This window comes from Theropithecus gelada, chromosome 7b (assembly GCF_003255815.1).
Source record: "Theropithecus gelada isolate Dixy chromosome 7b, Tgel_1.0, whole genome shotgun sequence".
NCBI classification, from domain to species: domain Eukaryota; kingdom Metazoa; phylum Chordata; class Mammalia; order Primates; family Cercopithecidae; genus Theropithecus; species Theropithecus gelada.
This window is the reverse complement of record NC_037675.1, coordinates 97,345,853-97,417,941: the sequence shown is the minus strand read 5'-3', so window position 1 is coordinate 97,417,941 and position 72,089 is coordinate 97,345,853. Positions and strand designations below refer to the sequence as shown.

At 47.2% G+C, this 72,089-nt stretch overlaps 1 long non-coding RNA gene across 1 annotated transcript; it reads right to left on the bottom strand.

Annotated features, from left to right (window-relative positions):
* Positions 1 to 13,442: 13,442 nt before the first annotated feature.
* LOC112628925 lies at positions 13,443 to 62,554 on the bottom strand. Its single transcript, XR_003120504.1, has 2 exons — positions 62,135 to 62,554; positions 13,443 to 16,257 (listed from the first exon to the last, which is right to left on the bottom strand). It is a non-coding gene; the product is annotated as an uncharacterized LOC112628925 (long non-coding RNA).
* Positions 62,555 to 72,089: the final 9,535 nt, after the last annotated feature.

Here is a 72,089-nt window from a genome sequence, read left to right as displayed (position 1 = left end):
AGGGAGTGGATATACTTGGGGGGGTGGGGGCACAAAAGAATGGCTGACCCTTTTGGCTCCAAGAGAAATTCTAATGGACAACTGGGAAGACCCAGGGCAGAAGTCAGAGCTGGCTTTGAGGTCAGACAGCCTGGGTTTGAATCCTGGGTCTGCTGACTGCATGTCCCTGGAAAAGTCATTCTGCTGCTCGGGACCTCTGCATTTACCACCATAAAGTAGAAGAACAACTCGCTGGGTGTGAGGTGTGGTGAGGTTCAAATAAAGCGGTGGATGTATACACCTGCCCTTATGCCCTTATACAACAGGCCCAACCAAAGCTTGCCACTATTGCCTAGAGACAGATCTGTGTGGAAGGGAAGCAGGGAAAGAGGAGGGACAGGAAGTGACCTCAGGGCCCTGCCCACCAGCCCTTCATTCACTCAAACCAAATCACAGCTGGGGAAGGAAGCAGGCTCGGGTTGTCACCAGGAAGCTGGGAGGAGCAGCACTGAGGAATAGAAAGGTCCTGACCTCTGCTGAGAGAACCCAGCCATTAATTATGAGCCACACAACCTCAGCCAGTTCTCAACCTTGCCTTCTCATCTGAAAGTCGGGCTGATCATTCCTGCCCAGCTTTGCTGTTGTGAGGTTAATACTGTAGCACTAGGCACAGTGGCTGGGTACAGACTCAGTGCATGGACAACAGTTCTGTCTCCCCACCTTTACCTGGAGGGACAAGGCTGGACATCCACTCAAGCCAGAGAGCTGGAACAGGAGCAGGACAGAGTGAAAATATTCATTCATTCACTGATTCATTCATTCATTCATTCATTCATCCATCCATCCATTCAACTAATGGTTACTGCACACCTCTTATGTGCTGGACACTGTTTCTGGTGCTGGGCATATAGTGTGCACAAGTCTCACATAGTCCCAGCCCTCCCAGAGCTTCTATTTCTGGCATGAGAACTTCAAACACCAGAAGAGGTTAGAGGAGGCAGCTTGACAGCCCTTGGCACTTCAGACCCAAGATGTCATACATGCTGGGATCTTCCACTGACCCCCAGATCCACTCTCCACCCATCTCCTTCAATGATCTGCATGAACCATCAACAGGTGCCTTTGTCCTCTGGCTTCCAGCTGGTCCAGCCAGTGGAAAGTTTCAGCACGGGCCAGGGAGTGGGAGGGGAGTCAGGGTGTGGCGTCTGTGCCCCTTGTTCCCTCCCTGCCATGTTGCTGCAGGTTGGCTGAGTTTCCTGGTGCCTGTGGAGCACCCTCTCCTATAGCTGCTCTGTCTGGGTCTGGAGGGTGGATTCCCCCCTTCTCCTTTAGGCTGGGGGTAACAATTCTGCTCTGTTACTAGCCCTGAGATACTGCACTGTTCTCTTCTGTTTAATTGAACTGGCCTAGACTTTTGAAAGAGTTCCTTCTGTACCCAACCAGCACTCTGGTCAGCTGACTTTGTGCTCTCTGAGACTGGAAGATGTCTAAAGCTGATTCTTCCCCCAAGAGGGCACTTTTTATGGATTCTTGAGATCCATCCCACCCTAGTGGGGAGGGCTCCTTATCTCCAATTCTCTGGACCACAGCATTTGCCTTTTTTCCGGCTGTCCCCAGCCTCTGCTGCGGGCAGTCAACTCCACAAGTTTGCCTTTGTAGGACTTCCATTGCCTCTATAGGTGGTCTTCTTAGGTGGGATTGAACGTGGACGCACCCTGGCTCTCTCACTCTTGAGTCACTCATGCAGTCCATGGGAAACACGGTTTCTATGTCCTGACAATCTCAGGGCAGCTGGTACCAATGGAGCCACCTCTTTTGGCTTGTGGTCAGCTCTTTTGACTTGTTGGTCAGTTGAACTCTTGTCCTTGGGACACCAGTCCTCTGTGTTACCCACTTCCAACCTACAGAAACCCCCTACTATACTCTGAGTCATCTCCTTGAAGCCCATCTTTAGAAGTGAATGGGGAGACACTCCCTGCCCTCCAGGAGGGTGGGGCTTATCTCACATCCAGGTCTTTTCCAAAGAAACACTCGCTGCAAGCCCTCTCCCAAGCTTCATGTTGACCCTCACATACCCTCGGTGTAAGCAAGCAGTTGTCTAAAAATTCACTTTGCTATCCATTGTCTACTGTATCTTGGTACCTCACTCAAAGCTGTTAGACATCCCGTTGCAAAATTTCTGTGCAGTTATAGGAGAAGACTGGAGATGGGATCCTGTGGCTTAGAAAGAATCAGAGTGAGTGACAGAGGCTTGAGAGGTCTGCCCGTGGGATTGAAGGCAAGGGTACCTCTTCCCTGAGTCCCTGTTTTCTCATCAATAGGACTTCAAAAGCACTTCACAGGGAGTGATGAAGATCCCATGAGGCAGAGCATTGCACAGGGCCATAGTGGGTTTGTCATCAGAGTGAACCACTGTTCCTGGTCATCTGCATGTGTGAAAACTCATTTACTTCCCACAACGAGCCTATGTAGCAGGCTCTATTGTTAACACTCCTGTTTCACAAGGAAGATAATTAAATCATGAAGACGTTGAGTAACTGGTTAAGGTCTTCTTGTTAGTAAGCAGTAAAGACAGGATCTGATTTTCTGTTCTTGCGATAGTTTGCTGAGAATGATGGTTTCCAGCTGCATCCATGTCCCTACAAAGGACACAAACTTATCCTTTTTTATGGCTGCATAGTATTCCACGGTGTATATGTGCCACATTTTCTTAATCCGGTCTGTCACAACCTGCACGTTATCCACATGTACCCTAGAACTTAAAGTATTAAAAAAAAAAAAAAAAGACAGGATCTGAACCTAGAGAGTTGAACTCTGGGATGTTGCTCATCACTGTGCCTTATAATCGCCTGACAAGTAATGGCTCCTTCCCTCATCCCTTGAATTCAATTCAGCTGGCTTGATCCTAGTCCTCCCTGCCATGCATCCCACACCCAGCTCCATCTTCACTGTAGCTCAACAAGTTACACAATGGATTGTGCCAAAAATTTGGAGTTATAGCTTATGGATGAACATTTGGAGGAGTTCGCACAAATCTGGGTTTTGGAACAAAACTGGGTCTTTATATACTTTACAGCCTGCTTGCCAGACTTCTAAAGCCAATGTAATCTCTGCTTTTGGACAAGGATAAAATCTACTAGCCAGCTGTTAACAAAGAAAACATATATCTCATTACTTGCCAGACAAGAGTGCCACGCTTCCAGGCCACATCAGAAAAATAGGCTGTGTCTTCTTTCCACAAGCTTGCTATTACCTCCTTGACAGGGTAGCCAGCCTGCAGCCCGCACATCAGGAGCTACCCCCTGTGTCATCAGCCAGGCAGGCAGTTCTCACCTGGTTGTGCCTTTGGGCTAGTCACTTGCTTGGCCTGAGCCTGTTTCCGTGGACTAGAGGATGCAGAAGGTCCCCCTGGCTGTAACAATAGTTCATTGCAGGACAGCGAGGGGCTCAGATACTGACATAGGTCCACAGACAAGCAGACAAAATGGAAGTCAGCATTTTGTAATCAGATGTGTTAAATAAAGGGGAAGGGGGAAGGAAGTAGAGCTTGGGTTCTCAGGATCTCAGAACCCATTCATATCTCCCTTCCCCATCTGATTGCACACGGACCGTGAGTGTGAAAGGAGATTCTGTGTGGTTATCTCTTTTGATTGAAGGCTGAGCTCTTTTGATTGCAAGTGACATAATGCAAACCGTTCTTTAAGTTTCCAGGACCACAGCCCAAGAAGGAAAGGGCTGCATGTGGGGCTCAAGGACTCCTATGTATCTTTGTGTTTTATGTCCTTACTCTGTCCAACCATCTTTCCCCCACAGCCAGAAATCCAATAATGTGCTGTGGAGTAGTGGGTAAGCATAGGGGCCCTTATATAAATCTGCCTGGGTTACAACTGCAGCCGTTCTACTTAGGGGCTCTGTCCCATGAGCAGGTCTATTAACCTGTCTAAGCCTCAGTATTCTCATCTCTAAAATGTGGATAATATCATAAGCTATCTCATAAGGTGCTGCAAATACTATTGAGTATATGATAAATTCTAGCTATGGTGATGGTGATGATGATAATGATGATTATGCTGGCATCTCACAGCTTTGCCATTCAAGGGACTCTGATACTCTTCCTAACCTTTCGTTCTAATTGTCCCAGCCAAGATCAGGTGACTAACACTAGGCCATTCAACTCTGGCCACATGACAGGTTACTCTGATTGACTCATTCATGAGGCAGTTGAAAGTAAGCGGGGAATAGCAGAGAGGTGGGATTTGAAAGATGGTAGCTTCTGCTAGAATCACATCAAATTAGAGAAGACCACATGGAAGAAGGAAATCCTGTTTTTGCAAACAAAAGTGTGGGTGTCCACTAATAGGTACAGAAGTTGATTCTCCATGAGGACTAATAGGACCTCTCACTGAACAGGATTTCATAAAACACTGGGCAGGGCTCTGGCAATGTGCTCACAGGGTCATATGTTTTGCTAAAGTACAATATTTTAACCACTGCTGGTTAATGCTGCTATCTCTTTCCAATCTGGTTTCCTCTCTATTACATATTCCTTTGTATCTGATGACACTGAGGTATGTTTGAGCATTTCTGGTATCTGGCTGAATGAATTATCAAGTTAAGGACACATTTATTTTGAGTTTTATGAAATAAATTGATTTCATTCACAGTTACTTTCATATATATTCAGGCTATTGCTAGCAGGAAGAGCTTCCAGGAAAACTGCCACTCATTTAACTATTCAACTGGCATCATGGCCAAAAGTGAAAAGAGGCCAGAGGTGGATTCTTAATATGAACATTATCTGTGGTACCCAGCACCAGAAGTGTGTGGTTAATGGAGGAGAAAGAAGGCTTGAAATATATAAGAAAGAAGCTTGTCTGGAAAATTTCTGATTCTTTCAAGCTTCCGGAGTCTCATAGTTGGATGGTTTTAAACATGACAGTTGGGACTTTTCTTTAAAAAGATGAGGTATAATGAGAAGGTCTGCACCTTATACAACTGTTTAAGCCGTGTACTATGGAGTCTGAGAAGCTACAAGATGCAAAAACTTTATTCAAGATGTTGGTGTGTAGCTGCATTTTAAATTAGCACTTCCCTGATAGTTAATGATGTTATCAAAAGATTATTGGTGACTTCCTTTGTGAAATGTCTGTTCAAGTCTTTTGTTCATTTTAAAAATTGGAATGTCTTTATTTTTATTATTGAGTTGTATACAGGATCGTTATATATTCTGACTACAAGTCCTTTGTCAGATAATGACTATTCATTTTCTAATAGTATCTTTTGAGGAGTAGCACTTCCGAGTTTAGTAACGTCTAATGTATTAACTTATTGTTTTATAATGAGTGTTTTCTGTCTCCAATCTACCCAAGGTTGGGTAGATATTCCCTTGTGTTTGCTAATTCAAACTTAGAAGTGCCTGAAATGGAAGCTTCTCCCTGTCATGGTGTATCCACCTCTCTCTGCCTGTGTAAGTCAGCTAGTGCTCAAAACAACCAGAGAATCCCAGTGGTAGACAACATGTCTCATTCATATGTCTTTGGGTTGACGGGGGGTGGCTCAACATGTTTCATTCACGTCTTTGGGTTGACAAGGGTGGTTGTGTAGGTTTCTTAGAAAAACTAGGATCCTGGTTGTATTAGGGTTCTCTAGAGGAACAGAACTAATAGGATATATACACACACACACACTCTCTCTCTCATATATATATGTGTATTATATATTATATATAAGCTTAATATATATATGTATATATTTATTAAGGAGCATTGACGCACACGATCACAAGGTGAGGTCCCACAATAGGCTGTCTGTAAGCTGAGGAGCAAGGAAGCCCGTGCGAGTCCCAAAGCTGAAGAACTTGGAGTGGCAGGAAGCATCCAGCACAGGAGAAAGATGGAGGCCAGAAGACTAAACCAGTTTAGTCTTTCCACGTTCTTCTGCCTGCTTTTACTCTGGCCGCTCTGGCAGCTGATTAGATTGTGCCCATCCAGATTGAGGGTGGGTCTGCCTTTCCCAGTCCACTGACTCGAATGTTAATCTCCTTTGGCAACACCCTCACAGACACACCCAGGAAAAATACTTTGCAACCTTCAATCCAATCACGTTGACACTCAATATTAACCATCACACTAGTGTGTCATGTTCAGATTCAGGTTGCAGCAGCAGCAGACACCCAGAATTCATTCTCTCATGATGATGTCAGAAACTGAAAAGCGAAAAATCCAAATGCAAAAGCACATGCCAAGCTCCTGCTTGCATCATGTCCACTAACATTCCTTTAGCAAAGCAAGCTATACAGCCAAACCCAAAGTAGACAACTGGGAATTTAAACTTTGCCATGCTTAGGCCATGGGAGATGAGGAAAGGGAGAATATATAATACTACTATAAAGAGTTAGAACCAATCATTGGATCTACTACACTGTCCATGTTTTCTGCTCCTCTTCTGGTCACCTTACTCAAGCCTTTACGCTGTGCATAGTCCCTTAGAGTTTCCCATTCCCCTGTACATCACAGGAGCTCTCAAGATATTCACCCTTCTGACCTAGATTTTTACTGGAAACTCCTATTTATATCTCTTGGAAACTGGATTGGCTCAGCCCATCTTTTTAAGCCAAGCTATATATATCAAGGGTCCTTGGACTGTCAATGGAAAGGTCAACACTTGGGTCAAGCATCAATCCTTGGACCAAAATAGTGGCTGTACTTGAGCAAACAAGAGTCTGGTACTGTTTTCCTGCAGAGTACTTCCCAATGGCGAGACAGCTGCCACTAGAGAGAGGAAGTTGGGTGTGGATGGCATCACAAAGGGCACTACTACGTGAATCGTAAGAACTCCTACAGCAGTATTTGCCTCAAAGAGTCTTGTACCTGGCAGGATGCATGAGAGGTGGCCAGGGCTGGCAGAGGTTGGGAAAGTAGTAATGGAGAATATTGCAAAAGAAGGAGTTGTACTGGCCTCTTCTGGGAGGCCTGGGGATAGGATAATAGACAGGAACAAAGCAATATTTAAAATATCTACTCACCTGTATGGCATGGGCACCAGCTAATAAGAACAAGCTACTAACCAATCAGAACAGGTGTCGGCCATGACACCCAGCCCATCTGTACTGGTTCCTACCAGCTGAAGACCAGCTCTGGAAGGAGGAAAGGAAACAGAAGGGAGGATCTAAGATGAGACTCCCCAACCTTGTTGTACCTAACTTATTGGAGACATAGTTGAATAATATGGAGTATTTTTACTGCAAGAGGAACAATTAATCTAGTGTGTTTTTATCCATCTCTAGGGATTCTATTTGGATATCATCACATCCTCTAAGTATAAGTGCTCAGACAATTTATTTGTCTTAAATCCACACAGCTAGTAAGTGGTAGAACCACTCAACTCCATATGCTTTCCAGTGAGAGCTCACTTAGCAAGAGGGGTCTAGAGTGACATGCTGGTGGTTAGAGATGGTTACTCAGGTTAACCTTGAAGGAGCTGAATGGAGCCTGTTACTCCCATGTCTTTGGGAAATAATGATAATAACTTTCATTCAGCAAGCACCTCGCATGTGCCAAGCACCATGCTGGGTGCTGGGCATGCATGATTACAAATCCTTACAAAGCCCTTGCCAGGTAGCATCCCATTTTATAGATAATGAAGCTGAGGCCCAGAGAAATGATAAACTTCATAAATATAAAAGTCATCTAGTGGCACAGAGACCCCGAACACTATGGCGACTTCTTCCAGAATTCTTCTTCCAGTGATTGATTACATCCCTGTCTTCTTCTGCAAAAGTAAAGAGGCAGAGGAGGAGACGTGAGCACTGGCCTGGGAGTGCAGGAAGGATGTGGCTAACTTCTGACCATGACTGACGCATGGTGTCCTGTCCCATCCACTCCACAAAGATTGTTCTGAGGACCACCTGGAACAAAGGGGTTAAGGTATCTGTCTACACAGAGGGCTCTGAAATTGCAACACACATACCTTTGCCTTGTGAATAAATAAATCTCTGCTTGTTCTCTTTGAGGATAGAAGGCAGAGTTCAAATCTCAAATCACTGATGAAGAGATCATTGCGCTCATATTTGAATATGTAGCTACTTCCAAGTTCCTAATATTTAGTTTTCCAGTCACATAGAGCTCTGCTACCAACCCAGGTGAAACCACACTTAATTTTGACAATAAAAGGATTTTGAAACATTATTGCATCTGAATCTTGTATCTTTATCATTCTTCAGTGAAAATATTTAAATACACATATCTGTCTAAATATATCTAACTCTATACATTCTTTCATCTCTGCTATTTATTTACTTTTTATTTATCCAACTATCTATCATCTCTATATAATTTGTAGTATCTGTGATTAACTGCCAGCAGAAGCACACATTTCTCAGTTCCCCAAATGATATATAAAGATGTAATCCACACAACACTGAGAGACCAGAATTATTAAACTCAAAACAAGAAAATGAAGGCTCGGCAGCACTGCAGGTGTGATCCAAGAGCAACAGCCCACACGTGGCAGCACTGGGACTTGAACACAGATTTTCTGCTTCTGAATCCCAGTTCCATTTCTGGATAACTTCCTGGCCCTCAGAAAAAAAAGGGGGGTGGTCCTTGAGGAGTGAGGATTGGCTTTCTGCACACACGTATTGCTTTAGTATTCACAGGCAATGGAATGATCCACCAACTCTTCTGGAGGAAAATGGGATAGGTGAGAACTATTGGCAGCTTGGGTGGCCAAGCCAACGTCAAACCAGAACAGCCTCTTGAAGCTAAGTTCACACGACTCTTCAATACTGAGGCGGTCTCAGAACCTCAGAACCCAAAGTTCTGCAGTACAGTCTTTAGAACTAAAAACACTAAAGAGGGCTCTTTAGAAATGAAAACAAAGTTACCAAAGAAAGAACATGGCCTCAGCTGGGAGCGGTGGCTCACGCCTGGAATCCCAGCACTTTGGGAGTCTGAGGCGGGCAGATCACGAGGTCAGGAGTTTGAGACCAGCCTGGCCAACATAGTGAAACCCCGTCTCTACTAAAAATACAACAAATTAGCTGGGCGTGGTGGTGGGCACCTGTAATCCCAGCTATTCGGGAGGCCGAGTCAGGAGAATCACTTGAACCCGGGTGGCGGAGGTTGCAGTGAGCCGAGATCATGCCATTGCATTCTAGTCCGGAGGGCAGTGTGAGACTCCATCTCAAAAAATAAATAAATAAATAAATAAATAAGTAAATAAATAAAAAAAAAGGAGAACATGGCCAACCTTGGTCGGGCAGTGACTCCAGAGGCTGGGACGGCAGAGGCTTGGGTAGAGAGAAGGGGAGACAGTGATGGTAACCGTGGGCAGGACGCCACACTGTGGCGGCTGCCTGGCTTCTGTTGTGAGAATTATGAATCTCTTTGGAAACTGACTGAGGGGCTAGGCAAGCTAACCATGCATCCACTCCAATAGAAGCTACCACTGTTCATTCAGGCATGCGCAGGCTCCTGAGGAAGCGCCTGAAGTCAGCCTTCTCTGGCTGGAGGTCTCAGAGATGAAATGGCCTGTCTACATCTCGGCAGCTTTGATTTGTGGCTGGCTCACACGGATGGGTCAGTCAATCTGTGCCTTTGACCTTTTGTGCTAGAAACAAAGCCTTCCTGGTTAAGAGAAAGATGAGATAAGGGAGACATAAAGTGTAGGCTTTGGATCTTGCCAGAATTAAGGCTGACTCACCTCTCTGTGTTTGTTCTAACTTTGATTCCTTTAGTCCCAGTGAGACAGATACCAGTTAAAAGCGCTGTCGTCTTATTTCTGATTAACGACAACGCTTAGGGCTATTCAGCTATGACCCCCCTGCTTCCTGCTCTCGGCTGGAAGGTGGGATGTCTCCACTGCCCCAACAGGATGCTGAGTTGTGCTGTCCTCTTGGTAGTCAGGGGTGGATGACACTGTCGGATGGACCGGCTTTGAAGCTGAGCATCTGTCCATGTACCTGGCGGGTTGCTGTGTCAGGGAGGGAGGTGCGAGGACCTTTCGTTACTTTCCCATGGAGACATGCAACTATGACTCTTACCCCATTCTGGAAAAGTTTCCCCATTACTCCCTAACGGAAGTGGAGAAAGTAAACAAATACGGCTCTTAACGAAGAGTCTTTTAAGAGAAAATTTACAGCTATGTAATCTTGCTTCTCATGGCAACACAGAGCCCATCTTCTGGGAAGAGTATCCACAGTTTTATGTAACATGTTTATGAACAACAGAAAATATTGATAGTCTGTTCATCCCATCTGCTTCCCAGGACAGGGAGGAATCATTGCATAGTGATGCCAGAGGGTCTCCGGGTCCACAAGGGGATCTTTCTGGAGGTGTCCATTTATAGGGGTCCTGCCTTTAGGGAGGTGGAGGCCACAGAGTCTCATAGGTGAGCTCTTTTGGAAGAGGAATCAGGAATTTGGCCCCTGGAACTTTCTCCTCCTAATGTGTGGCATGCTATCCTAGCCAGTCTGGGCTCCTGAAATCGCGGGTAGGGAAGTGCCTAAATGGCCAGTGGGGTTGTCGGTGTGGAGAACAGTGTGACAGGGAAGGGGGTGGGTTTTCTCATGCTCTGCAGGCAGCTGGTGGGAAGGGGGCCCTGAGCTAAGCATGGGGGTGGCAACATGTAAAGGAGAGGAAAGTGAGCTGAGGCCCTGGTGTTTAGAGAAGGAGGAAAGGGAAAGAAAAAGAAGGAATAATAAAGAGGGACAGAGGGAGAAGCAGAGGCAGAGAGGGAGGGAGAGGGAGAGGAAGAAAGGGGGAGGAAGAGGGAGGGCAGAGAGGAAGGGGAGAAGAAGGAGATAGGGAGGGAGAGAGAGGGAGGGACAGAGAGAGGCAGAGAGAGGGAGGGAGAGGGAGAGGCAGAGCAAGTGGGAGAGGGAGGGAAGGAGAGACTGAGGGAGAGGGAGAGACAGAAAGGCAGAGGAAGAGGGAGAGGCAGAGAGCGAGGGAAGGAGAGGGAGAGGAAGAGAGAGAGGGAGGGAGAGAGAGACTGAGGGAGAGGGAGAGCAGAGAGACAGAGGGAGGGTGTGGGAGAGTTAGAGAGGGAGGGAGAGAGAGGGAGAGGCAAAGAGGGAGGGAGGGAGAGGGAGAGACAGAGAGGGAGGAAGGAAGGGGGAAAGGCAGAGAGGGATAGAGGGAGCAGGAGAGGGAGAGAGGGACGGAGGGAGAGGGAGAGAGGGATGGAGGGAGAGGGAGAGGGAGAGAGAGAGGGAGAGAGAAGAAGGGAAGGAGAGAGAGAGAGGAACAGAGGGAGAGGGAGAGAGGGAGGGAGACAGAGGAAGAGGAAGAGAGAGAGGGAGAGAGAGGGAGGGAGGGAGAGGGAGAGGGAAAGAGGAAAGGAGGGAGAGGGAGAGAGGGAAAGGGAAAGGAAGGGAGGGAGAGGGAGAAGGAGATAGGGAGGGAGGGAGAGGGACAGACAGACAGGGAGGGAGAAAGGGTTATGTCCTTGAAGCTTGCTGTAAAGGACACCACCTGAGACCACTCTAAGGGGATCATGGAGGAGATATGGGCAATGCTTGGGATGCTTTAAAGAGCAAGGCTGCATGGTTCGTAGCAAAACACGGACAATGATCTTGACGGTCAGCAGTAAGAGAAGAGGGGAATTTGTGATGGTATGTCTAAACCACAGAACACTGAACAAACACCACGAGGGCTTGCCCATATAGATCCATTGATATGGAAGCATATTCATAACTGCCAATGACAAAATTATTTGGGGGCAATGCTCATAGCATGAGGCCATTTTTTGTAAATTACAATATCCAATCTATTATTTATAGGTCAATGTCTGGACGGCCATTCAAGGATGTCATCCAGAACATCTTGTGATCCCAGTTACAGAAATGCAGAGAGCTCTCCACTGTAAGACTGCAGGGGCCATGGGACCAGTGGCCGAAGAGTGTGCCCTGCCTGAAGACAAAGAGATTTCAAAATTCAAGAAAAAATGGACTCACCAAACAGATATGCAAGCCACCTGTTCTATAAATTACACACTAAATATTAATAGTGATTGCTTCTGGGTGGTGAGATTTGCCAGTTACCTTAATTTTAAAAAGTGCTTTTATAGAGTTTTTAGAATTATAATAATTTTTTGACCATGACTATGTGTGTGTGATTTATGAAAAGACAAGAAGAGTAGGACTGAGTTGCCATGTGAACTTCCCTTTCTGTTGACAGCATAAGGCCCCTCTCTGGACCTCCCTGCAGGCAAGGGACCATGCAGACTGGAGAGAGTGAGGCCAGGAGAGGCCCCCAAAATGTATGTCCAACGGCTCCCTGACTACCTTCATGTAGCAGCAGGAGCTTAGCATGACCTGAGCACGAGCTATGGGCCAGGCCTGGTGCTGCTGGCAGCTTCAGCTGGTCAGGCTCCTTTAATCCTCACAAAGCAGCTCCAGGCAGGACCGTTGTTATCCCCTCTTACAGATGAGGAAAGCTGAAACAAGAGTTCCTGTGAGCTGCCCCCCATCACTTAGATTGAAAGACGAAGAGATGGGACTCAGGACCAGGTTTCTGGCCATAGGGTAAGTGTTCTGTGGCTCCAAACCACCAGGCTACACTGCCAGCAGCCCAGCTGGCCCTCCGCTGCTGGCACCCAGCCTTTCAAAGTTGCCTTCTCAGAGGAGAGGTGAAAGGCCAGTTGTATTGTGATCAATACAGGGCCAACTGTATTGTGATCAAGAAGTGCCAGAGCTGATGGGAATCTGTATATTGTGACTGGCTAGTCAGATGGTTCATCACACCACCTGGGCCAGGCAAGGTGCTGACGGTGGGTGGATGTGGGGCAAAGACCTGATTCTGCTGGTTTCTGGCTGTGCGATTTCAGAAAAGTCCATTGTCTTTTTTTCCTCGTCTTGCAAAGTGAGGATAAACACACACACAACTCATGGGATTGTTCTGTGTCCCACAGGATAAGTAGAAAGTGCTTGGTAGAGTATATGGCCCTGGCATTGTTTTGGGTATTGCTATTGCTGGCCAAGGCTGGGCTTGGGGCTCAACCTCAGATGTTGAGGATGGAGGGGCACTGCCTGCCTCTCCCTTCCATGTCCCTCCGCGATGGCTTCAGATCTGGGGGAAGCTATGAGTTTGCCCAGTGTGTGTTCATGGTCTCTACTAAATTAGAAAGGAAATAAGACAGGGCATGCTGGAGCTGTGGGAAAGAGTGTCACTGCTCTGTTCAACATTGAACAGGCAGCTTTATTTCCAGGCTGTGGATCAGGACAACCTGGAAGAACCATCCCGGGAGCAGAGGATTGGAAAGGCACTTTCCCCCTCAATACATGTCAAATTCGTATACTTGAAAAATCACTGAGACTTCTACAGTCCACACAAAACAGTCTCTGTTTAACAGCATCACGTTCAGTTTTTTTAAAAAAAATAAATAAATAAACACTATGTATAGGCAAAGGACTGACATTGAAATGCTTTATATCCCACAATGTTGAAAGAAAAGACATCGAGTATTTTTTTCCATTGCACCTTTATTGTTTATTCTGTTCAATGTTCAGAATTTTCATACAGTCTTTCTAGAATCACATAGAGCCTACTGAGTAGCTCCTTTCCCCTGACATTGCTTTATTTCTAACCAGCCTCCTCTCATCCCTTGTCTTTAGTGTATGATATTCTGCTAGTGTCCAAGGAGTTCCCAGGGTTGTTTTTACAGGGGAGGGAGAAGGGTGTACAGTAGTATTCCTGCGGCTTTCTCTCCTCTCCACCTCCTCTCTTGTTCAGCAGCCTCCAGACCCCCAAGGGCTAAGGAATCAGACACATTGGGTTTGGATCCTGACTCCACTAGGAGCAATGTGATCTCAGGGACATTTCTTGATCTCTCTGAACCATTTTTCCTTCTTCTACAATGTGGGGGAGGAAAACCTCTCTCTCTCACAGGGTTACTATGAGAATTAAATGACTCCAAGTATCCAAAGCTTCTGGCACAGTGCCTGGGCACACAGTATACCCTACATGCACCTTAGCTTCCTTCCTTCTGGCAGGGAAGAGAAGATATCTGATAAATCAATGCCAGAGCCAGCTGCTCAGGAGCATTTGCTTTATAAGAGCCTGTTCCCTTTAACAGAGCCCAAGAAATGACTCTCTAATGATGGAATTTCAGACACCACAGCATGGGTGAGGGAGAGATCTGGAGGCATAGACTATAGAAGCCTCAGAATCATTTGAATCCAGCCAGGCAGACTGCTGCTGCTTCTGCCTAGGGGCAAGGCTGGTGATACAGTTTGGCTGTCACACCACCCAAATCTCATCTTGAATCCCCACGTGTTGTGGGAGGGACCCAGTGGGAGGTAACCAAATCACGGGGGCAGGTTTCCCATGCTGTTTGCATGATAGTGAATAAGTCTCACGAGATCTGCTTTAAAAATGGGAGTCTCCTTGCACATGTTCACTTTTCTTGTCTGCCACCATGTGAGACGTGCCTTTCACCTTCCACCATGATTGTGAGGCCTCTTCAGCCACGTGGAACTGCAAGTCCAATCAACCTCTTTCTTTTGTAAATTGCCCAGTCTTGGGGATGTCTTTATCAGCAGTGTGAAAACAGATTAATACAGCTGGCAATGGCAGAAGGAATACTAACCCTCTCTTTTAGGCCATGTCACTGCAGCCAGGCAAGGGCCCATTTCAGGGAGCCAGGAGAAGGGAGCCAATTTGTTTCTATGCAACCATCCCTGCCAGAGAGGAAGTTGCTTCACGTGGGTGTAAACCAGGGGCTTTAAAAATGCAGCAGTCCTTTAGGGCAATCATTAAATCCCCTCCTTATGCCCCTGCAAAGTCACTTGTCACAGGGCTGTCCTCACAGCCTGAACCACCATGAGCTCTCATGGGGGAGTTCTTGTGTCATTTACACCCCACCCACTTTTGAAGAGGATCCCAGGTATCTTGCCAAGGAAGGAGTAATGCACCTAGTTCTGAGCTTTCCGCCTTGTTCTTCCCAACTGTCACGGTACATGACCACTAAAATAAAAATCTGATAAACGAATGGTCACAAGAATGAAACAATAATGCTGCCAATAAGAAGCTGAATATTCTGTTCAAAAGTTCATCTGCAAATACAGCCACGCTCTTCTTCCTCAACGGTAGTCCTTTTAATTTTAAGCTGATCTATCACTCAGCCCTTATTCATGCATAATTCTCAGTAAAGATAGGGTGCATCTAAGGTCTGCATGCCCACAATCGTTTGATATCTCCGAGAGAACAACAAAAAGCCACTCAATAGACAATCTTGAAACATGCACCAACCAAAACCATGGCTGGTAGTATGGGAAAATGTCCTTCAGACCAAAGAGGCAGAGAGACAGAGAAGGAGAGAGAGAGAGAGAGAGAACAAGAGCGCAAAAGTAAAAGATTCGAGACAAGATAAGAGGACTAGAATGGCTCCACAAGAGAACACCTGCAGTTGGGGGAGGAAGGGACAAAGCAGATAAAACCAAGGAAAGCTCTATGGATCTGGGAGTGCCTTTCCAAGTATTTGGTTCATGCTAAAAAATAGAGCACATTTATTAAAAATATATATTTATAAACCTTGATATGAACAGATACACACATCAAGCCAATGAAAAAAGAAAAATAAGTTATCTCCCCGGTATCAAATAGTTAGACACTTTTGATGAATGGGATGCCTGTCAAAGGGCTGCCCCTGTGGTTTTTCCACTAAATAGCTCGTCAAGTGAAGATGAAACACTTGTCCTGGGAGACACACATCTGAGCCGTGTCCGCCCTATTCATCTTTTCAAATATGTGATATCCGTCAGCGATCTGGAATAATGAATTTCTGCACCCATCCGCTCACCGATGGTGTCAGAGGCTGGTCGTCCAAGCATTCTTCCGGGCCCCCTGCCAAAGACGTTGAGTTCCTAGTGCTGTGAATGAGTTTTGTTGGAATCATTGTGCTTTAGTGTCTGCTCCCTGCAGCAGGATTGGTCTATTTGTGTGACCTTCTGTAAAGTCTGAAGGTGCATTTGATTGGGTGGTGTGGGTGGGTCAAGCCTGCTGGTTCTCGCAGGGTCTGGTCAGTGATACGCCGACACGCAGGACTTCCGTCTCTGGCCATCCCGAGGCCTCTGAGGACGCTCTGGGCCATTCACAGGGTGGTGTATATGTAGACAAATATGATCACAATCAGGTTCAGAATGGTCCCGATAATCCCCAGCATTGCCAAGACACTCTCCTCCTTACTTTCTTTTTCTTGACCTCCTCTGTCTTCATCATTTCCACTCGTGATTACCATCTTGGTTGCAAATGTCTTTATCTTCCTCGTCAGGCTAACCTGTAATTGGAAAGAGGCAGCACAAAAGATGATCACTTATAAGCACGCCCTCCATAGCCAGGCAGATCTGCAGTGGGTGGTGATCTGCTTGCAGGTCAGACCACGCTGGGGGGATGACAAATCACACAAGGATCCTATCTTGGGACACCTTGCTCTTGGCCATGGGAAAATGGCAGAACACGGCTAATCGGTTTAGATGAGCGTCCTGACACTGGTACAGAGAGAGGAGCCTAGGAGTCTACCTGGGCACCACCCACTTTGTTGAGCTGGTTTTCCCCCTTTCCCTTGAAGGAGAAACTGGGTCAGCTGCACTGCAGTGAAACTAAGGTCTGTGCCCTCCGTCCTGGTGGTGGGAATTTCACGCACTCTCACATATCAGGTTACACCCAAGAAACGTGCTGTCCTGAGTATCCACAAAGTGTGTAGGGGGCATCACAGTCCTACCATGCTAAAGCTCTGACTGCGGTATGGGTAGGGATGGTTGGAAGCCAGGGAAGGTGATTCATGGAGACCAGGCAGGATGGTAAGGGGTCTACACACAGTGTGGATGAATAGTACCATGAGAAATTATCATAATCTCTGGTAGAAATAGATAGTGCTACAATCATTCCAGAAGATTTCCTGGCATTAGCCAGAAAAGTGAAAAGACATATTCTACCACTGGACACCTGCTCTGCCAGGTGTGTACCCTAGAGAAGGCCTCGCTTCTGTGCACCTGGAGACATAGACAGGACTGCTCCCATGGGCTTCATCTGCCATAGCAGAGAACTGGAAGTTACCCAGATACGCACCAAGAGGAGAGCAGATGAACATGTGGTGGTGAATCTCTACAATGGAATATTATATGATGGTGAAATGAATGAATTACAGCTACATGCAATAGGAAGAACAAAGCCCAGACACTTAACGGAGGGAAAAAGCACATGGCAGAAAAATTTGTGCAGCACCACTTGATTCATAAAGGCTCAAAACAGGCAAAACCAAGTTATCTATTGTTTTAGAGATGAGCTCTTTGATTTTCATAAAAAGTAACGCAATGATTAGCATCAAAATGACTAGTGTAAAACTCAGGACAGTGGCTTTCTCCAGGCAAGAGCGGAGCAGGCTGCCACGAAGGAGGGGCACCAGTGGCCTTCAGATACTAGTCATCTGCCATCTGTTAAGCTTTAAACTGTTCCTTTAAACTGCTGGCATATCTTCCAGCTACTCTTTTTGTATGCATGATACATATTGCAATAATCAAAATAACTTTTTATTTTTGAAGACAAAAAACATGGCCATCCAGGAGGCAGACTGGGCAGCCAAAGCCTTCTTTTCCACCAATTGCTTGTCCAAACCATAAGTAAAATAGGACTAGTGTGTGTGGTGGTGGCGGCCCGTCCACTTGTGATGTGATGTGCACCAGGCCACCCCATAGCTACATTTCCTCCACTGGAGGGCTGCACCTTTAGAGCCAGAAGTCTTTTCATGCTTCAGGGTTTGATGATGGTTAAATTTATGTGTTGGCTTGACTGAGTCATGCATGCCCAGAGAGTTGGTCAGGCGTTATTCTGGGTGTGTGTGTGTCAGGATGAGATTAACATTTGAGTTGGGAGACTGAAGAAATCAGACTGTCCTCCTACATGTGGGTGGTGATGGACCAATCAGCTGTAGGCCCGAATGAAACAAAAAGGCTGACATTCCCCCAAATTCCTCCTGCCTGCCTGCCTTCGAGCTAGGACAATGGCTTTTTCCTGCCTTTGGACTGGAACTGTCGATTTTCAGGCAGCTCTTCCTGGGCCTGGAGCCTGCAGGTCTTCAGATGGAACCACACCACCGGCCATCCTGGGTCTCCTGCTTGCTGACTCACCCTGCAGATCTCAGGCCTTGCTGGTCTCCGAAATCACATGAGTCAATTCTGTATAACAAATCTCTTCATACACACCTATACATATCTTACTGGTTCTGTGTCTCTCATTCGAATGCTGTCTCAGGACACACATCCAGGAAGGATCACAAACGGGAATCCAGGAAGGTGGGAATGTGAAACGAAATGGGAAATGAAATGTCTGCATGCCCCTCCCTCCGTGCACGTAAGCCCCGAGAGGGCTGGGTCGCTCGCACCTTACAGAGCGGCTCTGGATCCGGAGGACAGTATATGTGAATGAACATCTGTGCGAAGGAGAGGCAAGCACATCAGTGAAGAATGGAGGAACCGATGCAACACGAAAATGTGCATAAGTGAACAAAGGAACGCCCTAAAGGCAAGTTTCATATTCTTCACAACTTTGGTTTACTAGACAGACCTACAGTGGGTTCCTACTCCCATAGCTCAGTTAGGGAAAGCTTCTAGTTGGATTCGTTTGGTTTTCCTGCTTTTTCTCCCCTCGTATGCTTTTAACGATGTATAGTAAACATACAGGAAAGTCCACGAAGTGTGTACAGCTTGATACATTTTCATATCTGTTTAGCACCGAGATAAAGAAACAGAGCCTTCCAGCACCCAGGGGCCTCCCACAGTGCCCCGTCCAGTCACTATCCCTACCTCCTGAAAACCATTAATGGGGCTTCTAACACCATTGATGAGTTTTGCCTAGTTTTGAATTCTACGTAAATGGAATCATACAGTATATCCTCTTTTGAGTCTGATTTCTTACTTTCTACACTGTGTTTGTGAGATTTGCTCATGTCTTTGTGTATAGCTGTGGCTTATTCACTCTCATATGTGAACAGTATTCCACTGGATCACTACACCCAAAATTTATGTCTCTATTTTATGGCTGACGGGCATTTTTGTTGCTTCAAGTTTGGGGCTATTATGAATAATGCTGCTATGAACATTCTTGTACGTATCTTTGGGCTAGCATATACATACATCTTTCCCAATATTTCATATGAAGTTTTTTAACATACAGCAAATTTGAAGGAATTTTACAGTGAGCACCCATAAACTCACCATCTCAAATCCATCACTAACATGTTCCCATACTTGCTTTGTCACATATCTGCCCATTCCTTATTCATCTATCTTCTTTTTTGGGTGCACTTTAAACTACATATATCATTATTACTCTTATTATTATCATTATTATTTTAAGACAGGCTCTTGTTCTTTTGCCTAGGCTGGAGGGCAGTGGTGTGATCACGGCTCTCTGCAGCCTTGACTGCCTGGGCTCAAATGATCCTCCTGCCTCAGCCTCACGAGCAGTTGGTACCACAAGTGTGCACCACCATGCCCACCTAATAAAATTTCTTTTTGTAGAGACTGGGTCCCACTATGTTGCTAGGCTGGTCTTGAACTCCTGGGCTCAAGCAATCCTCCTGCCTCAGCTTCCCTAAGTGCTGGGATCGTAAGTGTGAGCCACCATGCTTGGCCTAAATTGCAGATATTATTTCATTTGCCCTTAAACACAGAAGCATGCTGCATGTTTTAACTACAGTTCAGTATTTATTTACAGTTTTCTCTTTTAATGTAAAATTCACATGTGCATTTCCTATTGACTACATACATACCTAGAAAAGGAGCTGCCAGGCACAGGGTATGCATATGTTTGACGGTAGTGGATACTGCTAAACAGCTTTTCAAAGTGGTTGTGTCTGTTTGCTAGTTTGTAGGTGTTAGTGGATCCCCTCTTTTTATTTTGGCGACTCCATGGCTCAAACTTTGCACAAAGTCATGAGAAGTTGGTTGTAAGAACCTTAGAAATCCACTCCCTTCACTGCCCTGGACAGATGTCTATCCAAGCACTAGTCATCTCTTTAATGGAGTCTCTGGTTTATCATTCGTCTTCTTAGAAAGACTGCAAGCCCTTAGAGGAAGGACTTTCGAATCCCCACCTCCAAGTGTAGTGCCGGGCATGGAGCAGGAACTTAAGAAAATTGAATGAGTGAATGAATGAGTGACTGAATGAATGAGTGGGTGCTCTGGGGCAACCTGGCATCTCCCAGTCTCTGCAGGTCAGGGAATAGATGGCCAGGGTTGGTTTAAGAAGATGCAATTAGTGCTGCCTTTATAACCAAAGACCCATCATCACAGTCAGTCAAGCAAAACAAAGTGCCTGTCATGGAGGCTGCTTCGTTTCAAGGCTTAATTTAGCCTCTTTCCTGAGTTAACCCGAGATAACTCTGACTCAGGAGGAAGTGGAGGGGAATAATCAGGTCAGCTGTGTTTACTTTCTGAGGACTCTGAAGCAAACAAAGACCTAGAAGAGACCTTCTCCGACTCACAGAAGAGTTGCATCTCAAGCATCTGTTTCCAAGTTGCTTAAGTCGTCAACTTGGAAACTTGAATTCCCCTGTAGACACCATGTTGGGAGTGTGGCTTGATTCCCACGGGAGTTACTGAGGGCTTCCTTAAATGGAGTGGTTAGAATATTGTTTTCTTTGGAAAAAGTTGTCTGGCCAGGGTCTGGAGGATGAACAGTGATGGAGGAGACTCACAGAATCCAGGAGATTAGCCTAGAAACCAGAGCAATGATAGAGATGGGAAAGGAAAACAGAAACAAGAAGCAACAACTATAATAATAACTGCACATTTTAAAATGAATTAGACAGTGTAATGAGAATGTTTGTAACTCAATGGATAGATGCTTGAGGGGATGGATACCCCATTCTTCATGATGTGTTATTTCACACTGTGTGCCTGTATCAAGACATCTCAAGTACCCCATATATATATATACACCCACTTTGTAGCCACAAAAATTAAAACTTAAAAAATAAAAGTAAAAAAATTTATAAAAAACAACAAGCAAAGGCTGGGGTCAGTCATTGTCTGACATAACGTCTGCTAAAAGGTATAGATATTCATTTATCGACTCAATCATTTACTCATTTCTTCCTGCCAGGGGCTGGGTGGAGGGGGAAGTGGGGATTGGCTGATAATTGTAAAGGCGTCTCTTTTTGGAGTAATACAATATTCTAAACTTAGATTTTTAGTGATGGTTGCACAATTCTAAATACACTCACTATACTAAAGTCATGAAACTGTACACTTCCAATAGATGAATTTTGTGGTTTGTGAATTATATCTCAATCAAGATGTTCATTTTTTAAAAACAGTATTTGCAATAGAATCTGAAATATAAAGTGCCCAGAAATAAATCTAATAAAGAGGTGTGAAATTTTTATAAAGAATATTATAAACTTTACTGAAAGACATAAAAGCAGACCAACATGAAAAGGAAGATATACCATCTTCATGGAATGCCACCTTCAATATGCAAGATTCAATATCCTAAAAACATCAGTTTTTCCTAAAGTGTTCTATAGGTTTGTTGTAGTTTCAGTCAAAATGTCTACTGGGTTTTTGGTGTTATTTGATAAGTAGGTTCTAAAATGTCTATCAAAGAGCAAATGGATAATAACAGCTAATACGTTTACTAAAGAATAAGGTAGGGAAATCTGCCTCATAAGACATCAATATGTCTTAGGTCTAAGGCTTATACAAGCCTTAGACAAATAGGCCAAAGAAACAAAAACAAAGTCACACATACATGGACACTGCTGATCCACAGGGGAAAATGGGTCTTTGATGAGCAATGTTGGAATAACTGAGTATCTGTATGAAAGGATAAATGAAATCAAACTAGTAGCTCATCCATTCCAGATGGATTATAGATAAGAATAGAAAGAGAACATTCAAAACTTTTATAAGGCAATATAAAGGAATATCTGTATGACCTTGGGGTAGAGAATGGTATCTTAACAAGACATAAAAGCTCAAACTATAAGGAAATTCGACAACCTTAAATTCAATATCTGTTTATCAAAAAATAAAATATCATCAAAAGCAGAAAGTTAAGCCACAAACTGGGATACATACTACACATCATTCTAGTCTCAAATGAGCAAGAAAATGATAAATATCCAGTAGAAAACTGGGCAAAACAGTGTCCAGGCATTTCTCAAAAAAGTATATAGCCATAAAGAACCTAAACCTCAGTATCAGAGAAATACCAATTAAAACACAGTGAGCTACCATCAAACAGCCATAAGATTGGCAAGAACTAAAACATCTGACAAGACCACCGAACACAGACAGAGTCTGCAGAGCAGCAGGCACTCTCCAGATACCTATTGCAGGAGTATCAGTGGATACTGTCACTTTGGAAAACAGGATGGCATTATCTTGTAAAGCCAAACATACTCACACCCCAGTGATCCAGCTATGCCACCTTGAGATACACACCAAGTACACCTGCAAATATGCAGCAGGGTACATGGATAAGAGCATTTAAAGACAGCAATGTCAGCATAAGCGAAATGCTGAATCCAGCATCAATGGCCATCCGCAGTGGCCTGGATCTACTGTTGTATGTTCTCATGCTGGCATAACACAGAGCGTTGAGGAAAAAATGAAATGCTGGAATGTGCCATCACATGGATGAATTGCAAATACAATATCGAGTGAAAAAGCAAGTTGCAAAAGACCACAGAAAGGATGTTCCCACTTAGGTAGGAAGTTCAGAAACAGGGAGAATCTGACAATATTTTATATGGAGATACAAGTGTGATAAAAACCCCAGCACTTTGGGAGGCCGAGACGGGCGGATCACGAGGTCAGGAGATCGAGACCATCCTGGCTAACACGGTGAAACCCCGTCTCTACTAAAAAATACAAAAAACTAGCCGGGCGAGGTGGCGGGCGCCTGTAGTCCCAGCTACTCGGGAGGCTGAGGCAGGAGAATGGCATAAACCCGGGAGGCGGAGCTTGCAGTGAGCTGAGATCCGGCCACTGTACCTCAAGCTGGTGGTGGATACACGAGCGCTTGCTCTTTCTACTTCCATTCTAAATATGCTTCTCATATCTATTCCATATTTAACAAGTCAATTGCTGATTTAATACTTATTACTTAACTACATAATTAACAATAAAACAATAATGATATTAAAACAAATAACTAATTAGCAAAAACCATTTTTTAAAAAAAACACAGGGTTTTAAAGACTGGGCATATTAAGTGCTGTGCTGAATGCCAAAAGAAGCCCTGCATGGTAACCAGGAAGGGAGCCACTTCTCTGGAAAGACACAGTGCCCCTCATGAGCACCCCTACTGTGCCAAGGCGATGGGCAACTCACTTTCAAGCACAGTTCTCAGCAAGCCAGTCCTCTGCCGGGCTGCTTCCAGTGAGCACACTTGAGAGTTTTTAATCATTTGCTTAATTAGGATGCATGTCTTGGAAAATAAACCACATAAATATACAGTGACACAGTGCTGTGTGTGGTCTGGGCCTAGAGGCTGCAGGGCAGCTGGGGAGAGCCCTGCAGGGGGACTCAGGGTTCAGTGTGGAATCCCAGCCGGTCAGGGCTAGTAGGCACTGAGATCATGGCTCACTGGGCCTGCCCAGCATCCATGGTCTTTCTTTTGGGATCAGGGTCTCGATTTTCCTCTGGAAAATTACCCTTCCCAATGGAGGCTGTCAATCAACCTGCCATGGGGATGGGTCTGGATCTTGGCTAAGCCTATAAGATGCTCTCTCTCTGGAGCTTAGTCTTAGGTAGAGTGATAGCAGGTGGGTTAACCGTAAACACTGATTCATCCCGGCCACGGTGCTGAAATGAGGTTCCATTAGCTGCTGCCGCCTGGATGCCTGGAGCCAGGCTGACTTTTGCCCTTTCTAAAGCTCAGTTCACCATTTCCTTCTATCCCATGAACTACCCCATATCCCTGCAAAAAACAGTGTTTTTGCTTAAGGCAGCTGGAACCCATTTCTTACCAGTATCTGTTGCATGCAACCAAGGAGCTTTTACTTGTACAGAAGGGGTATTCAAGTTTATTTTGTTGGCTTCTTTGAACTCCCCCTAGAAGAATACTCAATGCTAACCAAGCCTCCTCTTGAAGACTTCCCATCATTCTGGAATTTACCACCTCTCAGGAAGTATATTCTACCAGCTGACAGCTCAGTCAAGAAAGCCCTTCACTTTACAACAAAATATTCTCACTTAGCTTGCACCCACTGGAACTACTTTATAACCAGGAACTAAACAAAAGCAAGTCCTTGTTATCCTCTGCAAGGTAGCACCACGGTTTCTGAAAAACTGATACTGAAGGAATGACAACTCTGGCTTCAGATATAGCTGGGATCCAACCTTGTCTCAGTGGTTTATCAGCTATGTGACTGGGGCAAGCTACTTCATCTCTCTGAGCTTCAGTTTCCTCATCTATAAAGCAGGGATAATAGCTTGTAGGATTAAAGATACTAGGTGTAAGTCTCCTAGCTTGATGAATGGCGGCCACTACGATTAAGTGGTGATGATGATGATGACGACGATGATGATGACAGGCTCATTCTCATGGACTTCACAAGCCCTTTTGTCCAGCTAAGCACCTTCTGTTCCCTACTTGTCCACATAGCCACTCCTAATCATGATCCCTTCTCCTGGGAAGGCCCACCCTAAAAATCACAGCACGCACAAGGAAAACATTATTCCAGGGAAAGGTTTTTGAGCCCAAACTGGGCAGGATTGTCCTCTCCCTCCTGGATGTGGCACATCCATGGATGCTAATAGGAACACCTCACTTTGGGGCCCCCACAGCATGCCGTGACTCATGACACTGCAAAGCCAAATTGCTCCCTCCTGTTCATGGAAGGTGAGCATTTTTAACCCAAGAATAGGACTTAGTATTTACATTACAGTCCAAGGGGCTGACCTCTATCCACTGTGCCAATCTGTTGAGTTCACCTTGGTTCCCAGATGATTGTCTTCCTACATAGTCACTCTCCTCCCAGCTTCATCCACACACAGGATGTGCAGACTCTCCATACAGCTGTCTAAATGACTCACCTTCCAGTTTTTGACTAGGTTTCCAGCTTGATACCAGCTTGCTCGTTAGCACTCTTCCAAGGCTGCCAATTGGTTACTATTTGCCTTCTCCTCTGGCCGACATTTCTCCAAGGTTGCTATAAAGTCCACCTAGTGGCCGGGCATGGTGGCTCACGCCTGTAATCCCAGCACCTTGGGAGGTGAAGGCGGGCGGATCACGAGGTCAAGTGATCGAGATCATCCTTGCCAACAGGGTGAAACCTCACCTCTACTATAAATACAAAAATTAGCTGGGTGTGGTGGCCTACACCTGTAGTCCCAGTTACTCGGGAGGCTGAGGCAGGAGAATTACTTGAACCCAGGAGGCAGAGACTGTAGTGAGCCAAGATCGCACCACTGCATTCCAGCCTGGTGGCAGACTGAGACTCTGTCTCAAAAGAAAACAAAAAAATTCCATCTAGGACTTAGAGGTCTCTAGGTTAGTGACCCTGCTGGACAGACCATGGCTGAGCGATATCCAAGATGCTGGGTCCTGGCACTCTCTGCAGCCTCTATTTTCTGGTGAAGTTTCCTCTTTATTACTTCTCTAGACTAATTTCTCAGAGCCAATTCTAAGAATTGGAGTTCGTCCCTTGCCAAGCCACTCAGTGATCAATAGTAAACTGGGGAATGAAAAATTCGTGTGATTACGACTCACTGATGCATTACCTGGCAGTTGAAAATGATGGTGACCATTCTCAGCAAACTAACACAGGAACAGAAAACCAAACACCGCATGTTCTCACTCATAATTGGGAGTTGAACAATGAGAACATATGGACACAGGGAGGGGAACATCACACACCAGGGCCTGTCGGGGAGTCGGGGACAAAGGGAGAGAGAGCATTAAGACAAATACCTAATGCATGCGGGGCTTAAAACCTAGATGATGGGTTGATAGGTGTAGCAAACCACCATGGTACATGTATACCTATGTAAATAACCTGCAGGTTCTGCATATGTATCCCAGAACTTAAAGTAAAATTAAAAAAAAAAAAAAAGAAAGAAAATGATGGTGACAAAGACCATGTGGTAAAAAAAGGAAGATGCCTGGCTAGGCAAGGTGGCTCACGCCTGTAATCCCAGCACTCTGGGAGGCCAAGGTGGGTGGATCACGAGGTCAGGAGATAGAGACCATCCTGGCTAACACAGTGAAACCCCGTCTCTACTAAAAATACAAAAAATTAGCCGGGCGCAGTGGCGGGCGCCTGTAGTCCCAGCTACTCTGGAGGCTGAGGCAGGAGAATGGCGTGAACCTGGGAGGCGGAGCTTGCAGTGAGCCGAGATCGCGCCACTGCACTCCAGCCTGGGTGAGACAGCGAGACTCTGTCTCAAATAAAAAAGGAAGATGCCCACGATGTGATAAGGGGAAAAACACAGGATATTAAAATTCAGTTCTACTTATGACTGCAAATAATTTTTTTTATTATTTAAATAGTTTATTTTTGTTAATGATGGGAATATTTTCTCAGTAAGTTCAAACACTGTTATCACAGGGAAGGATAAGCTAATGTTGGATCTAGAACAGTTAGTACAGCATTATCTTGAAATTTCAGGGGGAAAAAGTGGTTGACTGGAACTTCATCTATCTTTTTAACCAAACAATGTTAAAATGAACACATTTGAACAGAAAAATGTTATCTAGTTCTTTTATATTTCAAATGTAAAATACTTTAATAGAGAAAATTCCATTTTTCTGCATCTATTTAGACAATATTACAATAAAAGGCAGTGTGGAATGCAGAATATAGCTAGTGAGAATATTAGATAATGTAAATTTAAGAAGAAACTAGCTTTTCCATATTAAATAAAATCAATGATCACATAAATTCAACATGATTACAGGGACTAAAGTAAAAATACAAAGTACAATATAGTGCAAGTAAGATTTTTAAAACTTACTTGTCTAGGAAAAACATGCTGGGGGAAAAAGTCAGAAATGTTCTATAACAGAGTTGATTATGTTAATTTACTTTTATCACGTTCAAAGCAATCAATATATAAATAAATAAAACTACGAAGACTACGAGTGCTTCTGTTTTCCAACAGTCCTCGAAGAACCTCACCAGCCAAGTGACGAGAACAATGCCAGCGTGCAAGGAGAAATCTTGGTGTCAGTACCTCTCTGCTTGAGAGGCTGGAATTTGAAAACCAAAAGGGGTCGTTGCTGTATGTGAAAAATGACAAATGAGAGAAGTTTTGACAGCTGTTCTATAATACAGCAGAGACGTTCAGGCTGAATGGGAGTTGGCTTTTGTGTCATTTAATTCTAGTACCAACTTGTTTGTCAAAATAATGCCAGTCTCAGAACTAATCTGTGTTCCCTGATGTGCTAAAAGGTACCAGACATTCCGGAAAAGGAAGACAGGGACTATTCTATCCAAATTCTTTCCATCACTTGCTGCCTGCTTTCAATGGAGTGGCTCAGGCTCAATTGTAATTCCGAGTGTTTCTCCATCTTAAATATGGAGAACATTTCCATATTTTGGAGCGGGGAAGGTTCACGCTGATCCTATCTACAAGGACAAGCTCCTGCCTGGAAATTTAGCATCGCTGTTTGACAAATCTAGCAGATGAGGCCAGAGCACAGAGGAAGTATCAACTTCTCCCCTCGAGGAAGAGACCTCAGTGGTCACCTAAAACACAGCCGCCCATAGCAAGGGGCATATACAAATGGAAGACGAGAGCTCTGGCCTTCAACGAGCTCATAGCCCAAGGAGGGGAAAACACAAATTGATCACTATGGTGATGAGGGCTCAGGGCACTGCAGAGAGGGCACACAGTGAACTGTCCCCAGAAGATAGAAGGTCTGAGTGGAGACATCAAAGGCCAGTAGGACCATCTCAGCTGATGGTGGGAGAAGGGCACTGAGGCAGGGGACTGGCAGATGCAAAGAAAATGTGCAAGTGTGGAATGCTACATCGAGGAGGACTGGCGCAGCAGCATGGTGAGGGGGTTGTCCTAAGAGCTGAGGCTGGAGGAGGAAGCAGGGACTAGAACAGAGGCCTTTGTAAGTCATGCAAGGCACTTGTGGAATTTATTCATTAGATGCAATGGGTACATGGATGTTCAATTCCTGTTTATTTTCTCAATCACACATATACACTATGTGTACTCTTGTATGCATTAGATACTTTATATTGAATTTTTGAAATTCACTTGGCTCCTAAAATCAAACCACAGAAAGTAAAATGGGTAACCGGCTCTCCAGGACTAAATGTCTGGACAGGGTGGTTGCCAGCTCTGGCAACATTCCACAGTTGCCTTCCAGGCTTTCAGGAAATGAGCTGGGAGTCTCTGAGTGACAGAGTCTGAACCCAGGCAAGGTCTTCATCAGGGGCTGGGCAAGAGTTTTCCAAAGGACAAGCTCCTCCACATGTGCCCATGCCCAGCACAGGCAGCCACAGAATGGTGTGGCTGTCATCAGACGGCCACTCAAGGGAGATGGCAGCCAGGCCATCTCTGGTGACAGGAATTACTCCCAGGAGTTCCAAAGGACCGCTGAAGAGATAAAACATCTGTAAAGCATTTAGTCTGATCAACGAAGGTTCACAATGATTAGCATTAATTACAGTGCTTCCCCTCCCTAATTGCCAAGATGTTGCTGGATCTGGCTTTGTACTTGATATCTGTCATGATGGGGCCAGTAGCTACTATCCAGCCATACATGATGATAAAAGTCATAGCTACTAATCAGTAAATACACAGTTCCTCCATCCATCCACCCACTCAACAAATATTTATTTAGTATTTACTCTTATGCTGGCCCCATTCTATTTTGTTTTTTAGAGATGAGGTTTCACTCTGCTGCCCAGGATGGTCTCAAACTCTTGGGCTCAAGTGATCTGCCCACCTCCACCAAATGTTGGGATTACAGGAGTGAGCCACCATGCCCAGCCAAGACCCTATTCTAGAGACACTGCGACAGCACAGACAAAAATAAGCATTATCTGCATTTTAGAGATAAGGAATTGAGACTTAAAATAATTAGTGAACCTCTGCAACATTCCAGGAAGTTTGTAGGTACTAGGGATATGGCAGTGAAAAAAGTAAAGAAATGATCATAAACTAAGTTGCGACTTAAATCATGCAGCCGACATGACTCCCAAGTATTGCCCATCTCCTGCCTGCCCTCAAATGCCCACCACATTCCTGTCCCACCACCGCCTGCTGTGGCTCTAACCTCTGTGCGTTTGTTCACATGCTCTTCTTGGCTTGGATAACTATTGCTGGCCCTCTGAGGCTCAATTCCATTGGTAGCATTTCCTAGGACCCCGTCTTCGGATGTCTGGGCAACTCCTGCCCTATCCTGTGTCCATCTCTTGATTTGAGTCTTTCCCCCACTAAACTGAGCTCCTTTGGAGGGTCAGGCCTGGGTGGGTCTGATTCACCTCCCTGTTCTTTGGCCCCTGAGCCCGGCCTGGGGCAGCCACGGTGTTCTGTACTGAGAGTGAGTGCATGCATTGGCTCACTCTGAGAGGCAGCTGAGACAAGGGGCAGGGACAGCCTAGCCCAGCCCTCCAAGCTGGACTTCCCTATAAAGAGATGGCAGCGGCCGGGCATGGTGGTTCATGCCTGTAATCCCAGCACTTTGGGAGGACAAGGCAGGCAGATCACAAGCTCAGGAGATCAAGACCATCCTGGCTAACATGGTAAAACCCCGTCTCCACTAAAAATACAAAAAATTAGCTGGGCGTGGTGGCGGGTGCCTGTAGTCCCAGCCACTTGGGAGGTTGAGGCAGGAGAATCACTTGAACCCGGGAGGAGGAGGTTGCAGTGAGCCAAGATCATGCCACTGAACCCCAGCCTGGGTGACAAAGTGAGACTTCATCTCAAAAAAAAAAAAAAAAAAAGAGATGGCAGCAAGGATAACCTTGTTTATTTTCTTTCTCCCCCTGAAGTCTGATGGAAAGGAGGGATTAGTTTACTGTGTGTTGAGTGAGAAAAGTTTAAACACTGATCTAAAGAGAGAAAAAACAGCTCCCTGTACTGACGCTTAAGGGTAAATTAATCAGTAATTCCTTTGCTCAAGGAGAACACGTTTTTCAGTTATGGGAAAGGTTAATTGTATTAGTCTAGACTTCCTTGAGGAACGCAAGTCACCAGGTATCTCTGAGGCAAGGATGCTTCAATAGTGGAGATGAGACACAGGCCTATGGAGCAGACCTCCAGCCCAGCAACGTCATCCCCCGCCTGCCTGCCACTTCCACCGGGCCATGGACCCCACTTGCCAGGGAGACTCTACCTCCAATTCCCAGGACTAACAGGGAGTAGGGGAAGGACCTAGGGATTTGGGTTCCAGGTATGGCCTTCAATGAGCTGTGTCACCTAAAATACATCAACCTCCCTCTCTGGTCCTCATCCATAATGGATTCATGATGGGCTCAAATTGGGTGATAGCCAAGGCCTCTTATGGTTCCAATAGTGTACATGGAGAGGGGAAGAAGGCCATAATCTGAGGAAACTTAATTTGAGACTCTGTGATCCCAACTAACTCTGTGACCAAGGGAAAATCTCTTAACTTCTCTTTGCCTCAGTTTCTTTGCCTCTAAAATGGAGCCAACAGTAGAGTAAGCCCCGATTCTTCATGAGGTTGTTAGAGGACAAAACAAGGCGGCGTATATGAGAGCCCTCAGTAAGCTGTCAGGGAGAGACCAGCATCTGCCCTTCCTTGATGCTGAGAGGACAGATGGGAGGACGCACTTTGCCTGACAGATCATTGCCTGGTGAGAAAGAGCCTCCATCAGAGCGATGGCAGTGGCAGGCCATCTGGAGCGGCTGAGTAGGCAGGAGCCCCACCCCACTGGGTGCTGCTGCAGCTGCCCAAACCATGGCTGCAGACTCAGGCCTCCCTGCACTCCTGGGGACCTGGGAAGTCACCCCTGCCCTCACAGCCTTGGAAGTGCCTCTTCCCACTGTCTGACTTCTCCCTGCTGTTGGCATCTGCTCTGATCTCAGAGCAAAATTGGGACCTGGGTGCCATGAACAGCATCAGGAGGCAGGTAGATTCCCAAGCAGAAGGAGGTGGGTCCCTAGGAAGGCCCCACCTTAAGGCCAGGGAGGGCCTGAAGGCTGGGGACCGGGCTGCCAGTCCTGCAGATCGAACTGGGGACTTGTGGTGCCTTTTCCAGGCCCACCCATGACTGCCCATGGACCAACTGGCACACACTTCCTCTCCTCTGAGGTCCATAAAAGCCCCAGGGTCAGCCAGAGCAGGGCAGAGGATGGAGAGGACAGAGAGACCACAGGAGGACCAACTGCAGAGAGGATCTATGTTCTCTGCTGAGGGCTTCAGAGATCGGCAGAGATGTCGAGACTCAGCTGCAAAGAGGAGTCACTCTCTCCAGGGCCTCCTCTCAGCTGAGAGCTGAAGAAATGGTGGGACAACCTGCTGGCATAAAGGAGCCACTCACTCCAGGGCCTCTTCTCTGCTGAGAGCTGAACACTCAACGGGATGACCTGCCTACAGAGAGGAGCTACCCATTGCAGATCTCCCCTGAGCTGTTGTAACACTCAGTAAAGCACCTCTTCACCTTGCTCACCCTCCACTTGTCTGCACACCTCATTCTTCCTGGATGCGGGACAAGAACTTGGGCAAAGGCACCACTGGCCACAGAGATTTCTGGCTAGAGAAGCAACATCCTAAAGACCCCATAACAAGAGTAGCAATACCCCCACCTTGCCCCTTATGCTTACCGTTGACTTCCAAAAAGAAACAAACATTTTCTAACCCTTGAAAGCAAAGCTTTCTGGAAACAAAATTGACAACACTTAACAAAACCACATATACATTTCCCTTCCAACTATGCAACTCCACTTTTTAGACTCTACCCTGAAGATAACCTCCAATGCTACGAAAACACACGTGCAAGTTCATCCAATGCAGCATCATTTGTAAATGCAAAAATATGAAAAGCAACCTAAATTCTCAGATATAGGAGATGGGGCTGAAAAAACTATGGCATGTCCACACATAAGAGTACCATGTGGTGGCAAAAAGGAAGGAGGAAGGACCCTATGAATGGACTTGGAGAGATTTCAAGCACCCAATGTTAACTTAGAAAAGCAAAGTGTCAAAGTGCATGCTACACCTCATGGAAGAAAGGGGCTACAACAATGCACGCATGCATCTGCTCACTTGTGCAAAAGAAATATAGGAAAGGTAAACTAGAAATTAAAGAGACTGGTTCCCTAGAAGAGGTGGGAGAGAAAGGGATGCAGAGAAGACGGGGGTAGGATCACGATGGTGAGGACGGGGAGGAAGTGATGCTTCTCTGAGTGTATCTTTTGCTATAGATCTGACTCAGGAGCATTGAGATGTTTAGCATGTCTTTCATATGTCCACACAAAACAATTCAAACCAACCAAGACCTCAAGAAAACCCAGAATGGAATGTAAACATTAATAAGTGGACCAAACTATTACATATAAATAGTATGACTACACTGAAGGGGGTGGAAAAGAAAAGAACTCACGTAAGTAATTTTGGAAAACAGTATTTTGATTGGATAGCATAAGGCTGAAGACAAAACGACTGTACACAAACACTATCACCTACTCAGTAAAATGTGCTTCTCATGGGGGCATGGGTTAACAAATCTGAAACTACTTTAGTGTATACTAGAATTAAATAAATATATTTTAGCTAACAAAAGCTGGGCTTCTTGTTGGATAAAAAAGTTTCAAGAAAGGGAAAAGTTAAAATGAGCCTTGTGATGTTGGATTAGAACTAGAGATACCAGTATACACACATGGCTTTTAATATACATCCAGGTAGGCGGACACAGAAATACAGATGAGTGTGCACGCGTGGATTAGTGCCTGTCCATGTCATTCCCAGTGATGTCCCCTAAAAGGCCTAAAAGCAATGACAGCTCAGTAGCAATAAAGATACCTGGCACCCAAACCTTGGTTTCTCTACGCCATTCTCCATTAAAATGAACCTGGGCTCCTTGGAGAAGTGGCTGATTCCAGAGCTGAGGAAGGGAACATACAAGATAAGCCTTGAACATCTTGTGATACCAGAAAGTTAAGGAAGTGTTCCAAAACAGGTGGGGGTGGAGGGGCTGGTTGAAAACACAAGAGCAAACCTGAAGGAACTTCTAATGGCCAAAGCTGGGACAATTTGAGCAAGAAAATAAATAACTACAGTCTTAGATTATAAATCATAGGATAAAAGAAATGTCTATGAGTTTTTATTGACATAGATAAATAATCGCATAAATAAATGGGGGAGAAAAACCAGTTCTTTCTTACAGTAGAGTTCCAATAAATAAATGTAGGAATACAAAGAGAGAGAAACAGAAAAATCACCAGGAGGCACTCACAACAGTAATAATTATTGTGGATAAGATCTACCAATGGATGCTACAACTAATGAGCTCATGTTTGAGGAGAAAGAGATTCACATGGTCTCAAAGTATTTCCTCCAAAGTATTTATCAATTATGAAGAAAAGATAGTAACTTTACAGTGAAGCCTGGCAGACATCCCTTTAACCCAGTGATCGAGGTCAATGTCACCAGTGATGTCCACACCATAAATCCCGATATAGGGCACCAAGGAGATCACAACATCAGCTCTGTAGGATTCTTGCCAAAAATGCACAATCTCAGTCCAAAAAAGTGCTTTAGACAAACTTAAACTGAGGGACATTCAGCAAAATAACTGACAAGTGTTCTTCCGAAGTGTTAGGGTCATGGAAGACAAAGAAAGACTGAAGAACTGCCCCAGATTGGAGGGGAGTAAGGAGACATGGCGACTGAGCAGTGTGGGATCTGGAACGGGATCCTGGAACGGAAGGACATTCGTGGGAAAGTTGGTGCAATCTGAATCGGTGTGCAATTGAATTAACAGTATTGCACATTGGTAACTTCCTGAATTTGCTGATCACACTCGGGTTATATAAGACGTTCACTGGAGGGGACACTGGGTGCAGAAGCTACTTCTACATTAGCTCAAAATTTTAAAAAGAGGTAATGCTTAAGTCCCTTATTCAACGATTTCACAAACACTTAGGCCAAACCACCAGGGTCTTTGCTAAGTCCTACTTAAGAATTTGCTCTAGTATCAATCCCTCTAGAGGATGTAGGGAACAGAGGCTGAGGAGTGCTGGATTTGAACCACAGCTTCCAGGGCCCTGGTGGAATGAGTTGGTTTTGGTGACAGGCTCTGGGTCAGTCTTTGGCTACAGAAAACCCCAGAACTGAAGGGAGCTCTGGAACATCCTGCACAGGTCCTCAGCCGGGGCTGGTGTCCTGAGGGGAAGAGGATATAAACACAGGCCCTGCGCGGTACCCAGCCCGGGCAGCCCCTCCACCTCCTGGACTTTCCTCTGCAGACCTCACCTGCCTTGGTTCTCAGCAGCAATCAGGGCCCGAGGCCTGGAAGGTGCTCCCCACCTCTCTGGGGCTGAGCCTCAAGGGCCCTGGGTTCTGGGAACCCCAGCTTCTGTGTCTCAGAGATGACACCTGGGCTTTACCAGTACACAGCTGTGGCCCACCTCTTAGGACTCGGCCTCTGGCTCAGCTCCTGTCCCAGGAACCTGCTTGGTGACCCTGGCCTGGGTTGTTGACTTTCATGCCTGTCCCTCACCTGCCAGACAGAGTGGTCTGCCCTGCACCTTTCCAGTGGCCTTGGCTGTGCTCCTGAGGCCTGGAGGTCGGCCTGCCTGCCTTCCTGAATCCTTCCAGGGCCCACCTGTCCTCTCCCACTCCCTTCCACCGTGCTCTGCCTATCACCAGCATGTCCTCCACAGGCCTTGAATGTTGACTGCTTGCCTGGGTTCAGTCCGTCTGCCAGAGTGACCTTTTCCCAGATCCCCAAAGAGGCAGGTTCTGGTCTAAGTCAACCACCCAGGTCCCCTAACAGGAGTCAGTGATGGCCTCTGTCTCCAGCAGGATCAAGCAAGGCTCCAGGTTTGTGCTGAGGGACCTAGCAGAACCTATGTTACAGGGGAGTGAACTATTACACATACGTAGCCCTCCAGGATCTGCAAAATCCACCTTGCCCAGCGATGGGGAATTACAGATGGCCACTCCCTGCTTCCAGTCACGACGCAGGGGTCCATGCTCCCTCCCCTTGGGTGAGAGCCCATGCAGGTTCCTGGGCCAGCCTTACAGCCCAGCAGCTTCCATTTCCTGTGTCTTGGAACACTCCCTCTTCGGAAGCTGGCTGCCATGTCAGAATCCAACTCCCCTGAGGCCACCTGCTGTGAGGAAGCCCCAGCTAGCCAGGTGGAGAGAAACGGGGGCAGAGAAGACCTACAGCCCTGGTTGTGCCGGCCAGCCCAGCCCAGTTGCCAGCCAGTGGCTCCAGCCCCAGGCACCATCTGCCCGCAATACCCAGGAGACCCAAAATGAGAACCACCAGTTGAGTCCAGTCAATCCACAGAACCCCACGAGATAACAACAACCTTCTATTTCAAGCCACAAGTTTGAGGCTGGCTTGTTACACAGCAGTAGGTAACGAGAACACTGGCTGAAAGAGGCTTTTGTTTGCAATCCTTATGGAAAAGAAGCGTTTTTTTAAATGAATGTCATTTTTTTCATCTGTGAAGTGGTGAGAATAATTCCACAGGTAACTGAGCAAGAACTGTGTGAGCAGGACAATGCTCGTTTGTGATCTGTGTTGAATGTTTGTTGCTGGTGATCTCAAGGGGTCTCTTGAGAGTGTGGTCTTCCTGCACAGGGACAGTCATGCTGATGTCATCATCTCTTACTTCCTGCTTGCTGAGTGACCGTGGTCACATTTAAAGCAGTCAGCAGAGCCCCTAGCATTGCTGACTGCTTCCCAGGGGCCAGGTAATGTTCTAAGCACTTTATGTCCATCAACAATTTTAATCCTTGCAACAACAGAAGAGAGGAAGGCGCTATGATCACATTTTATAAATGGGCAAAGTGGCGTCAGTAAGTGGGAGAAACGTCTCCCCGTTCCTTAGGGTGTGAGAGAGCTGGGATTCTCTCATTTTCACCAAGGCCATGCTCTGAACGGCCCCACTCTATTGTTTCTGAGCCTCAGTTTCCCTGTCTACAAAATGGAATAGTAACGCCCCCCTGATTACTGTTGCATGGATTCAATGGGAAACAGTCATCTTGTTTGGTATACATTTTTTTCTCTCTCTCTACTGCTATATTTTATGGCTCAAAGTTGCAAATAACAGATATTTACTAAGAAAATCTATGTTCTCAATGCTTTTTCAAAGACCCACCCATGAAAGGAGAAAGGTTTCTAAGGAATTCCAGCTTACAGTCCCTGACAGGATCAGAAATAGAAGTTTAAACAATGCAGGGAAATGCAGATCCCCTCCTCTTGGGAAGGTGGAGGTGACACTGTCTCTAGTCTTTGTCCCCAAGGTCCATGCTGAGAGGTTCAAACAGATGAAGAAAGGGATGTGGTCAGACTGTCCTTTTACGAGGCAGGCTCCCCCACCCCATCCCATGATTACCCAGCACTTGAGCGTCCCCATTTCCAAATGTCCCTGGGGAGATCAGGGTTTGCTAAGGGCACAGAACAGCTCCCATCATTGCGATTTCCTAGCGCTTAGGTCTTGATGAGCAAATGGCTTGGCCCATGCTAGCCATGGATCAACAGCCTGTATTTCATGAATATTTTTCTTTGGCGGGCTGCACCCATCTACATTTCACTTACTCAGGAGCATTTGCATTTTAATGTGATTTTTTCCGACATGACTAGACAGCTGGGTGGGTTTTACCATCTTCTGAGATATAAAAATTCTCATCTCTGCATACAGATCCCTCCAACTGTGTTTTGTCCAGGCTGGAAATAGCATCCTTCTGAATGATAACTTTTTGAAGAAACTCCGGCTGACACGCAGGGAGAAGTCAACCTTACAATTTTGACCCAATACATGTCCAGACTAACAGGGGTAAAAAAAAAAAAAAAAAGACTTGAAAAAAAATGACTTTGCTATAAGGTGCTACACTGGAAAAATATGCATGATACTACTGTTGCCTAGCTATTTAAATTCCTGCTACTCTTCCCTCTCTGTCAATCCCATCACAACTAAAGGACTGAACATTCTTGATCTTTTTTGAAAATACTACCCCAGGGCCTTTACACCGGCTGTCTCCTCTACTGGAACACACTTTGCCCAAACTTTTGCACTGGCTGGCTCCATCACAGCATTCAGATTGCTCAGACACCGTGTCCCTGCAGCAAAAGTCTTCCAGGATGCCCTGCCTATAAAGGTCCCCCATTCCCATCCCTCTCCAGCTATGTGCCCTACTTCATCTTCATCAAAGTACCGAAAAAGTCGGATTCCCTACTCCGAAGTATGCTATGTTTTCATTTCTCCTCCCTACTTTGAAGAGAAGCCACTTGACAACAATCATGTCCTTCACTGCAGCCCCTGTGCCAAGAACAATGCTGTACGGCAGAGGCTCAATGAATAAATATCTGCCCATTTTCCAGAAAAGAAAGCTGTAGTTCCCTGGGGTTAAGTAATTTGTCCACGATGGCCCTGCTAGGCGCCAGGGCTGTCAACCCTTGGAGCTGTTCTGAGCCCAAATCCACAAGATTAACTCCTGTGCTCTACATTAGAAAATTTACATCTCCTGCCTCTGTCCCTTAACATCCTTATTACTGGCATCTATATGAGGCCTGGCGCCCAGGAGAGGCTCACAAAATGCTTACAGCAGGAGGGTCTGAATACATGAGCAGAATCCCTGGCCCCCAACTCTCTGGGGAGGAAGAGAATGTTCAGGCTTTTCCAGTCTGACCACTCATTGAACCCTCATTCCCTTCTCTACTAGTTTCACCAGATGGTTGCCCAGATTTCTGCTTGAGCATTTCCAGGGCTGCATGAATCACCTCCCAAAGCAGTCCATAAGCAGTGGCTCCTGTCAGCTCTGCCGGTCAGAAAGCTCTTACGCCGAGCCAGACAACAGCACTTGCTTGCTTCCCTGTTAAACACACACCTTCTGAAGCTATTGCCTGGACTGTCTCTTACCCATCTCAAACATTATGCTAGAAAATAAAAGAAAGAAATCTATCCAAGAGTACTGAAACTAAAAAGCAGGGAAAAATACGCTCCTAAAAAATAGGTAAAGGGAGCAAAATAACTAACCAACTAAATAAACAAAAAAGAAGCAAAAGGCATCTATAAACCACATGCCTTCGGTCCTGTCTCACTGCACATAAATGGGCTACATCTTTCCTTTACAAGCCTCTGTTTGCCTGTCCACAAAATGGCGATGTGGAGAAGGTGGCTGCACCCCTTCTAAGGGCATCTGCTTCTCCCCTTTTGCCATGAACTGTTTTTAATGTTATTTGAAACCCGGCACCACTTGCTCTCCAAACTAGTATGCACTCCAAGGCCAGGTGGAACTGTTGGCCACCTTGTCATAAGCAATGACAGCTAACTTGGATTAAGGCTTACTATGCAACCAGTATGGAGCCCACCTCCTGCCCCGGCTGGCTCATTTACTCCCCAGCACAGACCTAAGAAGGAGGCACTGTGCCCTCACCAGACAAGAAACCCAAATCTTCACATGGCCAAGTCCTTTGCTGCCCTGGACTCCCACCAACGGGGGCCAGCAGCCCTGGGCCAGGCCTGGCACTTGTGAGCCTCTGACCCCTGGCTCTTGTTCAAACCATGCCTTGCCCCCTTTACTGGTTCCATCTAATAACACTCAAATTTCTGTCCAGCTCGGCCCTGGTGCCGTCTCTGCACCAGTCTGCCTCAGTTCCCCTGAGCACAATTCATCACTCCTTTCCCCGCAATCACGCAGCCCACTAACTGTACCTCTCAGCAGTGCAGCCTTCCCTCCGCCTCGCAGTGCACCTGTTCACACGTTTGTCTCTCCCTCTGAGCTGCAGGGCCCTTGAGGACAGACACCGCGTCTTAATTGACTCTGCACCCTTCTCACCTCTTGTATTTAAGCACCATTTTATGCTTACAGGAAGATTTCATATACATCTGCTGAATAAATGAAAAAAAAAAAATAAAGGAATAAAGAAAAGCTCCCAATAAATGGTTCAGTCTCAGATTCCATGTGATCTAAGGAGCATTCCAAAGCTGGAGGGCCGAGAAATTCCTTTGAATGATTTCACTGTTTCTCTCTGCAAGTCGGAATATTCTATAGGAGAAAGTCGCAGGAGCAGAAGAGGAGGGTGACATGAGCTAAAGTATCTATGGTTTAATGGTTTCTTTCACATTTTCCTAATTTTGCACTGCTGTGATCTAAATGTGTCCCCCCAAAATTCATATGTTGAAATCTTCACCTTCAAGGTGATGGTATTAGGAAGTAAGGCCTTTGGAATGAGATTAGGTCATGAGGGTGGAGCCCTCATGAATAGAATTAATGTCCTTATAAAAGGGACCCCAGACAGCTCTCCACATCTCCCTCCACTAGAGGCGAGGAGGCAGCATGAAGAAGGTCATCTGCAAACCATGGAGCGGGCCCTCTCCAGGCACTCAATCTACTGGCAACTTGATCTTGGAATCCCCAGCTTCCAGAACTGTGAGAAATAAATGTATGTAGTTTAGAAACCACTCAATTTATGCCATTTTGTTACAGCAGCCCAAATGGACTAAGACATGCAGCCTGCCTGCAGTCAAACACTGCCTTGAATTCTTCCGCATGCAGGTGAAGATTTACTTCTAACCAAGCCTCGGGGACCCAGGAGTCCTTCTAGTGGGTGCTGCTCCACTGTGGTCCCCATCTCAGAGCACAGGTCTCCTGTTCTGAGAGGGAGAAGCCTTAGCTTTTTGTGGGGGCTGTGGGATACCTGGGAGTGGATTCTGGGGTCTCATCTTTGACAAAGGACATCAGGCCAGTGAGAAGCTACCAACCATCCCAGATGTGGCTGCATGGTCTCCTGACAACCACAGAGCTCCTGGGGCCTCCAGCATACCACAGATGAGTCACAGACCAGTGATGGGAAAGTCAGCTTCTCCCACAGCCCCAGTTACCAAGAGATGCTGGCCTCCATGCAATCAGCAAAGTGGGACAAGTCTTGGCCTAAAATCTACTTGAAATCAATCAAGTTTTGGGGGGAAGGGAAGCAGAGTAGAAATCAGAAGACTGGGGTTTGGTTACCAGCTACACATTTCTACCAGGGTGACCCCTGGTCAGTTACCCAGTCTTTCTCAGCCTGTTTACTCATAGGCCGAAGAAGAATCTCACAAGAGCTGCTAGACTTTTTTCAACTCAGAACGAAAAGGCACAACAGAAAGTGAGCAGCGGGAAGAGCAGGGTCAAAACAATCAAAAACTGACCACAGAGGAGACAGAAATAATTCATGGACTAAAGCAAACAAACAAACAAAATGCTCTAATTACTATTCCAGCACTCAGTGTCCTAGTAGCTATAAAACAAAAATAGATTCTAGGAAAAGAAATGATCAGAGACAAGAAAAAGCTCTCAGAGGTTAAAAATGTTAGTGACAACATGTTTTTTAAAAGTTAAAAAAAATCAAAATGACAAACTGGAAAATGAAGTCAACAAAATCTAAAATAAAGAGCAAAAAGGCAAAGAAATGAGAAAAATGTAGAAGAATACAATCCCTTTCTGGAAGATTTTAGAGCTGACAAGTAAGAGGCTCAGATATGGAGAACGGAAAACAAATGAAGATTTTTAAACAATCAGTTCCATTAGAATCTCCCAGAGCTGAAGGACGTGGGCTTTCAGATGAAAGGAGTCCACTGGATGACCAGAACAATGAATAAAGGAAGACCCACCCTGGAGACTATCCTCATGTAATACATGAACCCCATGAATGAAGAAGAATTCCCCATGAATGAAGAAGAATTCCCCATGAATGAAGAAGAATTCCCCATGAATGAAGAAGAATTCTTAACATCTTCTGGACAAGAAAAACAGAAAATAAATAGTCGATAAGAACCAAGAATCAGACTTCTCATCGGCAAATGAAAAAAGGAAAACTCTAAAGTCTTCAAAATTCTAAAGGCAAATGATTTAGAACCTGGACATCGACCCTCAGTGTGAGCATAAAATACAGACATTTTCAGACAGTTTACTTTCCATGTACCTTTTCTTAGGAAGTGACTTGAGCAAACAGAGCCTCCAACCCAGGAAAGCAATGATGGCGAGCCCAAGATGACCTGGGGGCAGCAGCCTTGGAGAGGATACAGTACCCTGGGTAAAGGAGGGGTGAGCATCCTGAGAGGGGTTAGCTCTCCAGAAATAAACAAAACAAAACAAAAACAACAATGGGGAAAGGCTCAATGGAACAGGTGGTATGAAAAAAGGGAGAGTATGAAAAAGGCATATAAAGCAAGAAGAAAAAAAGAAAGGCAACCAGAAATCCCAGAAAAAATATCCTGCACAATGAAGTCATGATCTAAAGATGAAGCAAACTACAATATGGCATGCTTCCAAGCAACTGACATTGTGTAGGCGGGAGAACCCACTCAAGTCTGTTCTGGGCCATTCTGCTTTGAGTGGTCTAGGGGTTCTGACACTGATCTCTGGAGAAGAAAAGGTCATCCCAGCGCATGAGCTAACCCAGCATTAGACACCTCTAATGTAGCAATAATTACAGCAATGTCACCTACTGTTCTCAACATTCAGAGTCAAGCTATGGGCAACGCATATGCTAGAGTGTTCAGGACGGGATGCAAACTTCAGCAACCTTGAAGGAATGTCAGCCTGAAGGTAGTAGGTGGGTGGCACTGAAGCTTGAGAGGAAAGACAAAAGAAACAATATGGATTAACAACCTCACCTTACGAAATAAGGAGACAGACGCACTGTGCAAGGGTGCTGGAGAAAAATGTATCTAAAGATTAAAAAGCACTTTAATAAGCACGGATGAAACTGAGAGGAGGAGAAAGAGCCAGTAGTCTGGCATGGCTTCCTCTTCCACATCAGGAAGTCCATGACTGGGGTCCAAAGACGATCAATGCGCTGTCTGGATGCAAATCCTGGATCACACAAAGTGGGGACAAGGTTGTGATGAGGATTAAATGAGTTTACAGGAAAAACATCCCCAGAACAGAGCCTGGCACAAAGCAAGCATTCAGGATCTCTCAGGGCTTTCATGATACACTCGCCTATACAATTTGATTTCTGACAATGTGCACGCATTAATTTTTAAAAATGGTTTTACTGTGAAATAAAAAGATACGCCAAACAGAGCTATCTGAAAGAACAAATTCCAACGCAAGCCCGAATCACGGCATGAACTGTAAAGTACGACTTTAGAGCCTGCTAAGCAGGCAAGGCAGCCCGCCCTGGGAGCTGGAGAGTGTCATGGAAAACATGGAGGGTTGTGGTGAGGAGGCTTCCCAGAGCCAGGCCTGCAAGGAGACCCTGCCCTTTGCACTCCCAAAGTGCAAACTGCAGAGTACTCTACTGCCGCATGATATCGACATAACAAAGTGTTATTTTTTGCAAATGGAAAATAAATGTTTCCACCTTTTGGGGCACCTGGGCACTTTTTACAAACTGCTTGCAAGTGGGATTCAAACTGCTGCTCTCCTGATTCCATTTTTATTTGCAGAGTAAGGCAAACAGAGCAGAGGCTTTCTGCTTCTGTTTTTGCGAAAAGAAAAACAAGTGAGGCTTGGAATGGCCTCTAGAGTTCCAGAGGGTGTGGTGCAGCTCCTGGCTGGCCCATCACACCTGGCCCAGACCCTTCATGGAAGTCCCAGCTTTATTCCACGCAAAACGGGGCAGGAGGTGCTTTGCCCTAGGAGGTGGGGCTGCAGTGAGTCTTGTTGCCACAAATGAAGTCTCCAGTGGGTACAGGGTCATGTCTCTGCACTCCCCCTACTTAGCTGGAATGGCCCAATCTCTATTTCTGGGGTTCTGCCTCAGTTTCCCCACTGAGCCTGAACACTGACACCCTGCCTGGTTCACTCCACCTTCTAGAAGACTGGACTCTCAGCCCCATTTCCCCCACAGCTGACTGCATAATCGTTGAGATCGGTAGGAAAGGCAGCAACTGGGTAGGTGCAGTGAGAGGTGCACAGGAGTGGGACCAGCAAGAAGGCCGGTTTGAATGTCCACTCTGTTACTCACTGACAGAAACGTTTCTTAACCTTGCTGAGCTTGGGCTTTCTAAAGGATTCAATAATTTAACAAATACGCGACCAAGTGCCCACCTGGGGCCAGGTACCACGCAAGGTGTTGAAGATTTGAGAGGTGCACAAAGCATGTTGCATGCTTGTAAGGAACCTACCAAGGAAAAGGCCACCTGGTGGTGGATGCTATGATGGGCAGGCACCGTGTGGTGGAGCAGCCCAGAGACACAGGAGCACAGCCTGCAGTGGGAGGGACCAGGATCAGAGGGACTGCAACTGTGGGTTAAGATCTAAAGGAGGAACAGAAGCGGGAGAGTGTTCCAGTGGAAGCAACAGCACGTGCCATGGCTCAAAGGAAGAAAAAACTGGGCCTGAAACACGTTCCCGAGGTCTGGGGCACAGGGCACTGAGGGTGAGGGAGATGCCAGAGTTATGCCAGGAAGATCAGAGATCCTGGAAGCCCTTGGAAGGGCTTTAAATCATTGGTAAAATTCCCGCTTTGCAGCAATGTGAGGCTGAGTGAACCGTGATCCTGGAGGATGTGTCGGGAACTCCCTTGTAAAAGATGTTAACGTGACCATCCCACTGCCTGGGTTTTGGCTTGCCTCATTTGACAACTCTCCACTCCCTTTCCTCCCATGCATGCACACACACATACACACACACACGCACCACACACACTCTAAGAACATGCACACGTGTGTGCTTTGCTGGAACTCAAGCCTTTGACTACTGAGCTAAAATGGGGCCCCACACTTCCCTCACCCCATCAAACCAGCAGGCACATCTTTCTATCTTGCCCAGTCCTAGCTTCCTGCCCTTCCCACTGGCCCATGCTCTCCTCCCACTGGCCCATGCTGTCCTCCTGGGTTAGACACATCTGTTCTTCCTGCCTAGACTACCCTTCTGCACATGGCTAACTGCTACTCTTCCTTTAAGGTGCAGCTCAGATGTCCCCTCTCTGGGACACCTTGTATGACCCTCGTCCAGCTTCAAGGCTGGTTCTGCACTTCCCGCACTTACCTGGCAGACAGCATCTGTCACCATTCTCTGGAGATGCTGGCTGTCTGGCTTGACTCCCTGCCTTGGCCATTTCTGTGCCCTCAGCTCCAACCTATCACCAGGAGAGAGGTGGTGCCCAGCAGGAACGTGTGTCTGGGATGAACACTCCATCCCGCAGTGCCCAGCACCAATATGCACGTGCCGCGGACTCCAAGAGGAAGCCGCCTGTGGCTGAGGACAGGAGGTCTCTGGGTCCTCACTCTCTCTTTCACTGCAACCGCATCTACACCTTCGCTGTGCATCATCCTTATCCCATCTGACCCTTGCTTAAAAGAGTCCTTTCTTTTAAGATCTCTTGAAGCTCTGCAATATGCAGAGAAGGAGGCTGACCTGTGGAAAAGCCTGCTCTTCCAGGCATGGCCTTAGGGGCTTTTTGTTTTATGTAAAATCCCAACAATCTATAGACCCTACAGCTCAGCACCTGCAGAAGGTCATGGGCCTAGTTCCAAATCACCTTTCTCAGTCGATTAGGAACAGTTTATACCAAGAAAAAAATGTTTCGACGAGCAGAACTCTTGACAAGGGCCCCGCAAAACCCGTTCTTCATCAGCGTTTCAAATCCGGACCCTCATATGTGAATCTCTCCCTCCCCGCCCTCCTCCTCCTAGTGTGGCCGTCCTGGGTTAAGGTGCCTGGGGAAGGGGGACGCGAAAGCCACTGGGCTCCAACAGGGCATGACTTTGTCTAATTTGTCAAATTCATTTAGGGGTCCCCAAGCCCTTGCACAGATGCAGCACATAGCGTGTGTTCAACGAGAGCTCGTTAACATCAAATGCACGGCCTGATCCCCCAAGAGGGGAATTTCTGACAAAATGGCATTTTTTTCATTGAAAGGCGACCTAGACCAAGAAGATGTGTTCTTTCTCCTCAAACACTCTTGACATCCCACGGGACCTTAACGCTCACCTTAAACCAGTGCTCACAGCCAGACAGACGCTACCCCAGCTTGGATGATCCAATCGGCAATGGTTGCTCCTCTTCTCTCTTCTGGAAAGCTGCCAGCTTCCCTGAGCAGTCATCTCCACAGGGCAGCTACCCTCCAAAACAGGGCAAAATCGTCTTGCGACTCTGAATCAGCATCAGCCAGGGTGCCTCTGTGTGCCAGGCACACGTGGGACCCACCATGTATATTTCTGCAAGGCTATTTGCAAATGACTGAACAGGCCCAGAAAGACCAGGCACGTGCCCACATAGTGCAGCCACAATTCGGAGCTGGTGGTGAATCTTAATAATGAATGCAGCATCCATGAGCAGCTCTGAAAATGCCTGGTGCCAGGCTCCAGCTCAGACCAACTGCAACATTAATACAGAGTGAGGAGGCCCGGGCATGAGTACTTTTCAAATGCTCCTGGAAAGGTTATTCTCACAGACAGTTGGGTTGAGAACTCCAGCAGTGGAGCAAAAGCCGCCTCTGGCAACGGGTCTTGTCGGTTCTCGTTAACTGAGCACGTGCTATGCCCCTGGCACTCCGCTGGCTGCTTGCCGGGGGTGGCGGGGGTGGGGGAGGATCCATGGTCTTTCAGAAAGCAGCTCTTGCTCTCAGGGAGCAGCCAGGTAGCTTTAGGAATCAGGGCCACACACAGGACTTGAGGACAGACCCAACCCCTCAGAGCCATAAGGAGTGAGGGCGGCCCCTTCCCAGTTGGCTCCTGGCCACTTTCAATTCCACTTTGCAACAGACTTTTCCTTTACAGGCCAAGCAGTCAATATTCTTAGGTCTGCTGACAGCACTGCCCAGCCAGGTTGCTCCAGGTTCCTGTCTGCTAAAACCCTGGATTCCCATCCTGCAACCCTGACTTTCCCAGGCTGCTTCCCATGCTGCCAAAAGGAAGCTTCCTCTTTTCCAAGATCCCAGGTGGCCTCCCACCTCTCCCACTATCCCTGTCCTCACCCGCATGGGTTTCCACTAGTCCTTGGCAGGGACGCTCATGAAACTCTCTGGAGAGTCCATGTTCACTCTCACTGGTCTCTAGCACGAAAATTTTCCCATCCCATTGGCCATGGTCACTGCAGACTCAGCACACCTAAAACTTGACGTGTCTTGAGAAATTCACTTGAAACTGCAACAAGTTTTCGGAGGGGCCACCTCCTTGCCCAAATCTACCACCTTTTCCTATAAGTGGCTCTCACTGGGGCTACATGGCCACCTATCCCCGCACCACCAGACATATCGAGGTGCTGTCTTCAACCGTATTCTTCAATCAGGTCCTGCCACTTCGTCCTGAGGCATCTCCCAGATAATAAGGAAAGCTGCGGGGACTTGGAGGCCTTTCAAGTCGTGCATGGTTTTATTATGCATCGTCTCATGGAAGCCCACAGCAGCCCTGCAGGGTGCTCAGAGAGTGAAGAGACTTGCCCAGGGGAGCCTCACAGGGTCACAGCAATGTGGGACTAAAGCTGCAGACACATGGTAGCTCCCATGAGCCTGAAACTGCTGGAGGGGACATAGAGATGGCCAGGCATCCCTGCCCTAGAGACGCTTGTCATCTGGTGGGGGAAAAAGAACCAGGCCAGCTCGAATGTCTAAGCTCCACACCACTTCCCTAAACATAGCTTCCTCGGCCACCCTGAGGTCAAAATGATACCCTGACCAGTAATGCCCCAGGTGCTGCCAGGAGCCCTGAGGAAGTCGACACCTCCAGCCAGAGGTGGCCCCGCTCCCCAGAACACACACTGTGCTTGCACTGCCACCCACTCACTGAGGCCACGCACTGGCAGCATCTCAAACAGATGCGAAAGCGGCACAACCCGTCCCCAGGCTGGCAGCAGCTGACTTCATGCCCCTCCTGGCAGAGGGACTCATGAGCACAGCCCCTACTGGAAGCACCTCATGGGCCTGAGCAGGGGACTGAGGAAAACCCAGGGAGGGAAGTACACTGACCAGGCACAGAACCTTCTGGGTAAGAGCGTGGTCCACTAGGGGCCCCCTGGCAGTGTCTCAGTGTCATAGGGGACCTGTGTCCCCCAAAAAGATATGCTCAAGTCCTAACCGCTAGTACCTGTGACTTCATTTGGAAATGGCATCTTTGCTGATGCAATTAAGTTAAAATCTGGTCACATGAGTCAGGGTGAGTAAACCCAATGACTAATATCTTCATAAGAGAAAAAGAGGATTTGGACACAGACAAATAGACACACAGGGAGAAGGTCATGCGAAGACAGGGGCAGAGGCTGGAGTGGTGCAGCTACAAGCCAAGAATGCCAAGGATTGTGGGCAAGCACCAGCAACCAGGAAGAGACAGGGACCCTCCCCTGGAGCTTTCTGATGGAGCACAGCCCTGCTGACACATGGACTTCAGGCTTCCCATCTCCAGAACTACAAGGCCATACATTTCTGTTGTCTTCATCCACCCAGCTTTTGGTATTGTTATGGCAACCCTAGGAGACTAAGCACCCAGCTAGGACACATAAGAGACAACAGAGCCAAGATCAGGGACAGCCTCTCAGCGGCATGTGTAGCGAGTGTATAGTAATAGGGAGATGAACTTGGCGGCAGAGACTCTGGTCCAATTCCTGCTCCATCTCTTAGGAGCTGTGTGGCCCCGGGCAGGCTCCTGAGGGAGTCTGAGCCTTTTTCCTCATCTGCCATTTTGGGCCAGTAAGCCTTGCCCACCCATTCCACACTTGTTAAATTTGACCTGTGCCCACGAAGGGGCTTTATAAATAGAACTTACATGAATCGCAGGGCTCTTGTGGAGAGAGGGCGAAAATTATTCCAAAAGCCAGTGGTTTTCTCCAAAAAAGGAATCAACCGTCAAAGGTGACGTCATGAACACGACTGCTGCCAGCCTGTGTCTTCAGACTCGGAGGTGGGCAAGTGACAAGATCCTCTCAAGCTCCAGGGAAAACCCCCGAGGAGGTGGGACCTTGGCTCTAGCTTCTGAACGGGGATGCACTTTCAGAAATCAGTCAATTTGAGTGTGTCTGCCTATGCCAAACATTTCCTCTATTTAAAAGCGTTTGCCAGCACAGATTTCTGATTTGTGAATGCTAGTTCAACCACCCCATGGCCGAAGGGCTCTCTCTAAATCACAGACTAGATCATGTCGCTTCCCTGTCCCCCAACTTCAGCAGGCTCCAGACACAGGTCGACTCTTTTTGCTCCTGTCTGGGTTGCATTATTATTGTTAAAAATGATCTCTGAGGACTCCGAGTGCTGTGGGGCCCGGTGTAAGCCCACAGACCGGTTCAGCTCTACGACCAAAGTCTCAGTTGTCAGTGGTGACATGGGAAAACCAAGAACAATACACTCTGATTAATTTAATTACACTTGATTAATCTGATTAACGAACAAATTTAAAATACTTTTACAATTCTAATATTAAGGTCTTCCTGTTTTCTAAATTATTTATCACATGCTGATGAGAGAAGGCAGATTAAAACTGGGCAATCTTATACTAATTTCCCAACTAAACAAATATCCTCTTCTGTGGACATCAAAAGGCTGGCAACCACCACCCTAAACCAGGAACTGGTTTTGAGGCAAAGGCGTGGGGAACGCGCTATTTCTCTCTCCCCTCCTGCACACCCTACCTGGGGAACCTATCCCAGTGACAGCCTCGAGGGACAGCTTTCCCTACCATGTGACACCACCTCCCAGCCACAGCTGTTTAGAGCAGAGGGCTCCTCACCAAGCCAGGCCACTCTACTTCTCTCCTGGGAATTTAGGCCCCAGGGAGACGGAGTGAGCTTTAAGGCCACACAAATGTAGGGTTGGGGCTGCCATATTAGGGTGACCATTGTTTGGCCATATATATGCTCAGAGGACAAGAAGAGAAACCCAAAGTTGAAAAGGAAAGTTAGAGACAAAGGGTACCAGATGGTGAGACCTGGGGCTCCAGACAGAGAGGAAGGAAGACATCCTGGTCACTGATGGCTTCATTTCTCCTTCATGAAGCCAGAATGCATTTCTTGCTTCAATTTCCATGAAATGCCAATTTCTTACAAAAAATCTCCCATTGCTGAGAAGCTAAAAAAGGAGAATTGCTTGAGCCTAGGAATTCAAGGCTCTAGTGTGCAATGATTGCGCCTGTAAATAGCCACTGCCCTCCAGCCTGGGCAACAGAGTGAGACCCCCACCTCTTGGGGAAAAAAATCTCCCATTGCTTAGAATCATTTGTCAGGTTTTTTGGTTTTTTTGTTTTTTTTTTCTTTGTGTCCCTCTAAATTCCATGATGAAGGAGACAAGATAGGCCTCATGAAATGCTCACCAGTAAAAAGCTGTTTCCTAAATGGTTGAGTGGAGGATTCACGGATGGATGGGTTGGCTGGGGCGTCAGACACAAGAGCCAGGAGAGCAGCCATCTCTGCGCTGCCACCACCCCTGCAGGTGCACAGGAAGGGAGGCCCTTCCGGTTCTCTGCTTTGAGAGACCAGCCAGAAGCCAGACGGCGGTGACAGCTCTGTGGGCTTACAGGGAAGATGAGTTCCTGCTCAAGTTCCTCCTCACAAGGGAGGTCTACTCTTGGTGAAGGACCAGGAAACAGGAAAGCCAGAGTTACCGGGAACAGTCAGCTACCAGTCACGGGGCTGCCCAGGGTTCGGAGAACCTGAAAGTTCACAGCGTAGGAGAGGAGAGCAGCCTGCTAAGTGGTGGTCCAGCGGAAAAGTTAATAGTGGAGGCGGAAGATGAGAAGGGGGAGGGAGAGGAGGCGGGGAGGGGTGGAGGGGGAAGGGCAAGCCAAATTCTCCTTCAGATGCAGCAGGCACAGTGCCCAGTGCCCAGGGCCCACAGAAATGTTCCAATTTAAAATCAGAAGGAAAACAACGAACTTCTGGGTAGAAGAAAATGTTTTAATATATAACATTAATATGTTCATCTTTAATAGCAGCTCAGTCCTAAGAAATAATTTTTAATTTTTCTTTTTATGGAGGAAGAGGCCCATGAAAACAGAATTGCCCAGGACCCAGGAAAGTGAGAAGGTGGCTCCGGGTGAAGAGAAGGGAGGCCAGGGACAGCAGGGGAGGGGAGGGGAGATGGTCTGCCCCAAGGGTTGGTACCAAGGGCCTCTTTGAAGCTGAGGAGCCGCAGCTGGACTCGCACACAGCTCTGCTTCCTTCTTCAGAAAGGACATCGGAAGGGGAAACAGCTCACATGCTTACAGAGGTCCCATTTCACAGGGCCTGTGGTGCTTCACACTTTACACTGCAGGGGGGTGACGGCCGTGCTCAGGATCCGAAACCCCAGTGTGCTGCCTTGCAACGGTCTACCTTATGTAAAGCACCTGAGCACTCCATAGTGGCTGAAAACATACTGGAACCCTTCGGCACCCCTCCCATCAGAGGATGGAGTCTAACTGCCCCCCATCCCCGCGAATATGGGCTGGCCTTAGGGACTTGCTTCTAAGGACACGCCAGAAGTGATACTATGTGACTTGTGAGGCTCAATCACCAAAGAGGATACAGACACCCCCACTTCCTACAACTGTCTGCTCTCTCTTGGGGCAATGGAGCCCTAGGCTACAGGTAGGCAGTACAGCTACCCAGCCACACGGAGCGTCCACAGAGCGATGGAGAGTCTCAGCTGTGCCAGCCTCCCCACACCCACCCTTAGGCTGTGCCCCCCTTCTCGCTCAGGTGCCAGACATTCGAGTGAGGAAGCCTCGCAGGTGATTCCAGCCCAGCCAGTCTGACTGCAACCTCACACGAGCCCCGCAGCAAGGTCACCTAGCTGAGCGAAATAAGTGATTACCCATGTTCAAAACCACTATCTGAGATGTTTTCGTATGCACCAATACATACTTGAAGGCTTAGTATTTTCATCTGTAAAATGGGAATAATAAAAGTAACTCCTTTATCAAGCTGTTGTACACATTCAGTGAACGAGTCCATGGAAAGGACCTATTGCACAGGGTCCCCACCCCAGTAAGCACCCAGTAAACATTAATCAAAGCTGGGATTACCATTAATTGTTGTTATTATGCCCATTTTTCAGAAGAGAAAATAGGACTCACAAAGGCTGAAGCACATTGTCCAAGAATCATACAGGGAGTTAGAGGATAAGCTCAGATTTCAATCCAGGTCTGTCCAGTGCCTCACAATCTGACTCGCAGAACAGCTTCAAATAAAAGGTGCATGTTCCCCAAAGTGACTGTGACAGCCATCAAAATCCTGTTGAAGAACTGCCATTCCAATGGTGAGACTGTAGGCACAGAGAGTCGCCAGCCAAGTGCAGCAGAATCTGGGAGGTACTAGGTCCTTGCCCAGGAAAACAAACGGAACTGAGGTCAGATGCTCAAAATGTCTTAATAATAATTACCCTGAATAACCACACAGAACTCATACATTTTCTACACTGTTTTGTCATCCATCATCTGGTCGGGTCCCTAACCCAAGAGGATAGTTTTTATAGCTTTGCTCTCCTCTTTCATTAAAATGAGAGTCAATAAGGTGGTGAAACCTATGAAATGTGCCAGCAGGTAGATTAGTTCTGTCCGAAACTGCAATAATTGATGGGCCTCCCAAGATTATTTATCCAATACATATATTTACTAAGTTTGGGGGTAATAACCTGGGAAAGTTTGCAAACAATTCCTTTATGTTCCACGGGGCTGTGATGGATGCATTTTATGAGCAGGAACTGTACTTATAGATCTGCCTAATAAAGCCCTGAAGGTTTTACTGTTTTGAAGTCAGCCAGCAGAGTTGTCATCAGCTTCTCATGCATTTAGGAGAACCTACTTGGTAAGGTGAGAAACAGTCAGGAGCGCCAGGCTGCCCCAAAAGCTCAGCCAGACTGACCGCTGCACAAATCCCTTTGCACAATGCATGCTCCGTCCGGTCACTAACAGGCCAGGAGTAACTTCCAGGTGCCAAGCAAGGTTCGCCCCAGGTACTGAGGATCCAGGGAATAGATAGTTGAGAGAAGGAGATGGAGCCAGCGATGATGATCTCACGAGATGGTTTGGGTTAAACTTATGTATGTATGTAAGTGTGCACCAGGGGCTCTGAGAACCAGGATGAAAGGCTTTCCCAGCACCTGATGCTGCATTTCAGGAGCCTTAGAGCTCCAAACAGAGAACTCAGCCCCATCGACTTCCATGCCCAGATCCTGACAACCATTCTAATCTGCTCTGATAACTTGCTACTGAATTCCTTTCTCTGCTTGCATTCAACTTCCACACGAGCTTCAGAAACCAAGAAACAAACAAAGGGCCAGACATCTAGGGTTCTTGCCCAGCCCCATGGCTCTGGGCCTGGGTTCCAAGAGGGAAGACAGATGAACAAGGAGAAAGCCATGTCCTCCGTGCGTGGTGGGCAGCAAGGCAGTGTGAAGACAAACTGTCCATTTCCAGGTGGACTCTGCCAGTACTGGGCACTGGACATTGGCTGGCCTCAAGGATCATGACTGACTCCAGAAAGATTTGATGTCCTGCTCGGCCACAATTCCACTTCGCTTCTCTTGGCCTCAATTTGTTGACCTGTAAATGGGACCCATGGAGGGTGGAGCTGCATTCCCTTCCCAGGCCCACGTCCTGGCGTGAGGAACCCTCCAGAGGGTGGCTATCTTCACCAGGAGGCTGACTGCCCAGGATGCCATGCCCTTGGCACCATCTGGCAGTCAGCCAGTAATGAAGAGGGCTCTCTGCCAGGCCCGCACTCCACAGAAACCAGCTAAGAATTTGCCCACCGGTTTGTGGAACATGATTTTTCTCTTTTTCTCTCTCTCCTCCTTAGCAATAAGAAAGTGAAGGTCAAGGGTAGTATAACCACCCACGACCCTGAGACACTCTTCCCTTCTTCATGTTCCCTTTGTCCAGCCAGCTCTGCAAAAGTCACCAGCCCTGCCAAGCATGTGGATTTTAAAGCAAATGGTCACTGAGTGGCACATGCCTTAATTCCTGACTGTGACCCCCTTTCCCACCCACTGAGCCCACTGCTGGGGGAAGCTCAGGGAAGCTGGCCGGCCAATGTGTGCCCTGGATTCTCTCAGCTGTGGATGTAAGTCTGGGAGCATTGTTTTTAGGCCAGGAGCAGCCTGAATGTATTTGCAGAGGCACAGGGAGACCCACGGCTCGGTGAATCAGGCTGGGACACTGCCCGCTCCATTTCCTGTTGGCTAGAGTCCACGATGGCTGGGCAGCAAGTGCTGAAGCCAGCGGCTACCTTGCTTTCCTTCCGAGCCTCAGCAGAGTTGGCAGAGTTGGGGTCTGGGCAGCAGGGCCCAGAGGATCAGTCAATAGATACAGACAAGCAAAGACACTGCAATCAGAGAAACGGTGCCTGAGGTTACACCAGGGACAACCATGCTTGTTCCCGCACAGTATTTCTTCTTGAAGATTTTACACATCTTCACTATCCTATAATATAGAGGGTATGGGAGGTCATACACAGGGCTACCAGCTATCTTTTTAATGCGAATCCTCAGTCAAATCCCTCCCACAGCTCCCTGTCACCTGTAAGACGTGGAACCCTCCTTAATCTAGCATTCAAGACCCACTCCCATCTAAGCAGGAGTGACCCAGCCTTGTCTCTGCCTCGTGGCCTCAGCCTGACTCTACAGACCTACAACACAGTCCCCTCTCCCTGATAAACAGGCCTCTGTGCTTCTGCTCACACTTGCCCTCCTACCTAGAGTGCCTTTCCTGCTCATCTCTGCTCAAGAAATTCCTTCTCATCTCCCAAGACTCCAGTCGAACGCCTCCACCCTCCCCTGGCCAAACCCATCTTTCCCATCTCTGCCTTCTCGGAACATGTCAATCACTCTAATTGGCTACAGGTAGTTACGTAGCACGTTTTCCCCAACTGTCTCTGAATCCATAAAAGGCAGGGAACATCTCTACCTTCATCCTCCACCCCACTTTGCTAGTGGCCTCTCAATGAAGGCTTGGTCAACGTGTCCACAGAAAGCATCCCAAAGAAGACTGATGCTGAGAATGAAAATGCTTCCCTCCTTATGATTCAAGGTAAAGCATCTGCAACGTCAGACCCAAAAGGGTCTGAAGTTGTCCCGGCCTTTTTCACTCGTCTGCACTGCTGGGCAGGCTGGCTTTCAGAAAACCAAGGCCCGGCCCCACACGCTGAGCATGCGTCCCAGCTGAGAGACCCCACAGATCTTCCAGTGTCGCGCTCAGCTCGCCTCGGAGGGGAATCTCACAACACAGTCCATCTTTCCCTCCTACTTGCCAAGGGACTGATACTTTCGAGTGCAGTTTGCTTAACCTAGGCCCCAAAAGGGCTACTGTTGATACACAGGCCAGAGCAACTATTTCTCGGTAGGAGGGGAAAAAAAGGCCAGAGAAATACTTTCCAGACCACATCGTTTCATCTGTAAGCAAGAGCGGCAGTCGGAGATACAACCACGAAGACACATATTGCGGGGACCGCAGTGCCTGGATGTAGCAGGTGTCTTGTGAATATTTGTGGAAAGAAGAGAAGGAGGGATGACAGGGCCCTGGGATCAAAAGTGGCTGAGTTAACAGTTCAGCCCAAGAGGGCTGCAGTCTATACCCAGAAACTTCCTCTGAAAAAAAGTTCTAGAGCCACTTGGACAATGCAGTCCCATGATGAGTCACCCTGTAACACGGTGCCCAGAATTAAAGAGCTGCTTTGAAATTTGTTTTTACTATGGTGGTGGGCAGACCCAGAAACAGATCTGCCCAATTGGGCTTAAGAGTGTCAGTCTGCAGGGGTTTTCAGCGTGGTGGCGGGACGGAAAACAGAGCTTCACAGGGCTGTGCCCCACCTACTGGGGCTGGCACCCTGCCTTGCCAGTCCCCAGGTCCTGTGGCTCCTCGGAGTGAACGCCTGGCAATAGGGTGGGTTTTAGCACTGTAGCACGAAGAGGGAGGCAAGGGGGCAGGTGGTGGGAGAGGAGGTGAGATGGAGAGCCAGATCATGCAGGGCCCTGAGGGTCACCTTAAGGTCCCTGGCTATTGGGCACAGGGGGCACTGACGCTCTCCCAGTCGAGGAGAAATGAGATCCTTTAAAAGGCCCATTCTGGCTACCATATGGGAAGCAAACTGTAGTGAGCAGAGGAGGAGGAGTGGGAAGCACGGTGAAGAGGGTCGAGGGACTCGGACAGCACAGCGGTGGGTGAAGGTGGGAAGAGTGGCCAGCATGGGGGGTGAGTGCCGCATTCTGAGAGCAGGGAGGGGCATTACTGATCCGCCACCTGTGAGAACCAGTGATTCTCGAACACCACTGTGCCCGAGATGAGAGTGACCTGGAAGTGTGTTAAAAATATAGATTCTGAGCCCTCCATCCCCAGGAGTTCTAATTCAGCAAGTCTGTAGCAAGGTCCACTCGTATGCATTTTAATAAGCTCACCTGGTGTTTCCACGGAAGTGGTCCCTGGATCACACTTGGAAAAAACCTACAGTGGCCCAATCTTTGCACTTGAAACCAGAGAAGGGTCAGAGTGGGGGGTGGCTTGGCCCTAGGCACCAAGGTGAGAGGAGAGAGAAGGCCACCTCCTCCCAGCCTGGGCTCTCCCCACCAGCCCTCGTGTGCCTCCAAGTCTGCAACAGCTAAGTCCTCCAGATTCTGAACAGACCCCTTAAAAAGGGCAGAGGGTGACGCCCCACTAGCAGCCTATGACAGTAGCAGCCTATGACACACTACAGCTGTCTGTGTCCACCACGGCAGCCTCAATGCCCAGCAGTGCCTCGACCAGAGCTAGTGCTCCATAACTGTTTGTTAAACCGTTGCCCCTGACTGAGGAAAGAATGATGGTGTGTGTGTGGGGTGGATCCTGGTAATCAGACAGGACCAGAGAGACGCATGCTCTGTGGAGGAGATGGCTCCATGCCTGCACAGATGGACAGAGCCACTCTCAACCGCCACAGGGATGTCCTCAAACAGACTCGAGGACAACCAGCCCTGGTGTAGAAGCTGCATCTACAGAGAAGTTTCAGACCGAAGCAATGTTATCTTGTCAGTAAAAGTGATAGAGGAACAGTCTCAACATTCCCTTTCAGAAGTTAGGTGTATTTTTCCACTCCTCCTTTTCAGATGAAGAACACAGGATGTGGCTTTCACTTCTACCTTTAGACTTAACACTGCAAAACTGGGCGTACTGTTTTAGAAGTATTCAATAAAGCCCTCTGAGCAAGGATACTGTATCCACTCATAAATCATTTTAAACTTGCACGTGATGCTCTCCGGGGGCATTCACTTTATTTAAAAATGGCTTGGCCGGGCGCGGTGGCTCAAACCTGTAATCCTAGCACTTTGGGAGGCCGAGACGGGCGGATCACGAGGTCAGGAGATTGAGACCATCCTGGCTAACATGGTGAAACCCCGTCTCTACTAAAAAATACAAAAAACTAGCCGGGCGAGATGGCGGGTGCCTGTAGTCCCAGCTACTCGGGAGGCTGAGGCAGGAGAATGGCATAAACCCGGGAGGCGGAGCTTGCAGTGAGCTGAGATCTGGCCACTGCACTCCAGCCTGGGCGACAGAGCGAGACTCCGTCTCAAAAAAAAAAAAAAAAAAAAAAAAAATATATATATATATATATATATATAAGACTTATCAATATTGATCATTAAAAAATGACTGTCGTTATCATCCATTTTCTGAATTAAAAGAATCAAGAAGTGGATCGGGATCCCGAGACCATATTAGCAGATAGAGGTGGAGAAACGTGGCAGGCTGGGAAAATGCCCTGGGCATTCTCTGTTTGCTCTTTTGCTCGGTGATGCTAAATGAGGTACATACAGCAGCTCGTCATAGATTATTAAGGAACAGAAGCACCTGGAAATACATTGACCCTCACCAAGACCACCACCTGACCTTGGGATTCAGGCTTCAAAAATTCGGGTCCGCCAAGGCATTTAGCCTAGCCTCTCTCAGCCACCCCGAAGGACTTGGGAAGGTGGAGGTTTTTAACCATACGAAGTGCTATCTGCACTTGACATAAGCCACATACAAAGACAACAAGAAACACACCTAAATTTCTTAGTGAATGTATCCTGTGATTCTTGTTGCTGGAAACAAGTGTGAAATCATTTCTACTATCATGCCCTCTTGCGTTTTCTACTTTTTAATAACTACACATATTAGAAATCTAGCCCAAAGCTGAAGCCATGGGGCACCTGTTCTCTCAAAGTTTGGGGGCAGAAGATGCAGATTCCATGGGCCACACTGAGGACACGCAATGTTATTCCTCATTTACCAAATCAAAAACTTGTGCTGACTGCTGAGATGTGGTCAGTATTTTGCAGATTGTAGATGAAGCATAGTCAAGCTTTCTAACTCATTCTGTCTGCTTTTCCTCATTCAGCACCTATCAAGAAACTTGAAGCTTTTGCCATATAAGTAGCTCAGTGATCCAAGGGAGATGAAGGAGGGGTCTATTGGTGAAGACGTCACTCGCATGACACAGGCAAGGCCAGCGTCAGAGACGGAAGCATTTTCAACTGCTGGTGAAGAAACCCAGCCTGAGTATCATTACCAGAATGGAAAGCCACGCGATGGGACGACAGAGTATTTCAGGGATTTTCCTTTGCTCTTTGTAAATTGAGTGTTACAGACAGGACCCTGGAATCTCCAGTCCTGGGAATGGTGGATGCTTGGTCGGCTCTACACACTTACAACGAAGAACAGCAGCTGCTATACTCACATGGGTGACCTTCCGAAGGCCGTCCCCAATATCAGCTATGACAGCACCTCTACTCCGTAATGTGAAAAGTTCTTTGACACCTACCTTTCCTCCCGAGTCCCAGAAACTCCTAAGAGCTGCAGGTGAACCGTGAAGGTCTTACATATGTTCCTCTGAATACCTTCTCTAGTCTGTTGTTTGGGGGAGGATTAACTCATGGGCATCCTGGAGGAGGAGAAACAGTTCTTTTGAAAGCTTCTGTTACATAACTTTTATTGTGTCCCTTTTTCAGGAGGTGCAGCCTAGCGACAACTTCTCAGACTGATGTTGCATATGTCAGTTCGTGTTCACTTCCCACAGAACCCCAGGGGGATGAGTGTGGGACACAGAGGAATTCTTTTAGCTTTTCCCAAAGAATCACCAGCACTAACCCTTTTAGGGTTACACTTGGCTTATTTAGGGATCTTTCTGGAAATGGACATGTTTGACATCGTGTAGTTACAAGAAATCTAATGTACTAACAAAAATCCTGGTGAATTTAGAGGTTTATTGACAGCAAAATCACCTCTATATGTTACTTCTGTCAAATCATCTGCATGCTTTTTTTTAGTGCCATGGTTATCTAGAAACTGGGGAGGAAGGACACAATTTGGTTGCCAGACAGACACACTGCAGCAACAGCGGAAATGAGGTCCAGCACGGATTGATTTAAACCCCAGCAGAGTCCATTTAAAACATTGCTTGGTTCTGCCATTCGATAATTATTAGAGACTGAGAAAGACACTTCAGCTCTCTGAGCCTGGGTTCCTCATCTAGAACACGGGGTTCATAATATCTACTTTGCAGAGTTGCAAGGACAAAATGTTTAAGGGCTGGTGGCTCCTTTCTCGTGCCCTCTCTATCTGAAAATGACTGCAGCTTCGCCAGGGAGACTGACCTGGGACAACACACTTTCTTAGATGTTAAAAGGAAGCCTGCACACAAAACCTGGCAAAAATACCAGCCAAATAGACACTTCTTCCTCACCATTTCCCAGCTTCAGCTGAGTTCAAGGCTCTAACTAAAGTACTCTCCATTTTCAAAACAACTGCAAACAGTAATTCCATACTTCCCCTCCTTACCTTCCAGGAACAGCCTGAGATTGAGGCGAAATCTTCAAGTCTCCTGAACCCTAAAGCTACACAGATAGAATGTCATAGTCTTCTTACCCCATTGACCCAAATTACATAATGGTTCTTGCATCTTCTGCCACATGGATCCTTGAGACGGTCATGCTCATTCTAGTGCTCTCAGATTTGTGCTGAGCCTCTACCATGCAAGGGGACTCTGATAGGGAAGCCGGCATAATCACCTTTAAGATCAAAGCTCCATCCTCCTTCACACATTCAGGGTGCGGAGTCTCCACTTAGGGTAATAAACAGCATATCTTCGATAATCACCAATTTCTTATTGTTTATAAGAATATCTAATTGGGATGTTATGTAACCTTAAAGTACAGAGCATTCTGGAGCTATTAATAACCAGCTATCTCCAAATTTTGAGGATTCTTCAAACTTAGAGTTGGAGGGTGACGTCTGGTACCAATACACACACATATACATGCAAACGTACACACCCATTGCATATATATAAACCCAGATCTGGCAAATTGAAATAATTTGTCCATGGCCACAAAGCCAATTAACAACTGAGTCAGGAATAAATCCCAGGTTTCCTGGCCTTTGGAAGCTGTTCTTTTCCTCCACACTCCAATCAGTCCAGCTGTGCATCTTCACTGAGGCAGAAATGCCACAGCACTCGGGCTGTGTCCTCAGGATGCTAAGTGTGGCTGCTGCAATCATGAGGGCATGGTCTCAACCCCTGACTTAGAATAGTAAGCAAACAAGGAAAACGTCTCATCGTTGTTACTTACTTATTACACATAACCCTCTTGTTCTCCCAAAAGAAATCCGAGGCCCTTAAAACATATTTTAACATGAGGCCATTATATGCATAGTGTGGCAGAGTTCAGCTTTAGGGATCTCACAGAAAAAAAAAAAAAAAAAAACCCTGGATTTAAGACAAAGAAAAACTGGAAAGGAAAAATTTATTCTTGATTGCTTATTTTCACACTGGGAGAAAAAAAGCAAAAAATAGGAGAAAACTAATGAATTAAAAAATATCAGTAGCAAGAGTAATGTTTTGTGATGTAATCCAGCTTTGGCTCTGAGTAGTACGATCTATGACACAAAAATCGTTATTTCATAATTACCTCAGCATTTTCAAAAGTAACTTAATGAAGATTGTTTCTCTGCATTCATTTTTATTCAAAACCTTACCAGTTAATCATGAGAAGCTAAAACACACAATGCTAGGAGATTAATATCCCCACACAAGATGCATTATTTTTCCTTTGCAGACCGTATGAGCCTGTCAAAAATGAAAGCTTTGCTCTGGTTTTGTGAATTTAAAACAGTCACAAAACCCGCTGAGAGCTGAGTTTCTGGGAAAAAGGTGGGACACGCCCGTTTCATTTGGGATTCGGCAACACTTTAAGAGGCTCATTAATCCACATCTTAAAAAGACCCATGACAACCCCATTAACAGCCCATAGGTCAAAGTGATGGATTTAGCTCTAACCCACAGCCAAAAACTAACTCAGAGTCTGAACACCCTTGCGGCCCACCTTCCCTGTCCCAGCCCCTCTACAGCCAAGCTCAGGCAGGCTCCAGGCATCGCTAATATACTCAGCAAACAATGGAGTTGGGAGAGTCTAAAAAAAATCACTTTATTTATTTGCAGTAATTGTTTGCGTTGGGAATGTTTTACCTATGCAAATAAGATTGATTCTTTTTGGGAGGGACAGGAAAAGCTCACCAGCTTGCTGCTTTCTAGCCTGCTGGGCATCTTGTTAATGTATTGTATGTCATCAGTTCTTAGGAGTTAATGTCATCTCTCCTACTGAAAGGCCTAACCTGTCCCATAACCCCAATCTGGTAGCTTGGAACATTTTATAGCCACTATGCGTTAGCCCAATAAATAATCTATTAGGCACAGCTTCAGCTTCACCTCTTTTGGGCTGAACCTGAATCTCACAGCTCCCTGAAAACCAAGCACTCTTCTTGGAAATCAACAACCCAATCAGTGTAGAACGTTTATCCAAATCACTGGACTAAGACACCCTAGTTCAAGCCTGTAACTTACTAGTTCTTTCACTCATAGAATCACTTAGTTGAAGGGGGTCTGAGGGGCCGGTCAGTCCACAGTTGCTTTGCTCTTTACTAACCGAGACACAGAGGCCCCTACTGCTAAGAGACTTGCTCTGCACCAACACAAATGTACGTGTAGACAGCTGAGCTCAACACTGTGACTCCACCATTGGAACAAGCCCCTCAGACCAGGACCAATTGATTCCATGTGGCTTCCCACTTCAGGACTGAACTAAATGCACTTAAGCAAACAGTTAACAGTGGCAAGCCAGAGAACTGGGGGCATGCATCAGGCATCGGATCTGCATTAAAACTCCTTTTCTTTTGGGCTCAGAAGTGTGAAGTTCTGCTGACACTGAGGGCTGGCAAATATGAGCCAACACTAGGCCAGCCCCTGCACAGTGGCCGTCTGGGATCAGCCTCCGCTCCTGTTAAGTGACCATCTCCAAGATTTACAAAACCAGGGGCAGGTAACCTTGATGAGCCCTGCCCCCAGGGAAAGGTTTAGGATGCAGTTCTGAGGCCTAGCATGTGCTGGGCACACAGGAGGAACCACTGTCCTTTCCATCCTTCAAGAGGACTGGGAAAACAGAACCCCAGCTTTACACTTGGAGTACACATTAGGGGCTGGCAGCAACGTGATGGCAGGATGAACAAAAAGTGCATGCTACCGGCAATTTGTTTCATCAGAACAGATGCTCATTGGAGCAAGTATTTTCACACACATGCAATGACTCTTGAGACGGAAGCAGTCAGTAGAAGAAATGAGACAGGTGTGTTTGTTACAAAGGGAACAGTCTGGCAGGGAAGTAGAGTACCCTGGTTTCCAATCCTGGTCTCCCACTTCCTAACCTTGTGACCTTGATTAAGTCATTCAACCTCTCTGAGCCTCAGTTTCCTCATCGGGGCCAAGGAGAAACAGGAACCTATTTCCCAGAGCGGTTTTGAGGCGCACTGCCCGGCACGGCCTGGACACCCACTAAGTAAGAGTTGTTGCCCGCAAATGCTAAGTCTGAACCCAGCTGCATACACATGCCATTATCTAGACCAGACAGGTCTCCAGCCTGCATGTCAAGCCCGCATCTTTCTCCAGAAGGCAGAGGAAAACACCAGGTCTGCCCCGGCAGTTCAGCCTCCAGGCGGGGTTTCGGACACGGGAAACTGAAGGATTCAATCGGAAGCCCCGAATGTTTCCAGGCTCTAAGTGGGGAAGGAGGGTAGGACAGGGGCCCGGAGGCGGCCTCCGGGCCCTCCAAAGGGAGCATTGTTCGCGAGGCGGTGGGCCTGGCTTACCGAGAAGCGCATCCGGAGCCGGTTGGGGGGCGCGCGGGGCACGCGGCAGAGCCAAAGCTCGGCCCGGGTCCGGAGCGCCGGAGCCGCAGGAAGGCGAAGAGGAGGAAAAAAAGGAGGCTGCCGCCGGCTCCTGCCTCATTCTCCCGGGCAGCGTTGACCCGCGGGCCGCCGCCGGATGGGGCTGGCCGCCGGGCGCGGGACCCTGTGCGCGCTGCTCATGTCCCCGTCTGCCGCTGGCTAGGTGTGCGCGCAGCCGGCTGGTCTCTGGGCGGCACCCGGGGGCTCCTCATGCCCCGCGCCGGGGCTCGGAGGGAGGATCTCGGGGAGGCAGCGCGGAGGGAAAGAGAGAGCAAGAGTCAGCATGAGAACACGCAGAGCTGCGCCCCGCGGGGGCCGGGGGTGGGCGGGCGCTAGGAGGACCGTGCTGCCCCACCCACCGCGCCTCTGCGCCCCGCGCTGCGCGCCCAGTGGGGCGCCGAGCCCCAGAAACTTTAGCACATGGCCGGTCTGGCGGCCGCGGTGGCCGAAGCTGCCCTGCTCTTCGAGCGCCCCCCACTGCTTCCTGCCCCAGCCCCAGAGCGCAGCTTACCAGCGGCTACCGCGACCGCAGCGGCGGGGCGCCCACCCGGCCGCACGCAGAGCAGTGCGCACCTGCGGGGAAGGAGGAAGGGGCTGGCTGCGTCGGGGTCTCTGCTGGGGAGGGGCACCTCAGCGGCAGCGATCGCCGCGGGTTAAGGCATCCTGCGCCGGGGCTGCGCGCGAGCGGGGTTCTGCAGGCCGGGATGGGGGAGGATCTGTGCGCCCCCCGCCCCAAGGCGCCGCTGCTGACAACGCGCGCGGGCTTCCCTGGCCCTGGGTCTGCGGAGCCAGCCCCGTTACCTAGCGACTCGCTCCGGGGAGCCCACGCTGACGCGCGCGGCGAGCCGGGCTGCGGCAGCCGAGGGGCGGGGAAGGAGGGGAGGGGGAGCTCCAGTGCCGAGAGGGCTGGCGGCTGCGGGCCGAGCTCCTCCCTCCGCCTCCCTCTCCGCGATGGGGAGGGGGCCCGGGAAAGACGTGGCCTCCGCCTGGCCCTAGAGGATGGGAGGCCTGCGCGGGGCGGGGGAACGGAGGGAGGCACTAAGTGCTCCTGTCCCCGCAGTGGGGATGCAGCAGCAGGTGGTGGCTACCTGGCCTGTGGAGGCTGGGCACCCAGAGGCGCGCGGTGAGCCCGGCCCCGGCGGGAGCGTGGCGAATGTGGCTGTGGGTGCGTGGATGTGTGGGACACGCTCCCACCCACGTGGCGTACATGGGGACCTGGGGACGCGGGTGAAAGAGGCGCCTCCTCCTTCCTCTGGTCTCCCTCCCTCCCTCCTTCCTGGACATTTTGCTCCTGCGCTCTTTCTTCATTATGGAAGCCCAGGTTGCTCCGTTCCCCACTCCAGCTCCTCCTATCTTCCAGGGAACAGGAGGATGGCCTGGCAGCTGAAGGTAGTTATGTCGTGGTCAAAGCACTACACCCCCAACCCCTGCCGCCCTTTGGCCCCTCCCCAACCCATCCCCGTGTCCAGTTGCCCAACTCGTAGGCCCTATAACCTGCCTCAGGACGCCTTCCGTTTTCAGGACTTAGGACCTCTGACACAGACTGGGGTTCAAATCCAGGCCCCTCCAATTGCTTGCAGTACGCAGGACGTTTGTACCGTCTTCAGGAAGATGGAGTCCTTGTCTCCAAAGGTCATAGCTAAGTACTAGTACCCCAGGCCTTCCGTGAATGTGAACATGACTTTCTAGAAGAGAAGCAGCCTGTCTCCTGGTTCTCTGGGACCTCACCAAAATCCACCCCAACGGCCAGGGAGGTAAGGCAAGTGCCGGGAAACACGACGAGGGGGGCAAATTGCCCAGGTCCGCTGGGTGCCTCAGAAGCAGAGCTGGGGGAAGAACCCAGACATCCTGGTTAGCAGGTTACCAGGGCCCACCGCTGTGCGCCTTCCCCAGTTGGATGGTGCAAGGAACCTTCTGCCCCTACTTTCCAGAAGATCCTCCTGCCTACCAAAAGGCTGCTTCCTTCCCATCCCTGCTACAGAATAGGAATCGCCTGCCACCTCACCCACAAGACCAACCCATACCCTCCCTAGCTGGCCTTGCTGGCTTCCTCTCTGATATGGGTGTGGGGAGAAAGATGCAGAGGACAGACTCTGCGGAGATTTAGGGGAATCAGGCCTGCCCAGGAACACCCACACGCTAGCCCCGCGGCTCTACGGGAGAGAGTCCCTGCGTGAGGGGCTTTGGGAAACAGCAGTCTGAGTGGTTTTTGTTGGCTTAGTGACAAGACATTTCCTCCAATTATTGTTATTATTGACATGCCAGTAACTCCTGTCGAAAAACCCTGTAAGTCTATCGAAACAGAAACCTTGTGTCTTAAGAAATCAGGGTCCAAAGGCCACACTTTTCTGAGAAAAGCACTTTGCATCCCAGCCTGTGTATAACAGTTGCATTCCAACATTTTCCAGTGAAATTGGGAGCAATATCTCTGAATTTCCCAACCAGTTACTATGGGTAGTTGCAGACAGGGAGCTGGTCCCCAGAAACTCCAGAAGGACTATTTCTTGGTGCCAAATTGGCAGCCGGCTCTTTCTTCAGCCCCCATTTCCCAATCTGCAGGTAGAGTTTGATACCTAATTTGTCAGGGAGCCCAGTGCTTACAATAAATGAAACCTCAGAGCTTGGATTCCATGCGTCCCGCTATTCCAGGAAACAAAGCAGCCTGTAAGGAAGTGCGATTCGATGGCACAAATGTCTCATTCATGGTTTGCAGAGATTTGAAACATGTTGTTTGAGCACAGCAAAAGCCGGCACATACATCTTTTATTGGTGTGTGTATGCGTGGGGAAAGGGGGAGCAGGGAAGACTCCTACATTACATAGTCATTCTTCCTGTTTTTCTCAAATAATAGAAAGTGGGGAGTGCACAGGAAAGCCAGGATTGAGGAAGCCCATGATCCCTATGGCCACACAGGGATTGTTCCTTAGCAATGCAGTAGAAGAACATCTCCCTAACTTTGTAAGGAGTATCTACTGAAGTCAGGCACAGTGTTAGGCACCAGGGATGCAAAAATAACTTAGATAAGCCTTCTGTCTTCTGGATCCTCATAGGGGCTTTTATTGAGGGCTTAACCCATGCCAGGAATTCCAGGTACCACGAATTTTATCTAGGAAAGCTCATTTTAATCTCACCAAACCCTGTAAAGTGGGTCTATTATGTTTGCTTAAGAAGGGAAGCTCGAAAAGGTTATGTAAGTTCCCTAAAGTCATGCAGCTGGCAAATGATGGACTTGGGGATTTGTAATCCAGTCTTCCTAACCCCAAGCCCAAGTTCCTAACTTCCTATACTGTCCGCCAGGCTAAAGGAAACAAAGAACAATAGTAACATAGCTAGTGGCTGCTTGAGACTTAGGATTGCCAATGAGATGTGTGCGTGGAGTCTCCAGCATAGTTCCTGGAACAAAGTGAGCTGTTGATAAAAAGATAGTTATTATCATCATTAGACCCTCATAGTTGTTGTGAATTGTTATGCTCTATCTTATAGAGGTTACCAAATACTATTCTTGGAGGCATAGAGGAAAGTGACTATACCTTGTCTGCAGGGACTGCAGCTGGCTGCCCAGAGGAGGTGGCATCTGAGTTGGGTCCCCAAGGATCTGTAAATATTGGGCAGGTGATAAGGCAGAAGCAAGAACAAGCTAATCAGGAGGAATATGCAGGGGAAATCCCAGAGCTGGTAACAAGCAGCTCTTGTGTGCAGGAGCTGAGAGAGAGAGACCCAAGGCAGGTAGACAAGAAGTTGAAGACATGGAGCAAGTCCTAGGGATGCTGAAGGACACAGGTGGAAGAAAAGTCTCGAAACTGTGCAGGGACTGCCCTTCTTTTGAGCTCTCAGGGAGGCAAGTACAGAGGGAGCTAGGGAGCCCATGCCTCCTGTCAATGCTGGTTTCCTCCCTGAAGGAGCAGGCAAGGCCATCTGCTGAGTCTGGCCTATGGGGTGGTGAGTGTGAGACAGCGGAGCAGGTAGCTGTAAGAGGATCCAGCCTCCAGACAGCCACCCAAGCCAAGACTTAGTGGCTGTGCTTGACTGAGGCTCCTCCCATCATTCATAAGGACAATGGGGTCTTGATCCCTACCAGCCTCCACACTTTGCAGGGACATAGCGAGGCACACAGTACACTTCACAGGTCCTTCTGTGTGAGAGGGCTTGGCGATCTGTAATGAGTGTATTGTTTGCATGAGACACATAAAGAGTACATCTGTTCCCAGCTTTTTGCAGATATTAGCCTATTGGATCCACAATCTATTCCTTCATTTGTGCATTCATTCATTTAACAAGTGTTTGAGCACTTATTAGGTCATGTGGTTGCACAAAAGAGAGGCCCTTCCTTGGATCTAGGAGATTGAGGAAGCCTTCCTGGGGTGAGGGAGATTTCTAAGATGAGTCTGAAAGATAAGTGGGAGTCCATCAGATGAAAGGGAAATGGTTTGGGGGTTTGGGGAGCAGAAATATTTCAAGTCCAAGAGCAGCACTTGCAAAGACTTTCAAATACTGAAACATAGAGCCCACGGAGAGAGGTCAAACCTGGTTGTTCCCTTTAGAGAAGAAACATTATGTGAAGTGTAGTCAGATAAGTGTATGATATGGGGTTGGGGATAGTAGGACCCAAGAAGGAGAAAGGACTTCCTTAGAAATGGCTCAGGAAAAATTGGAAGCATCTTTCCTTTCTAAAAATCAATATCTATACTGTTAATGACGTTTTGGTTTTTTATGGTGCTCTGAGGTGTTCAAAACCTCTCATTTCCCACATTTCATTGGCTCTCATCGTATATATGGGGGTTTGGTCTGGAGGACTCCTCAGTCTCAAAGCTGATACCTGACAGACCCTGTGACTTGAACCTAGGGTTTCCTCCTGGGTGGTCTGGCCCTGCTAATTTTTTTTTTTTTTTTTTTTTTTTTTTTTGAGACAGAGTCTTGCTCTGTCGCTCAGGCTGGAGTGCGGTGGCACAATCTTGGCTCACTGCAAACTCCGCCTCCCAGGTTCACACCAATCTCCTGCCTCAGCCTCCCGAGTAGCTGGGACTACAGGCCCCCACCACCATGCCTGGCTAATTTTTTGTATTTTTAGTAGAGACGGGGTTTCACCGCGTTAGCCAGGACGGTCTCGATCTCCTGACCTTGTGATCTGCCCACCTCGGCCTCCCAAAGTGCTGGGATTACGGGCATGAGCCACCGCCCCCAACCTGGTCCTGTTAATTTTTAATACTTGCACATCACTCTTTACAGTTCACAATGCATGTCCTTCTTCCTGAGCTCACTTGACTCTGTCAGCATCTCCAGCTTCGAAGGAAGAAAAATGCTAATCCAGGGAGGGGCAGCGTCTATCCAGCAGAGCCCCATGGTTAGCGGGAGGCCAGGAGGGTGACTGGCTGGGCTTATCCAGACAGAGGGCAGCCTCTGGGCTGAGCAGCAGTTTGGCTCATTTGCATTCACGCGACTAGAACAGCCTGTGTGAGCGGCAGGGCCTGAGTGAAGAGCACCATAAAGCACAGGTGAAATGAAGTGAAGAGGACTCAAACATTTGTTTAGGATCGGCTTTCAGGTTGGAAATCTTGCTGTGCAACACCCATATCGAGAGGTTATCGAAATGAGATCATCAACTGGCCACACCAAGGAGGTGGTGAAAGATTGAAATTGGGACAGCTGGAAAGAGCTGAGAGAAGTGGCGAACACAAAAGAGATGATTTGGAAAGAGGATGCCATCAATTTCAAATAGCTGCAGGGTTTTCTTTTTTTTTTTTTTTTTTTTTTGAGACGGAGTCCCCTCTGTCGCCCAGGCTGGAGTGCAGTGGCCGGATCTCAGCTCACTGCAAGCTCCGCCTCCCGGGTTTACGCCATTCTCCTGCCTCAGCCTCCCGAGTGTGGCTGGGACTACAGGCACCTGCCACCTCGCCTGGCTAGTTTTTCGTATTTTTTAAGTAGAGACGGGGTTTCACTGTGTTAGCCAGGATGGTCTCGATCTCCTGACCTCGTGATCCACCTATCTCGGCCTCCCGAAGTGCTGGGATTACAGGCTTGAGCCACCGCGCCTGGCCAGCTGTGGGGTTTTCTTATAGGACAGAGCTTGATTAGCTCTTACAGGTGGCCCAAAGAGGTTGAAGTAGGCCACCAGGAAGACAATTGCTTTGTTTCAAGACGAGAAAGAACACCTTCACCCTTAGAACAGTGGTCAGCAAACCACAGCTCATGGGCCAAATCTAACTCACTGACCACTTCTGTAAACAAGGTTCTAGTGCCCACCCATTCGTTTTTGTCTTGTCTATGCTTCAAGAACAGAGATGAGTACTTGCTACAGAGACTGAATGGTCCACTAAGCCTAAAGCATTTAGTATCCAGCCCTTTACAGAAACAATTTTCTAACTCCTGACTCACAGCAATACAAATAACAAATGGGCTTTCTTGGTAGGTAGTGAGTTTCCCATCACTTGCGGCATTCAAGCAAAAGCTGAAGCCTTGTTAAGCGGTGATGTTGAAAAGAGTCTGAGTAACCTATAAGGTCCCTTTGAGATTGTAAGAGTCCAACAGTTAATGACAGTTATTCAAATTTCTTTGCTGTCTGCCTGTTACAATAGTCACAACTATAAATGAATAATCTATGAAGCAGCCTCCGCAGACTTTCAGGACTACAGTTTTCATGCCAGTATCCAATGCCCATCAAAGTGAGCAGTGGCTTTCTCTGCCTGTTTAATATGACAAGATAGATGTAGTACAAATCCAGGCAATCTCAAGAGTGAACATCTGTTGGAAATCTTTTTACACCCAAGCCTCTCCCACTGGGAAAGAGGCACTCATTGATGAATAAGCTCATTAATGAATAACTGCGTGGATCATTTCTGGGCCACCTTTATACCCATGTGGCTCATACATTACTATGTGTTTGAAAGGGATGAGGTATGGTACCAGCAAAATTAGTTTTGTTGGGCTTCTTTTGGTGTGTCTGGGGACATCATTCAGCAAATTCGCTGCCAGACCTTGAGCTGGACAAAGCACCTGCCTTTGAGGAGCTGGTCACCTTGGCCCCACCTAGCTTGGCCAGAATGTGATGAGGACCTGGTAGATTCCAAAGGCAGGGGGAGGGATATACTCAGCCGGTGGTGTATCTATCTAGCAAAGTAGCAATACTGCACAATGTTATTAACTGAAATTTGCTTTCTTTCCAAGTAGGATCACAGGCACAAAAATAAATAAATAAAAATCATCTCTTAGGAAAAAAAAAAAAAAAGGCTGTGGCTGTTTCGTTATCTTTCTCTCAACCAGATTGAATACAAACAGGTTCCATTTTCCCACCTCAGACTGTCTTGCAAACACCGTGATGTGATGGAAACAAAAGAAAATGTTCTTATGCAGTAATCCACAGCCTGTGTGCTGAAGCAAAGATTTCCCAACCAAAAACAAATAATGTCCCCTTATGAATAGCATCGGCAAAGGCCAAATTGATTAATTCCTGTTTCTACCGTCTTTGTGCAAAGACTGCTTCCCTCATCCTAAGTGGCTCGATCCAGTCCACACCATGGTGAATTCCAGGCACTGATTTTTCTAAAGCCCTCATTGCTTTGAGTTTTCATTCCTTTCTCCCATCAAAGTAAGACAGCAGCAACAAACTCATTTTACATTTTTACATTTTACATTTTTCTTGCTGCTGTTTTTGTGTGCAGGTGACAGTTAGATAATCAAGGTGGTTGGTTGCCATTGGCAGGATTCCCCAGCTGCGAGACAGATACCCCTCAGCGGTTTTCACCTGAGAAGCATTCAGATATTATTCAGGCCTTAACACATCCACTCTCAGTCACTTAATCATGCTCAAAACCTATTTGAACCAAACTCATGTTTGCTCTCCCGATAGAAGAAGTCTTGGTGTCGTGGCTGTGTTTATTTGGAATTTTAAAAGAGCACAGAAAATGTCGGGGATGTCCTCCTGGTGAGACATGAAAGAAGCATCACATAAAAATGCCACAGACGTTTCATGTCTTCACAGGGATACCCTCAGCCTAGTGCTCCTTCATCTTCTATTCCCATTTTTGCCTGTGACGTAGATTGTCTAATCTCAGTGCTGAGGTCTCCTCTCTAGCTGAACCTTCCCTTTTCACCTCCCCACCAGGCCACAGGACACACCAGCCTTAGCCTTGTTTTATTTATCTCCCCCAGCCATAGCTTGGACAGTGTTGAATTCCTAAATGAGAGGTGGTTCTTGTTGATTTTTAATGATAACTTACAATACAGGGGGCAAGAGAGTAATAGCTTTGTCCCCAGTTAAGTACAAACAAAATGATTCCTATATATTTTATTTTTAATTACTTGATGTCAGCATGCTTGGTTTCAGCTCCCAAGGTAAGATTGGAGAGCATTGTTAAATTAATTGCTCCACGTACACTCGAGCACACATTACCTTGTTCCAAGGATAAATATTAATGCAGTAATTCGGTTCTGCTGGGGAGATTGTCCATAAAATAGACATATCTATAAAATTACTAAAAATGTAAAGGTTGTTGAAGTTCCTCATTCTTCCTCTTAGTCTCAACTCTCCATAATGTTAATTGTTCTAAAAGCTGACAAATATTCTCCAGTGACAGGGAAGCCACGGTAATTAAGAGATGACATGCCACAGAGCTGAACTAGGATCAGAGACCATTTCTTGAGCCACCACCCCTGATCCAGTTAACCACATCATCTGCTAAGTTTGAAGCAAACCATCATATGATTGCCTCCGTCACATTGAAAGAGTTTCTTAATGGATGATGAGGAAGGCAAAGGGCTCCTCATCTTGTCTTTCCAATCTAGATCCTTCCTAAAACTTCTATTTATTCTCACAAACCAGTCATAGGCCAACTTGGCCTGTCTGAAGCTCTGCATAAAGCTAAATCCAGCTGGAGTTCCTTGCACTAGATTCCTCTAAATGAATAAGGAAGGAGGGGCTTTGGCTGACTTACAAATATCTCATGAAACACAGGAATGTTGAATTGCTAGGGTGACCATATTCATAATCCATCTAGGACAATGTCTAAAGACATTTCATTGATTAAAGAAAGCTTATGCTTTCCATAGGAATAATCAGGATATTATACATCTCTGCTTAGTTTCGTCGTTATCATCATCATCATCATCATCATCCTTGCCAGCATTAATTGAGCCTCTATTCTGTGCCAGGCCCTTTCATGTATATTGTTTCTACTTAAAATTCATACTACCACCACAAGCACACATCATGATTCCCAGTTTTCAGATGAAAAAGCAGTGACTGGAAAAGGCTATTTTTTAATCTTCAAAGATCCAAACTTCGCTAATGAATATTTCCAATTGTTAGAAGCCATTAATTTAAAGCTAACAGTAAAATATAAGTATATATGACTAGGCAAAGGCTATTGCTAATAAAATGCAACACCTTCTGTCACATCAATGAACAAAAATGCAGAACTTTCAAGAAATAGTTTCTCACTTTTCAGACTAACAAAACAAGCAGTGGCTGACAGACTTACCTCTTTGCCTTCTTAATGGCTGGTGTGTCAAATTACTGTTATTTTCAGAGTTCACCTACTCAAAACACAGTCACCGTACCTACTTTGGACAAAGCAAAAAAGTTCTTTCATCTCTTGTCTGTTTTTTTTCTAAACACTTAAGATTTAAGTATCAGCAACCTTGTTAAAACATCATTGAAATCCATCACATTTTTATTAGAGATCACTGAAAATACAAGACCAGAGGGTACCTCTCTGTTAGTTTCCAACCCACTCCAGTCTTCTTAATTCCTTTCTAAGTTCAGTCACTAACTGCATTCCATAGCAGCTTTTACATTTAAAGAGCAAAGTCCTGCTGTTGGCTTGAGTAGACCAGGAAAGGTAGATGAAAGTGAAATGGGTGGCTATGAAAATGCTTTTATACA